Genomic DNA, 72,089 nt, shown 5'->3' on the forward strand with positions numbered 1-72,089 from the left:
TGCTTCCAACATTAGTTAAACCAGTATTCCGGTATCCCATATCAAAATGACGTTTTCTCTAAGAAATAGAATAAAGGTTAAAATTTTTAGTATTTCCATTACATATTATGCTACAACAAGAATCATTATAAATATATAATTAAAAATATTTTAATTATATTTATATAATCAGCAAAGAAATAAAAGGTTAAATTGCTATAGATCGGTCTTACACTGTAGCTCCAGAGCCCCTGCCTGGGACAGGCCCATGTTGGAAGCTACTCACCCTGTGGAGGGATGGGGCCCCCGGGCATGATCCTGCTTAGCCTCAGGAGCTTCTACAGACTCCTTTCCTTCTGGCAGTAGCTTCAGCACCAGGGCTTGGAGTCCGCCCTGAAAAGAAGAACAGTAATTATTAACAACAGCAAGAGAAGCGCACGTTTCAAGAAAGCCCTTAAAATCATTACACCTGCTTTATGTTTTTCCCGCATGGCAGCTGTAATTGAGAACATCTGCACACACACATTCGTGCACACACACACACAACCCTCATGCAGCAGGGTCTGTGCCCTGTGCACGGCGAGATGCTCCTCGGGTCCAGCTCGGCCATGCATTCAGCGTCAGTGGGTATTTGGTTTCTATTGCCAAAACTGTCAGTTCGTCCTTCCACCACCACCCCGGTACTTGTACCGTGCACCCCGGCAGGCATTCGGTTATCTCAGTTTTGCCGTGCTTGTCGAGGAGGAGTCGCCACATGAGGGAAAGAAAAAGGAAAGAAAAAGAAAAAGAAAAAGAAAAAGAAAAAGAAAAAGAAAAAGAAAAAGAAAAAGAAAAAGAAGAAGGGAAAAAAAAACGAAAGGGGAAAAAAAAAAGAAAGAAAAAAGAAAAAGAAAGAAAGTTTAAAAAAAGCTTCTTTCGAAGAGTCGCTTTCATTTCGAAATTGCTGTTTTAACTCACCCAGGCTTGAAATCGCACTGAGTCGAGGAGAAAACCATTACAGGCTCCTCTTATTAACGTTGTTAGGGCTACTCTGTGCCCATGCAAGAAGAAGGAAACTTCTATTGACACCGGTACTGTCACAGCCCGTCCGGACGGGAGAAGGAGGTGTTCCGCGCGTCTATATTCACCAGCCCGCCGAGGGACTGACAGGCTGCCTACCCCCCACCCACCCCCCACCCCCGCCTCCTGGAGCCTTCCCCGACGGCTCTCTGCTCTCCTTGCGCACCCCAGGTTCTGCACGGAACCGTGTCCCGCCGTGCCGAGACGGGCCCCATCGCGCCCGGAGAGGGAGAAGATGAGCCCTCAGGACCGACACCCTCCCTGCCCGTCACCGTTCCCGGACCTCGCACGAAGGTATCCCGCACCCTGGGAGGGGGGATGCGCAGGCAGAGGAGCTCCCGGGGAGGGGTGGGAAGAAGGGGGAGCAGGACACCCCCACGCATCCCCCGCGCCGCCCGGGAATTCTCTGCCGGGCGGCGGGCCTCGCTCAGCACCGGCTGTCGGGGGGCTTCGGCGGTCCCCGCGCCGCGTTCGGAGTCTGCCCTGGAGGGAAGGGGAGCGCCGGCAGGTTGCTCAGGGCTTTTCAGCGCTCCTCCGCTGCTTCCCCACCCCCACCCCCGCCTCCCGCTCAGAAATCTCACCCTTCAAACCGAAAACAAGGCGGTCCGGCACCGCGGAGCACGGCCGGGGAGAGGGTCGGCGGAGGCGAAATAGTTAATTACCCGTTTCGGTTACCGGCGGGGGGAGACAAGATCCGCTTTTTATTATTTCTTTTTTTTTTCACCCCGCTACGCAACGGCCCCGCGTCGCGTTCAAATGACCATGTGACAAGGAAATAGCTGCTTGCCCGGGCTAACACTGGCCTGCGCTTTTAAAGAGGCAGGGATCCGCTAGCCGCACCCCCACCCTCCCAGGCACCTACGCGCCCCTCGGGGGGCATGGAAGGGGGTCGCGCTGCGCCGGGCTGCTGCAGCCTCGCCCCGCCGAGCGGAGTCCAAAACCTATTAACGACGAGAAAAAAAAATATAAAGTAACACCACCACCCCCCCGCCCCCAAAAAAGGAGCGGGGGGGGGAGGGAGAGGAGGGAGGGAGGGAGGACATGTCGTCAAGGCTTTATTTGAAAGCGAGGGAGCGCCCCGCGATTGGCCGGTCTCCACGCCCGTTTGGTGGTGGTGCTCCTCGGGGCAAGTCGGTGGGAGGAGAGAGGAGTCGGCGGCCTCCCCCGTCCCTGTCGCCATCCCCCGCCGCCTGTCCTCCTTTGCCCGTTTTCTAGGCGGGAGCCACCATCGTCATAGTGGGAGGCGTTTAAGGGTAGAGGAGAGGGGGAGGGGGGCGGAGGGGGAGGGGGACGGAGGGGGAGGCGGGGGGAGGTAAGGCGAAATGAAGAGTCGAAATTAGTCAAACGGAAAAGAAAAAAAAAAAAGAGAAAAGAAAAAAAAAAATCTTCTCCAATGAATGGAGGGTGAGAGGGCCGATTCACCGGTGGGGCCCCACCGGGGAGGTATTTCTAGCGCGGCGCGCCGGGGGCTCTCCCGCACCCATGACCCCCCGGATAAGGTGCACCGTCCGCTTTCGGCGCTCCCGCAGCCTGCGGCGGGCCCGGGCGCTGGGCTGGTGGATCCTGCGCGGCGTCGTCGGGGCACTGTGGAGGCGCTGGCCGCCGCGCCTCTCTCTGCTGCTAGTCCTGCGGAGGAGGCGCCGCGGGAGCCCCCGGGCCAGGTAGGGCCCCCGGGGAGCGGGGCTGTGGGGGGGCGGAGGGGGAGCGCGGGGCTCGCGGAGGGAAGAGTGGACGTGTTCGCGGACGGCCCGCCGGGGCGATGGAAGCGGTAGCGGGAGGCGGCGGCTGCCGCCCCGGGGAGAGCGGGGTGCCCGGTCCCCGCGGCAGCCCGGCCGCGACCGCGCAGCGCCGCGGAGCCGTCTCCGCGCCACATGCTCGGGTTGCACCGGGAACACGTGAGGTTTGCACAGGCGTGGGTGTTATTGTTATTTGTTTAGCTCGTCTCTTTCCCTTTTATTTTTGTTTTTTTTGACCGGAGTTGGAAACGGCAGGTTCTTGAAAAATGACTGCAAAGTGGTTTTGCCTCCCCCCTCGGAGAAGCTTTTCTTCTAGTTTTCTATAAATTCGGGGCGGGGAGGGGGGCCGGGGCCGGGGGGGAGTGGGGAGGGGTGGGGGGGTGGGGGGGCCGACACGACACCAAACCCAAGCAAAACAACCCACCGCCCCTTTACCAGTGCTTACAGGCTGTTCCTTGCGAAGAAGGAACATAATTATTGCTCTGAGGAGAGAAAATGGCCACTGCTATCCGAGCGTGTATTACTTTCCACTGCTGTAGATGACAGTGAAACACAGTAGCCTACTTTGCTTTCCTTTGCTGACAAATAAACATGCACAGCGAGGGTCAGAGCCGCCGAGCAGTGCCAGAAAGAGTAATTAAAATACACACGTTCAAAGGACCTTGAAAGACACCCGAAGTTCAGGAGTTTTAGAGACTTTTTCCTGATTGCAGATTGCAAAATCGGATTGTTGTGGATCTGCAGGGCGCAGCTTAGGCCTCGGTAGGTACACGCGATTAGTCGCATCATGAAAAATAAAGACATTATTAATTTTGATTAATATTTGAGGGTTGTTCTGCAAAAACATTGTAGGGTGTGCTTAGAGGATTACACAACCTCCTGTAATCCAGAGCACAGGCTGGAGAAGATCAGAGGTAGAAGAGAGTGAAAGTAGAAAGATTTATCTGAAAATCTCTACAACAACCGATATAATTTTATAAATATGTAAATGTATAAATTCCTTTCAAGCTACAGGACTCGAAGCACAGAGATAAAACAATTCAATTTACCTGCTCCAGTCTCTGTTTAGATCACTGTCAGTGCTCTTCAAATACCGAATGTGGAGAGATGGGCACAGACACACACGGAGGCACATACACGTGTGTATAATGTGTATATATAATGTATAATAAAAAAAGGTAAAATATCCACTTTTCCTTCTGGCCTTCAAATCCCTCATTTCTTGCATTTGTAGTAGGCCTAATTTCTTAATTTTACACTAAATGAGGGAAAAAGAAACTGTAAACTCTGCCTGACCTGAAATGCTCTAGTCTTGAACATAAAACATAAAGGAAGGTGATGGTTATCTCACAGTAAATTCGCTGTAGCAAGGGCAAAACCCTCTCATGGATCAGGCAGTGTGGCATTTTATTTTCTATTTCCACATTTTCTGTAAACACTCATGCTTGTTGTTGTTTTGGGGGGATTTTTTGTTTATTTCCCCCACCCACCCATCTCCCTGCATTTTTCATCGGGTAGGCGAGTTGTTCTAAAATGACAGTTTGGTCTAAAAGAGTCACTGAAAATAGTTCTGGAAAGGATCTGGGGAGGGGTAAAACAATCGTGTGTGTTTAATCCAGGGAAAGATGAGATTTTTCCCTTCTACCCAACGATACTCCATCCACATTAGGATATAACAACGTTACAGTCACAAAAATGATGCATAAAATCTTTTGGCAGCCGAAGGCAGCAAACCCCCAACCCGCAGTATTTCGGGCTACAGTTTTCAGGAAAAGGAGATCTTCACTTTCGGATTAGACAGAAATCTATTTCAGGCGTGAAAATAAGTTTGGAAATAAAGAGAAAAACTGCTCTTTTCTCCCTTTTATACGTAGGGAGACGAATCCTATTCTCGCGCCCTGTTCGAAATTAAATTCCTTAATTAAATAGATGGAATAAAGAAAATTTTTGCGCTCCTCGGGTAGCGTTAGAAAGAGAGTCTGTTGTGGGAACAGCGTCCACGGAGCTGTTTCTGCAGCCCGACTGGGTCCGAGGTGGGGACCGACATGCAGAAGCTGGCTGACAGAGGCAACCCTATAGCTGCTCACCCGGCAGAGCGCTGGCCGTGACAATTTTCTTGCAAAATCTAAACCTGTTTATTTCTTAGGACGAGTTTTGGGGGTTTTTTTCCCCTCTCCTTGTGTGTGTGTTTATTTGCTATACGTCTTTGCTGTTTGTTTTTTAAGGAAGGGAATATTTTGCCGGACGAACGTTTAATTGCTGTGCGTAAACCGATGGGTGATTATCCAGGGCCATTATGTCGTATTACTCGCCGATGACTCCATAACCCAAAACGAGGCACCGAAGTAATAAATATCTAATTTTTTCTGGAGGGTTTCTAAAGGAAAAAAAAAAAAGTGTATATATATATACAAACACTAGGGATATTTTCACAGTCTATTTAGGACGGCATATTAAATTCGGAAATGTTCTCTGCCCAAGTTAATCTTATAGGACTCAGAAAACAGAAACTGAAGAATTAATTCTTCATTTTTGCAGGTTGTTGGTTTGTCAGGTTGTTTGTTTTATTTATTTTGGTGGGATTGTTTTGGGGGACTTTTTTTGGGGGGGGAGGGGGTCTGGTGGGATGTAGCTTTTTTGTTTGGTAGCATGATTGGGTTTTTTTCCTTTCTCATTTTCACGTTCAAAAAAAAGTCTACACTTTACAGCACAAAGGTCTAAAATTCTCTTGATTTTACCCAATATTTGTAATGAGGATAATTATCTTTGCAAATACACTGACTTTTTTTACTGACTTTTAAAACTGAAGAGTAGAAGGATGCTGTTCAACTATTTCTATTAATCGGTTTTGCTTCATTTTTAGCATAGCGCCAAACAATTGTTTTCTCCCCCTTAACTGCAAATCAGGTTACTTCCAGCACACAACCTTTCCATTGTACCCCCTACCCTGCCCCTTGTGCATGGTTATTTTTGCCTATTTACAGGCAAGAAAATCTCAATATTATGCTCTGTATAATTTCTCCTTTCATAATGTTCAGTTACCCCCAAACTTACTGCCGAAATACTTGTTAGGTAATAAAATAACCCACATAAATGTTTTTAACTACTTTTGTTATTTTTTTTTTCTGTTGAAAGGGTAATACTTGCTAAGCCTTAAGCAGGACATGTGATGGCTGCTTTCGCTAACTGAAAATTACATTTTCCATCTTGCAAAGTATTATCAAAACATCTCAGAAAAAAATTACAGGATCGCTGTACTGTAGTATTAAAAAATATCTGGTTTCAGTGCCAAGGATCTGTATTGTTGATCAGTGACGTTAAAAATAAATACGGGCAGAAATATAAGATAGGGAGATTGCTACACGTAGATCGATTTGTTTGTTTGTTTGCTTCTTTGTTCGTTTGGTTGTTTTTTTTTTCCAAGTAAAATATCTTTGCAGTAATGTGTGCTGGGGAGAGCAGGTGGTTTCTCCTCCCTTCCCAGTAAGATTCAAGTGTAATACAAGGGTCGTTTTCAAAATACATTTGCACAAGTTCGGCTATTATTTCCCTAACTTCAGATATGACAGTGTGTTGTTGCGTTTCGATTTGAGGTCGTTTCTTGCTACTAGAATTGTGCAACATATAATTTACACTGGGGGGGGGTGGGGGGGAGGATAGCATAACTTCAATTTTTGTCGTTTTAATGGTCCGACAGCTTGATGAATTATTTGGAAGGTCAGTAAGCGTTAGCACAGGACTGTATTTGTGGTTTACAGCAGTTTTTAAAACTTCTAACATATTTTAGCACGAATGGAGACACAGGCAGGCCTTAACGCCTACACTTAAAAATATGCTGACGTGTCAGAGTATAATTCTTTTTATATTTACATGCTCACAAAAAGACAGGAATGCAGATATTTATAGACACAGACAGAGATACAAAAAAACCTACTTTCAGTCCTATTACGCAGAAAGCAAGATTAGCCAGAGATAATACATAACCTTGCCGTGTCTCATTATTGATTCGAAATTTTAAAAAAAACCCAAACCGCTACTAAATCCGATGCATGTAACCAAGTAGGTTTTCTCCTTGGATTTATCTCTACATGTCTATCATTAATAGCAGAGAGTGCAGGAAGGACTTGAGGGCACTTTGGCTGTTGGATGAGAAATCCTTTCCTGAGAAATGAAGATTTCTCAGATTTTAAGGACTTTTAAAAAATCCACTTTAAAATTTTTATTTGTTGATTTTTATTTGGGTTTTCGGTCTGCCAGCCCTGGGGTGCACTCTGTACCTTGTGAAGTGGCAAAAACACCCCCAACCAAAACGCCCAACCCAGTGCGTAGGAGCCCACAGCAGGTTCCTGCCGAGCAGGAGTCTCACCCCACCCCAAGGTCCCTTCATATATCGCACCCTGCTCTTGCAAGGCCACTTTCCACAGAAACCCAGCGACCTCTGAGTTGTCTCCAAGGGGGTAAATCCGTGCTTGTTTCTGCTGTCAAGACATGTGGACACAAAATCTCCGGCGTTCCCCTGCCGCCGCGCAGGGCTGTTCGAGTGCCCGAGCCGGGGGGGGGGGAGGCTTAACGCTGAAGTGAACAAAGATGCATCTGCAGGGCACGGATTGCTTCTGCCTCAACCCCGCCGTTTTTCCGACATTAAAACGAGGAGATTAAAGAACTGACATGATGGGGGGCAGGTCGAAGGGGGCACGACACACGGACAAACGACACAGGACACACGACCCAAACCAAATCAACCTAAAAAGCTTCCTTAATCTCTTCTCAGTATTGCTCATTTCACTGCCCGACCTCGGCGGTGGCTCCGAAACGCCCCGCTCCCCGCTTTGCCCGGCGGGAATGCAGGAGCCTGACATCCCCCCTCTCTCCCCGCCTTCGCTTCGTCCTCCCCCCAGGGCTGCTCGTAACTTCAAGGTGGCGGAATAAAACCTTCAAGCCTCGGGTGCCTGCGCAGCCCCGCGGGCGCTGGGGCCGATCCAGCGCTTCCCTCGACGGGGTCGGGTCGGGGTGGGGGGATGGGGTGAGGCCGCGCTGGGGATCGTTTCTTGTGTGCGTGGGTGTCACGGGGCCCGCAGCGGGGACCCGTTATGTCCAGGAGGGGTAAGTGAGAGAGGCGAAAGCGGGAAGAAGAGGAGCCAGGTGCTTCTTTTTTGGGGACCTTCACAGCGGCACGGCGAGGCCCTGCGCAGGCTCTGGCTGCCGGCCTGGGTACGGCCTGCCGTACCTTACTCGGCTGGGTCTTGCCGCGATTTCCCGGCCTGCGAGAGGCTCCCGCGGGGCCAGTGTGAAGCGATTCTTTTCTGCCGGGAGCCATTAGGTGGATGGCAGACTTCCTGCGGGCACGGCTCTCTTCCTCATCCGGGCCGCCCGCTCCCACCCGCCCGAGGAGCGCAGGGACGAACCCCCGACCCAGCGCTCGGAGGAGCTCGGAGCAGAGCAGAGCCCCGGCCTGGAGGCAAAAGCCCTCGCCCAAGTGTCTCCCTCTGCCCCGGGAAGGCTCTGGTGTACTCCCCTTCCCCCGCCCTCCCCACGCAAGATGAACGCGGGGAACATCCCACCTGCCCAAGCTGTCCCGCGCTACCTCGGGGGGTCTGTAAAATCGCCCTTCCCCCCCCATCCGTGGCCAGGCTACCGGCACCCCATCTCCACCCGTGTGTGGATTTTACCGGAGCTGCCAGTGCCACGCCCCCTCCGTGACGTAATCACGGGGGCGGGGTTACCGGCAGTAGGCAGGGATCTGCTCGGGGGCCGCCTGCCCCGGGGGGGAGCCGGGGTGGGGGTGCCGGTACCCTCGGGGAGGAAGAGCTGCGGCAACGAGGCAGCAAGAGGGGTCCCGGCCGGAGGACACGGAGGGCCAGTGGCAGCCGTGCGGGTCGGACCTGCGTGGGGCGATGGAGGGGGGTCCCCAGGGTCGCAGCTCCGGCGACCGGCTGTGCAGCGCCGCCGCGCGCGGGGACCGCGAGGAGGTGCAGAAGCTTCTGGAAGCGGGCGCGGATCCCAACGGGACCAACTCCTTTGGGAGGACCCCGCTCCAGGTACGAAGCACCGGGGGGTGGGGGGGGATAGGTGGTGGTGGTGGGGTTGTCCTCTGCCACTCTGGTGGGGGAGGGATTTCGGTGTGTGAATTCAGCTCATTGTTATTATCGGAATCGGACTCCAGCCGCAGCTGCCTGGGTGCAAGCGGCCACTTTTCTGCACCCTCACCCTCCTGCAAAGACTAGCTGGAGTTTAGAGGGGCATCTCTGGCATTAAACGAATTATGCTAGCAGGTACTTAAAATGAGAAGTGGCACTCTAAAATCCGCTTCCTGGTGGGTTCAGGTTGTTGACTGTGCTTCAATCAACAGTCAACTTGTTTGTTTGTTTTAAAAACAAAGTTAATGAGACTTTTCATCCAAGGAAATCAAAGTGGTGTACATGTCGAAGAACGGCACAGAAGATGAGTCGAAATTGTTACCGAGTAGAAATCGCAACCTGAAACTAGGCATATATTAGTAGTCGTAACTATTTGTAGCAGTATTTTTAATATTCACTATTCATCAATAGTGCTAGTATCCACTGATGGACATTAAAAGTATCAGTTTGCAGCGGAGTTGCTTTCCAGGCATTCTGAGAGCTGAATGTGTTTTATGTGATTCGATACATTTAAGCTGAAAGTTTTTAAAAGCTCGTTGAACCATTAACACACCGTGATTTAAATTGGACTTGTGTGTAATTGAAAGGGGTTTGGGTTTGTGATTTTTTTTTTCTATTGAATTGTCGTTTGAAGCAACATATTTAATGATTCACCCTGTAAGCTGAACAGCCATTTTAGTCCTTGCACTTTATGTGGAAAAGGAAATATATGTTTTTAATTAAGTTTCTGAGAAAGTTATTCCTTTTGTTTCCGTTGTAGGCACAAATTCCAGCCAAGAAGGGTCTCCAAATTGCTGAAAATTTTCCTCTTTCCCCCTCTCATTTTAGAGTGAGACTGTTTCCTTTACCAGCATTTAGCAAAATGGCTGCCACTCCCTTGATCTTTCTGAAAAACTTAACTGCTTATGAGAATTAAAGTATTGCGACATTTATAAGCATTTCCACTACAGCATTTTTATTAAAATAAAACAAAATATTTGTACTCCATAGCCACACTCTCTCAATAAAGATAATTATTAGAAATTTAGCTATTTAGAGTATTAGCTATTTTCTCAAGATATTTTCTACAGTTTTTTCTCCATATTTTCTACGTATTTTCTATCAATTCACGGATGTCAAAATTCCATTTAAAATGGCCAGGGGAAAGCGAGTCTTTTCTTGTGCTTGTTTGCTTGTTGGTTTTATTCGTTTGGGTTTTTTCCTATTTTTGTTCAATCGTGCATGATCAGACCTTGCCAAAAGCTTCTGCTTTCATAGCATTTAGGGTTCAGCAGCGAAGTTTTGTGAGTTACCCCCGGGCGCTCAATTGCTCTCGCGGCTCCTGGGAGAAAAAGCACAGGTTCAGCTGGAGCTGATGGAGGGAAAGAAAAGTCTTGATCCAGAACTCAGGAAGGGGGAAATACACATTAGGCACCGAAAAGGGCCAAACTTTTGCCACGGCCGGCAAGCCCACCTGCCGTGGCCGGCAGCGCTTGCTGTGCTGCGAGCCGCCTTGTTCGTTGGTAAATCCGTGACTCCTCTTAAATGTCAGGAGGCCTAAAGCAAGGCTCCTCGGAACACACGGCGGGCATTCACGTACCATAAATGGTACATATAAGGACCATATATACATCGCTTATGGCATAGACGCGCGGCACAAGCGCCGCACGTACCGTGATATATGTTAGCGGTGTGAAGCGCGGAACGGAACGCATTCATACGTAGTACCTCGTCTGGAAATCGCGCGCATCGCAGCCAATGGTTTAATTTATGGTAGAATCACAGAATATCTCAAAATGGGAAGAAATCATACGGATCACGGAGTCAAGTCACAGATACAAAGAGCTGACATAGAGGGAAATTCCATCAGCCTCTCAGCACCCACCCTTCCCCGGGCCCTCCGCAGCCGCGGTGCTCCCCGGGCGGGCGCTGATGCTGACGCTGTCTCTCCCCGCAGGTGATGATGCTGGGCAGCCCACAGGTGGCCGAGCTGCTGCTGCAGCGCGGAGCCGACCCCAACCGGCCCGACCCCCGCACCGGCTGCTTCCCGGCGCACGACGCGGCCCGGGGCGGCTTCCTGGAGACACTGGCGGCGCTGCACCGCGCCGGGGCGCGCCTCGACCTGCCCGACGGCCGCGGCCGCCTCCCGCTCGACGTGGCGGAGGGAGGCCCTCACGGACCGGTGGGCCGGTACCTGCGACACCCGCCGCCCCTCCCCGCCACCCCGGGAGCCGGGCCGGCCGCGGAGGGAGCTGCGCGCTGACCCACCCGCGGCCCCCTCTCCCAGAGGCCCCGCTCAGCCCGCTGTCCGCACGCCCCCCGCCCCGCCGAAGCCATGGGCGCAGCCGTCTCCCGTTTGAGAGCCTTTGCCCTTGTACCGGGCGCGCACGTCCGCGGCAGGTGCCGGTCAGGTCTCTCCACCATCGAGGCACCCAGCCAGCCATCACGGCTGCCGGTGGTGCCGGAAGCCCGGCTGCTGAGGAGGGTCCACGTCTACCCTCTGCCCCACAGCTGTCGCCCCGCACACCCCGGGCACTCTGTGCCCTGCTTCTGCCAGGCAAAGCATGCTGCTTAATTTTCTAAGAAAAAGCGTAAGAAACCCGACCAGGGTAGCGAGGAGCGCTCCTGGCCCTCGTCTCCGCAGGACCGCCCACGGGGGGAGGACGAGCAGCAGACGCTTCTCCCGTGCTCCATGGGGGAAATAAAAAATAAAGAAATTCGTCCTTACCCACCTCCCTTTACTGTTAAATTGATGCTGTTTAGAGAACTGAGAACGCTCGGTTTCCTTTAGAGGCTTGGTCACTGCCCTGCAAGCCACCGTCTCCGTCGCCATCAGACACTTGTCTTATTCACAATTTTATTCACTGCCGCAGAGTCCTGGAGGGCTTCGCGTTTTAGTGATACCGCGAGATTTTTTTTTTTCATACGGCGCTCTGAAATAGCGAATGCCTTAACCGCCGTGTTCACAAACTTTAGTTATTCTCGAAATCGCTTCCTCACAGAACCCCGCTAAATTTAGGAAAGCTTAAAATATTTAACACCGATCGAGATTACAATTAGGGAACTATCACAAACGTTTCCGCATAGACGTATTCAGGGAGGGCTACTCGTGTGAGAAACCGTTTGGTAACTTTAGCTGCTGCATAGTTGTTCGTTCGGAAGAACTGCGCAACGAGCTCGGTATTTTTAAGGCAGCTTCCCAAGTCTCTAAACCCGAATGTAGAAACAAAAAGGAACGACGGATCTTGCTTCTAAATCTGAATCTTCATACGCATTGCCTCTGGGCTGTTTGGGTTTTTTGTCATATGCGATTTTCGTTGTTTACCCAATGTTTGTTCTACTCACTTGTGATGAAATACTTGTTATTCGGCAACAAAATGTCAGAGCTGTTGGCTTAAAAAAGAATAATCCTTGCGTTCAACTATTAAATGGTTCTTTACGCTGCACTACTCGGTGTTGGGCGATGTTATTTGTTTCGACTTCGGCGCACATTCTGTGTGTGTGTGTCTGTGTGTCTGTGCATAAATACGTATTTATACACGTAACGCACTCACACGGGTCGAATACACAGAGCTTATGCGCAGATGTGTGCTATTCAAGCACAAAGATGCTCGAGTTAAAAACACCCATGAAAGTGGCTAATCGGCTTATTTAAAAGAACGCTCCCAGAGCTACAGGAAGTTCTCCCGCGCTCCCTACCTTTGCGCGACTTGACGATCTTTCTGAACGCGAAAGATTTATTCTTTTTCCCTTTTCATACTAAAACCCCCATGGCAAGCACACACTGCAGATAAGGCACCGCGGCCCCACGCAGTGCCCGAAGGCATTTTTTGGTCCGATTTGCGCAGATACATCGGTGTTTTCGTTGCCCGCGCCGAGCAGTGGGGCGCGGAGCGTCCCTGCCTTCTCCGGTCCCCACCGCGGCCCGAGCCCCGGTGACGGCCACCCCGCCGCAGGCTGCCCACAGATGCCGAGCCCGGGAGAGGTTCCTCCGTTTACCGAGGAACGGCTTCCTGCCCCTCATTTCTTTAAAACAGAGGGGTGTGGGGGGGAATATGGCTCTCCCGCCCCTCAGAAAAAACCCAAACCACAACAATACAAAGCTATTTCCTAGCATTTTGGGAGCCGAATGGAGAGCGAACCCGCCCGTGGCTACCGGCGGGAAAGGGGTTCGCAAAGCGGTCTGGAGCGGGGCGGGGCGGGTGGGAGGAACGGGGTTTTCTCCGCCGCGGTGGGGCGCGGAGCATCGCTGCCTTCTCTGGTCCCCACTAAGCCCCGATCCACAACACCCTGGCCGAAGGCTGCCCACCGAAGGAGCCCTCTTCTCCGTGGGGCAGCTGGCCAGAGCCCCGGAGGGTGCCTTCAGAAGCACAGCAGGGCGAATGGCCATCACGCAGGGATGCCCAATGGGTTTCCATAGAGCCCCTCCCCACCCGGGAAAGCCGTGCCAAAAGAGTGTGACTTTCCCGCGGGCTTTGGTCTTGGAGCTGCTGAAGCCCAAAACTTCCTTGGGAGATCATCTAAAGAGAAGAGGATGAAGATTATTTGAGACGCAGTTGCACGCGATTTTGGATGGGGTGCAAATGCGGTACGTGACTGAACGGACAAGGCATTCACTGAACTGACAGACTCTCCTTTTACTGCTGCCACCATGAACAGGGCAGCAAATGAAGAATTTGCACGGCTTAGGCAAGTGTAGAAAAAGTTTTTTTCCTCCCAGTGTCTAGCCCAGTCTCTGTGGAAACATATTTGCAACTTTTATGTCTCCATGAAAATGTTGTAAAAGACACACTGAGGTGGCAGCTTGAAGGCATTTTCGTTTATGTCATGAACCACAGCATCTAAGCAGCTAACTTCCTAATTTGGTGTCCTCTGTCAGGCTTCCCTCCCGCCCCGCCCCACCCCCCCCCCCAAAAAAAAAAAAACCACCCTCAAAAACAACCAACAAATCAAACCAAAAACCTTTAGGTGTCATTGCACTTAGGAAATCTGCTGAGTACATGATTCCCAAGCATTACAACAGGCATCAGCTCCTTTACATTCACCTACGGTAATTTATTCTACCGAAGGGTACATAGGCTTTGCAAATTGTGCACACAACCTTTGAAAGCTTCACAGAAGCTTGCTTGCTTGTTTGCTTTCCCTCCCCCCTCCCCCTCCCCCTCCCCCTCCTTCTCCCCTTCCCTCTCCTCCCTTCTCCTCCCCTCCCCTTTTTTTTTGAGAAGGTGACATTGTAATTTTCCACAGGAAAGAGTGAAGTTTTTCAAGAAATTCCCCATCGCAAGCTCAGGTCGTGCTATTTGAAGTACCGTACTTCTTATCACTGCCAGTTCATGCTGCCACTGTCACAGTCTCTCTTTCAGGACAACGGCTTCCCACACGTGATTTCTGGACAGAGACCTTTTTTTTTTTTTTTTTTTGGAGGAGGTGGCATTGGTAGTCTAAAACTGTTGTAATTTTCCACTGGAAAGAGCCAAGTCTTACAAGAAACTGGAAGGTGATACAGCTAGGACTGGTGGCCCAAGCAGTATACAATAGAGCATGGCCAGAGAGGAGGAACTATTGCCTGGGGACTGGGCATTGGGCTCCTGGGCTGAGGACATTGCATTGTGTGCCACCTGCTTTCTGCATTCTATGCAGTGTGAGTTTTAAAAATTTTGGTATGAGGGGTTTTTGTATGTTTTTTTTTTTTTTTTAAATTTCCCTCTCCCTTTGCTGTCCTAGTAAATTGTCCTATCCCATCCCATAAGCTTTATCTTCTTCTTCCAATTGGCCTCCCCAGCTGAGCACAGGGGGAAGAGGAGTGAGGCAGAGGACTCTTGATCCTGAGTGGCCAGCTGGGGCTAAACCACAACAAGAACACAAGAGTTTGATCTCCCAGATGGGGAAGTCCAAAAATAAACATCTTTTTCTCTATATGGTGTTGGTGGTTGACAGCAGATACTGGACAAAAAGGTTAGAAAATGGGTATATTTAGAGCTGTGAGGATGGGGCAGGTCCCAGCTCAGGAAAGAGGTGCTTGGAGACAGGGAAGACGGACACAGCAGAGCCTGCCCAAACCTGAAAGAGAGCACAACAGCCATTTACCTCTACCCCACCTCATGCCAACCTGGGTCAGTAGTTTTGTGTGGCTTCTAAAACAAACCTCATCCCTGCAGATGAGTTGTGGCACTTAGAATTAGACAGTGGATTCTGTCTGGCAGAAGTCATAGGAGAGAGGGCATTCCTTGCCTCTGGATATCAAGCATTTAAACACTACTAGCTTTATGTTTTGGGGTTGGGGTCTTGGGGTGGGGTTTTTTTGTTTGTTTGTTTGTTTGGGGATTTTTTTTGGTTGTTGTTGTTGTTTACTATCTGTTTTCACTTCAGACCCTGAGCACCAAAGGACCATATAAGGAATTGAGAATCAAGCCAAGTTAATAATAACACCATGGAGTGCAGAGTTTGTATCAAATATGGATCAGATCCAGGGGCAGAGCTGATCACTATCTTCCTCACATGCACTTTAAGAGGAAAGAAACTCCTCCCATCACCTTCTTCCTATGGGCTTATCTTGTTGGCTTATTTTCAGGCAGATGCAAAAGAATAATTTTAAATGTTTGACCATGGTATGAAAACAAATAAAACGTATTTCAGAACCTTCTTACAGAGTGGAGAATAGCCCATCCAGAAGCTGCTTCCTAGAAAAACACTAATTAATAAAACACAAATTCTAAGGTCAAATTAAAATATCTCCACGAGGTCAAATGTCTTCCTCCTTGTGCTAGAGGAACGCTACTATAGGAAACCAAGCAACTGGACAGACTTCAGGTGTCCTCCAATATATATTTAACTTTCTACGGGCATTTTTCTTTGTTTCATATGTTGTTAAATGCAATGGTTGAACATTGTACCCACATTTTGCTTTTTCCTCCCCTCTTTCTGAAGTGTGCATAGAAACCAGTGTATTTTTAACCTTAAGCAATGCCATTTAACACCATGGACATCAATACACTCTACATATTTGCATCATCCATTTCTTTCCTACAGGTGCATAGAAGCACACAAGCTATTACGATTTATGAGCGTGCTTCCTTTGGACACACACTCCTTCTGTTGTTTTCAGTGAGTGTTCAGGCAGCTCGGTTCACTGGTAGTAAGGCAAAATGTTGCACCAAATGTCATGCTAAATAATTAAATGCTAAATAACACACAGAAGAAACCTGAGTCTTTGAGGAGTGCCTAACCTGAAGCGGGAAATTTGAAGATACAGAATGGTATATGCATCCACAGAGAATACCCTGCAAACAGACACTTGGTGAAAGCTGGTTCACAAAAATTGTATGCATAAGGTACTTTTGCATTTCACAGAGTCATGTAGTCACAGAATCACAGAATGGTGAGGGCTGGAAGGGACCTCTGGAGATCACCTAGTCTAGCCCCTACCCCTCCACCAGAGCAGGATCACTTAAGGCACATGGCACAGGACAGCATCTTGAGTCTCTCCAGAGAAGGAGACTCCACAGCCTCTCTGGGCAGCCTGTCACAGTGCTCTGTCACCCTCACAGTGAAGAAGACAAATGTCAATCAACAAGTTTCATTCAGTCAACAACAATTTCTGGAAAATCTCAGTCTACATAGCTGGGTGGGGGATGGGGGGAGAAGGGGTTGAAGAAAAAAGATAACAAGATTGGTTTAAGTAAAATCCAGAGAATCTTCCAGATTCCACTCAGATTTATTCCACATAAATTGTATACATTCTATTTTCTGATATTGCGACTGAGATCATAAGGCATGTGCCTTGCACTGCCCTGAGTAGAAGACCTAGTCAGAAGATGCATAGTGTCATTCTTTGTCTCTGTCTATGCTGCTGGAGACTGTCCTCATGAGCTCCAGACTCCTGAGGGCCCAGAGGAAGTCAGGGTTTGCCTTGGTTGATGAAGACTGGGTTAGAGATCAGTTAAGCCATCTAGACATCCCTAAATCCATGAGTCTGGATGGGATGCACCCGTGGGTGCTGAGGAGGTGGTGGGAGTCATTGCTAGGCCACTCTCCATCATCTTTGGTAAGCTGTGGGAAACAGGAGAGGTGCCTGAGGACTGGAGGAAAGCAAATGTCTCTCCAGTCTTCAAAAGGGCCAGAAGGAGGACCCGGGTAACTATAGACCTGTCAGCCTCACCTCCATTCCTGGAAAGGTGATGGAACTACTTATTCTCAGTGCAGTCTCTAGGCACATCAAGGATAAAAGCATCATTAGGAGTGGTCAGCACGGTTTAACCAAGGGGAAGTCATATTTGACCAACTTGATAGCATTTTATGAAGACATAAGGAGATGGATAAATGATGGTAGGGCAGTGGATGTGGTTTACCTTAATTTCAGCAAAGCATTTGACACCATCTCCTATGGCATCCTTGTGGCTAAACTGAGAAAGTATGGTCTAGAGGATCAGGTAGTGAGGTGGGTTGTGAACTGGTTGAAGGAGACAGAGAGTTGTGGTCAGTGAGACAGAGTCTAGCTGGAGGTCTGTATTGCGTGGAGTCCCTCAGGGGTTAGCACTGAGACCTCAGGATTCAGCACTGGGATCAGTACTATTCAATATATTAATCAATGACTTGGATGAGGGAACAGAATGTGCTGTCAACAAGCTTGCTGACAACACAAAACTGGGAGGAGTGGCTGACACCCCAGAAGGCTGCGCTGCCATCCAGCGAAATTGGGACAGGCTGGAGAGCTGGGCGGGGAGAAGTTTAATGAAACACAAGTCTAGAATCTTGCATCTAGGGAAGAACAACCCCAGGTACAGGTTGGGGATGGATCTGTTGGAGAGCAGCATAAGGAAAGGGGACCTGGGGGTCCTGGTGGACAGCAGGATGACCAAGAGCCAGCAATGTGCCCTTGGTGGCCAAGAAGGCCAATGGCATCCTGGGGGGGGGCGGGGGGGGGTGTCTTAGAAGGGCTGTGGTTAGTCAGTTGAGAGATTTTTCTCTTCCTCTGCCCCAGTGAGACCATATCTGGAATACTGTGTCCAGTTCTGGGCTCACCAATTCAAGGACAGGAAAGCACTTGAAAGAGTCTGGTGCAGGGCTCCTAAGATGATTGAAGGAGTGGAACATCTTCTTTATGAGGGGAAGCTGAGGGAGCTGGGCCTCTTCAGCCTGGAGGAGACTGAGGGGTGACCTCATTAATACCTATAAATATGTAAAGGGTGAGTGTCAGGAGGACGGAGCCAGGCTCTTCTCAGTGATGTCCAATGATAGAACAAAGGACAATGGGTGCAAGATGGAGCATAGGAGGTTCCATGTGAACATAAGGAACAACTTTTTCACTGTGAAGTTGACAGAACACTGGGACAGACTGGAACAGACTGCCCAGAGAGGCTGTGGAGTCTCCTCTGGAGAAATCGAAAAACTGCCTGTACATGTTCCTGTGAGACCTAATCTAAGTGATCCTGCTCTGGCAGTGGGGGTGGACTAGAAAATTTTTTGAGGTCCTTTCAAACCCCTAACATTCTATTCTGTGATTTGTACCTGCCCAAAGTTTCTGGTGGCAGGTTATTTATTCAGTAGTATTCCAAGAACCATAGTGTTCCTTACTGTTTGCTTTCATGTAAACAAAATTGAAAGGCAATAGAAAATACAGATATAGAGTCAAGTGGGAGCTTTTTTACCCACACAGATTATTTTTGCTCTCCTTCAGTAGAAACACCAAACTCATGTTATTTTCTCCCAGAGTTACACAAAGACCAAGAGATCCAGACAACTAGCTGTATGATAAGAATTAAGTTATTGAATGACAACTTTATTGTTCATTCACAAGAATTAGCATAAAATGGGTAAACCATAGTTTGAAGGGTTTTCTTTTTTCCATAGTTTTCTTTTTTCCAATTCCACAATTAGTTCAAGACTGCTGAAAACTAAATACCTTTCCTTTTGGGGTGTAGTTCTGGGGCAGACTTCACTTTTCATGGGTGCTGTAAGGACAAGCCCTTTCTTTCCTCCTGCCACTTGACCACGTGGCCCCACTGGGGTGATGCCACACTGCCCCCTTTTGTGATCCACTTTAACTTGCTAATATGGTGGAAGCTCTTCCATTTTGTGGGGGAGCACACATTTTTTTCTTTGTTGATTCTGTGAACTGATGAAACCTAAAGATGAGTTTGATATGTGTCAGAGCCAAGGGAAATTAAGCAGCAGGGAGGGGACAGGAGAGGTGGGGAACAGCAGCCCCATCAGTACATAAGAGGCACTGTAGGGAGTTGAAAGATCCCGCCAATACCTGCGAATAATTTTAGATGGGAATCTTTGTAATCTTCAAAATTCATGTAGGTCAGCCTGTTCTATGTCACCATGATCCTCAAACAGAAAATGCACTTCCAAGTATACCCAGTCATGTGCGACTTCACACCACCAGTTGCTGGAGACAATTCATAGCAAAGGTGGTGGTGAAGTTGACAATTACCTAAATAACCTGTTGCAAACTTTTGCAAACAAGCAATTCAATGTTAATTTCAATTAAATTCTCTTGCCCTGTCCTGCCTCAGTCAGCACTGCAATGATAGTGGGGAGAGGAAGCAGTCGTTAAAACAGTTAAGCCAGAGTTTCTGTCTTAGAGGGCTGATCTCACCCTGTGCTGAGTATCTCCTGAATTAATTTCTCCCCTTGCTGATGCTCAGCTGGTTTCGATAAACAAACTACTTTCTTATTAGTTACAGTTCTGGGAACTCCAACTGCTCTTGGGTCTGATTTGAATACTAGTATGAAAACTAAATTCTGATGTCACATGCCACCTGTACTGATGCTGAGATACTTGGGATATTGTTAGCATGAAAGAGTGTGAGGTGTTTGCCAAGTGAAAACAAGATATGAGTGGGCAATTTTACGTTAGCAAGATAGATCGATGTTAAGCCACACAGAATGATTTAGAGGAAGCAGAAGATGGAGAAAGAGGTTAAAATTAATGGCTTGCTGCAAGGTTTAGTTTCTAGCCTGTTTGAACTTGCGATATTGCATTGGCATCAGTACTTTACACTGTTAACACATACAATGGAGGATGCTCTGACCAAAATGAATGGAGATCTCCTCCAAGAGACTTTAAAAAGCCTTAGATAGCTGGGGTAACAGCATCCAAACCATCAGTGAGAAGTCAGGCAGCTACTCCACAGTCAGAAAGAGAAACCATGATACAAGTGCGGGGTGCTGGCTTGGAATATAGGTGAGGGTTGTTTTGGTCTGAATATCACTGAGTCCAGACACAGAAGTCTCTTCAATCAAAGCAGAAGGAGATCTGTTGCCCATGACGTGCACCAAGATGAAGCAGAACTCGTATCAAATGTCACTGGAGGGACACTTGGACAAAAGCTCCTGTGAGTGGGTGTATGTCTTCCTCTTCCATTTGTTATTTGCATGTTGAACTTCCTCTATCATTCTGTGATTCTGTGACGCTTCTGCTTGTGGATCTGGACATCTCATGCAGTTCCAAGCTCTGGCATTTCCTTCAGACCCCAGTGGAAAATTTTACAAGGGGTTAGCTGGCTACTGATTCTGTATTTCCCAGTCCTTGGCTAATCATGGAACCACAGAATGGCATGGGTTGGAAGGGACCCCAAGGATCATAGAGTTCCAACCCCCCTGCCACAGGCAGGACCACCAACCTCAGGCCTGGATCTACACAAGGTTGCCCAGGGCCCCATCCAACCTGGCCTTGAACCCTTCCAGGGATGGTGCATCCACCACCTCTCCGGGCAGCCTGTTCCAGCACTTCACCACTCTCTGTAAAAAACTTCCCCCTAATATCTAATCTAAACCTTCCTTCCTTTAGTTTTAATCCATTCCCCCTTGTCCTGCCATTGTCTACCCTTTTAAAAAGTTGATTCCCCTCCTGTTTATATGTGCCCTTCAGGCACTGGAAGGCTGCAATGAGGTCCCCCTGCAGCCTTCTCTCCTCCAGGCTGAACAAGCCCAGCCTCTCTTCGTAAGGGAGGTGCTCCAGCCCTCTCATCATCTTCGTGTCCCTCCTCTGAACCTCTCCAACAGTTCCACATCTTTCTTGTATGCTGGCATGCCTCCTGCTTTGTGCACCTGTGCCACTTACAGTCGCTCACTTTCATTCAGTCTCCCCTCAGTACACATGGGGAAGAAAATTAAGCTTTCATTATTTATTTCTAATATACCCACTGTCTCCCAGATGCATTTCTCTACTGCCCCAAGGCAAATGCCACACAGAAGCAGGAGATTTCAGCAGCTCCCAGTAGCTCTAGGGATCATTTCCTTCCCACACAAGCCTTGAAAGCATTCCGGCCATACAAATCAACAAGGGAGTTTAGGACAATTCCACTAGAGAATGAGAAGTAGGCTTGAAAAATAAAAAGTTAAATTTCATTAGTTAAAACTTTATTAGGCTTTCCATCTATTCCACCTTGCATGAGACATGCACTTTACTCACAGAGAAGCTGCTTGATTTGCTTCAGTGCTCAGTGTGTAGGTACCTGTGTTGAAGTAGTCCCTGCTTAAATGAGGTTTTAATATGTAATGGTTCAGTAACAATACACAGAGAAACTCGTCAGGCCCTGAAAGGTCCTGCTGAAAGCTTTGTAAGTTTTTGTAAGCAACAGCATTTGGTGTACGAGATGTCAGTGTAAAACTGGAGTGGCAAGTGTATATAACAGGTTCTGTTTAACACACAGAAGACACAAGTTTCTCAAGGAGGAGCAAGGACAGTGGCCAGTATTGAAAGGCATTTGTTTTGGAGTCTGACATGTTTGGAAACTAGGCAACAGCAACCATTTAGCATCCCATATCCTGGTAAGCCATTTACCAGCCCAAGATGTGATATTCCATAAACGTCAAGCTAGTATTTTTAACACTGACTCTGATGTTATAAGAGTCGATACTATGCACCAGAAGAAGGCACTCCAAACCCACCACAGCAAACAGGCTGAATAATGGCTGTAAAAAATGAAATTGTCATGGAGACAGGAAAGTGGTAAAGTCCACCAGTGAAGTCCTCTGCGTGTCACTGGCTCACTCCTGTCAAACCAAAGGCATTTTGAGTCTAAGAATGGCCACTGTTTGTGGCTCAAATGTTGACCTTATTAATGCAGTACATTATATCTTCTTGTTCTGTATCATACCTGCAGTACTTCCTACGATAAATTTGACAGCTTTCTTAGGACTCTTTAGAAAGACAATTAAAACCTGTTATTTGGTCTGTTCTTCATATAACTGAACATTACCTATGGCTTTTTGCCAGTTAGCATCTTTGTCCTGCAGTCTGCTGGGCAAATATCTCCCAATATATTTCAAAGAGTGTGCAATGCAAGCTAAATGTTGGGAAAGCACATACCACCGCTGTTTACTGACTTTACAGAATCACAGAATGTGTAAGGTTGGAAGGGACCATTAGAAGTCATCTAGTCCACCCCCCTGCAGAAAGCAGGGACATCTTCACTAGACCAGGTCGCTCAGAGCCCCATCAAACCTGACCTTAGGTGTCTCCAGGGATGGGGCCTCCACTACCTCTCTGGGTGGCATGTGACAGTGTCTCAGCACCCTCATATTGAAGAAGTTTTTCCTAATATCCAACCTAAATGTACCCTTTTCTAGTTTAAAACCATTACCCTTCATCCTACTGCTACATGCCCTCATAAACTGTTCTTCTCCAGCTTTCTTATAGGCACCTTTCAGGTACTGGAAGGCTGCTATAAGTTACCCCTAGAGCCTCCTCCAAGCTGAACAAGCCCAACTCTCTCAGCCTGTCTTCACAGGAGTGGTACTCCAGCCCTCTGATCATCTTCATGGCCCTCCTCTGGACATGCCCCAACAGGCCTATGTCCTTCTCATGTTGAGGGCTCCAAAGCTGAACACAATACTCCAGGTGAGGTCTCACCAGGGCAGAGTAGAGGGGCAGCATCACCTCTCTCTCTGCTGGCCACTCTTCTTGTGATGCAGCCCAGGATGCAGTTGGCCTTCAGGGCTGCAGATGCACTATGGTGGCTCATGTCCAGCTTCTTATCCATGAGTACTCCCAAGTCCTTTTCCTCAGGGCTCCTTGCAAGCACATCATCTCCTAACCTGTATGGATAACAGGGATTGTCCAGGCCCAGGTGCTGAACCCTTCACTTGGCTTTGTTGAACCTCATGAGGTTCACCTGGGCCCATTTCTCCAGCCTGTCCAGGTCCCTCTGGATGGCCTCCCATCCCTCTGGCACATTAACTTTTCACCACTCAACTTGGTGTCATCAGCAAATTTGCTGAGGGTGCACTCAATTCCCCTGTCTGTATCAGTATTAAAGATACTAAACAGCACCAGTCCCAGCACAGACCCTGAGGAACTCTGCTTGTCACTGTCTTGTCTTCCAGCGGGACTTGGAGCCACTGACCACCACCCTCTGGATGTGACCATCCAGCCAATTCCTTATGCACTGAACAGTCCACCTGTCAAATCCATCTCTCTCCAACTTAGAGAGGATGTTGTGGGGGATCATGTCAAAAGCCTTGCAGAAATCCAGATAGATGACATCTGTAGCTCTGCCCTTGTCCACTGATGCAGTCACTGCATTGTGCAAAGCCACTGGATTGGTCAGGCAGGACGTGCCCCAGCTGAAGCCATGTTGGCTGGCTCAGATCACCTCCCTGTCCTCCATGTGCCTCAGCACAGCTTCTAGGAGGAGCTGTTCCATGATGTTCCCAACCACAGAGGTGAGGCTGACAGGGCAGTAGTTCCCAGGGTCCTCCTTCCCACCCTTTTTAAACATGGCTGTGATGATTATATTAAGTCTGCACAAGACACCTTCATATACCAAGCCTATATTCACAGAACAAATACGTATCAAAGAATCCCAGACTGTTTTGGGTTGGAAGAGACCTTAAAGATCATCTCATTCCAACCCCCTGTCATGGGCAGGGACACCCTCCACTACCCCAGGTTGCCCAGAGTCCCATCCAACCTGGCCTTGAACACTAGCAGGGAGGGGGCAGCCACAGCTTCTCTGGGCAGCCTGTGCCAGGGACCCACCACCCTCACAGGGAAAAAGAAAATTCCTAATATAATTAGAATCTCCCCTCTTCTAGTTTAAAACCATTATCCCTTGTACTATCACTACACTCCCTGATAAACAGCCACTCCCCAGCTTTCCTGTAGCCCCTTCAGGTACTGGAAGGCTGTAACAAGGTGTCCTTGCAGCCTTCACTTCTCCAGGCTGAACAAGCCCAACTCTTACAGCCTGTCTTCATAGGAGAGATGCTCCAGCCCTTTGATTATCCTTGTGGCCTTCCTCTGGGATGCACTCCAGAGTCTGTCTTGCACTGTGGACCACAGAGCCAGATGCAGTACTCCAGGTGGGTTCTCACATGAGTAGAGTAGTGGAAGCAAATGACCTCCCCCGAGGTTCTGCTCACACTTCTTGTGATGCAACCTCAGGGCTGCTCTCAATTCCTTCATTCCCCCAGCCTGTACTGATGGTGGAGGCTGCTCCAACCCATGTGTTGGAGCATTCAATTGGACTTGTTGAAGTTCATGAGGTTTACATAGGCCTACCTTTTTGAGCCTGTCAAGGTCTTTCTGGATGGCATCTTGTCCTACTGGCAGGTCATCTGCAGACTCAATTCCACTATATCATTGATAAAGATATTGCACAGTACTGGGTCTCTGTTCAGACCTTTGATGGACACTACTTGTTACTGGTTTCCACTTGAGCCACTGACTGTAATTCCACAGATGTGATGCTCCTGCCAGTTCCTTATCCTTACCTAATGTTAATCACTTCTGGACTTGCATATGAAGATGAAGAATTTGTAACAAAGAAATGTGTAAGAAAAAACGCTAACTATGGACCTGCTCTGTGCCATGCTGTCCTGTGACACTTAAGTACCCCATATACAGACAAGAAAATTAACACAATTATTTTTTTATGTCACTATGGAATGTAAAAAACACAACCCGACAAACCCAAACCAAGGGGGATTGAAAATGGAAACCTAGAAACAGGTTTCTCTTAGAGCATCCAAATAGGAATTTCATGGCTCCAACCCATTACACTAAAACTGTCTAGGGAGTAAAGATAACTATGAAAGCAATTTTTAAGGCCAGTCCCCTGATTTGTCTGGATACTAAAAGTAGTAAAAGGCACGGCAGAGCTGTAACCTTTTTTCTGCTGATCTTCAAGCTCTGGCTCCTGCAGTCTAACTTCTTTAAAAACACACCAGGAAAGATGGAAAGCTGGTTGAGCTGTCTTCCAGTAGTGCCTTCAAAGCACCTGGACCAGTTTTCCTAGGGAGCGTATGTCCAAATCTAAACATTTTCACAGCAGGAGACTGTGTGTCTAACTGAACAGGACCAGCAAGCCAAAAAAAGCTCATGTACAAGCTTTTCTAATTTTCTTTGGATTTTTTTTTTCCTCCCTAGTGGGACAATCCATACCTTCCATGTTTGTGATCCTTCTCTGGTTTGGATTGCACCCTGATGTACTTCAGTCTCAGCAACCCCCTTTGTTTCAGGCACTGAGCCTTAAGTTCTAAGCAGCACAGTACATTCTGAAAGTGGTCTTTCTGAAAGGGGTGTTTACAAGGTACCACCACCAACCTGCTCCATGCCAAAAGCTATTATTGCCAGAGAAACCTCACGTGTATGTCCCTGCCTGTGGCAGGGGGGATTCAAACCAGGTGATCTTCCAGATCTCTTCCAACCCAAACCATTCTGCCATTCTATGAAACAAAATTCACTTTCTAATGGCTAGAATAAAAAAAAAAAAACAAACCAGAGTTTGGAGAAGCATAGGTTTCTCTTGTTTTATTTACTAGAGGCAAAACAGATTATTTTATTGAATTAAAAACTTTATTAAAAAATGAAATGTATACATTCAAAGCAATTCAGCACAGTCATCACTTAGAACAGAAACTAAAACTACAGTAAACTAGACTTGTTCATATCAGTGAAACAGCAAATGGCTCGTACAGCATTCAGGGCATTGGCAACTTTTCTGTTTAGTTCTGCAAGACATGTAAGCACATCTTCAGGCACCAGTATGGCTTAGGCATTACCTAGTTTTTTTAAGGAGAACATCAATTCCTTACACAACTGCTGCTGTGAAAGAATCACCAGAATTATTAAACAATGTCTTCTAGCACACAAACATCATGGCTTTTTTAAAATAAAAAATATTTTTGAAATAAAAAAGGATAATGTATAAAATATAAAAAATAATGTATAAAGTGTATAAAATAATTATATTTTGAAATTGTCAGTTCAGATTTTCTGGCATGTTCCTGATGTTAACTGTAATAATTGCCTTGTCAAAGGAAAAGATGTGAGGCAGGAACAGCAAACAGTGTTATCTGTGAATCTGCTTTCTTAGATTTTATGCTTGTAAAACTGCAACTGAGGATTATCTAGACTTTCTTCCATCAACTAAAAGGTATCAGCAAATAGAGGATGACAACTAGCTACTGACTTTTTTCTTTGGCCAAAGCTTGATTCAATTTGACAGTAAAGCTATTCCAAGTTTAAAACTTACTCCAAATCTAGTTTTAGCCATCTTATACATAAGCACAAGGAATATTATAAAAACTATCTTACACATTCTAATTGTCCAAAGTTTATTTTTATTGTATTTTTACAATGTTTGTGGATACAAACTATGGAAGATAGAAAGTCACCTACTCTTCCTTGTGAGCACTCAAACTTCAAGGTCCATCCGGGTTGTTACTGCTTTGGCAGGATTACCGAACTCTGCACTGTTGTCTGAAATAAAAAGTCAAAGTAGATGAATGCTTCCTCTGCTGATGCAGAGCAGAATAACTTTTCAATGCAAAGGCAGACTACATAGGTTCCATTTGGATTACAAACAGATGTTAACACTTTGCATGTGCATGTATCTCCTACTTCCTCCACAGCATGACAGACAGAAGAATTACAGGGAGGGCACACCCCACAACAGTTACATAACTTGCTATTACAACCTTTTAAACATATAAAACAGGGTTATTGGTATTGAGAACAACAGTCTCTACTGAGTTTGTGAACAAGGGTTTGCTAGCAGAGGAGCCACAGGGATGGCTTCTGCGAGAAGCTGCTACAAGCTTCCCCTATGTCCTAAAGCACTAATGCCAATGGCTCCAAGATGGAACCACCACTGGCCAAGGCCAAGGCCACCAGTGACAGTGGCAGTGACTATGAAAACATATTTAAGGAGGGAGAAAAAACTGCTGTGCAACAGCAATCAGAAGAGAGGAGTGAGAAGATGTGAGAGAAACAGCCCTGCAGACACCAAGGTCTGTGCAGAAGGAGGGGGAAGGGGAGCCGCTCCAGGCACCAGAGCAGAGATTCCCCTGCAGCCCCTGGAGACCATTGCTGTCCCGCTGCAGCGTGGAGGTCCATGGTTGAGCAGATATCCATCTGCAGCCCATAAAGGACCCCACACTACAGAAGGTAGGTAGATGCCTGAAGGAGGCTGTGACCCTGTGGGAAACCTGCACTGGATCAAGCTCCTGGCAGGACCTGTGGCCTTGTGGAGAGAGGGGCCAACACCAGAGCAGTCTGTTCCTGAAGGTCTGCACCCCATGGAAGGGACCCACCCTGGGGCAGTTCATGATGAACTACAGTCTGTGTGAAGGACTCATATTGGAGAAGTTGGTGGAGGCCTGTTTCCTGCGGGAGGGACCCCACACTGGCGCAGAAGAAGAGCATGAGGAGTCCTCCTCCTGAGGAGGAAGGATGCATACAGACAATGTGTGATGAACTGACCTCAACTCCTATTCCCTGTTCCCCTGTGTGGCTGAGGGGAGGAGGGACAGAATTTGGGAGTGAAATTGAGCCCAGGAAAAAGGGAGGGGTGGGGGGATAGTGTGTTAAGATTTGTTTTTATTTCTCACAGCCCTGCTCTGATTTTATTAGTAATAAATTACTTTCCCTTGTTGAATCTGTTTTGCCTGTGACAGTAGCTGATGAGTAATATCCCCCTGCCCTTATCCCAACCCAGGAGCCGTTTATTGTATTTCTCTACCTTGTCCAGGTGAGATGGGCAGTGGCTCTGGGGGGCACTTGGCCTCCTGCTGGGGTTGAAACACCAAACAATCATATTGCAGGCTCATAGGCTACAAATGAAAAACTGTGGAGCTTGCTTATTGTTTTTAGGGGTAGCATACTGGCTTAACAGAACATATTAACAGAAAGCTCTGCATAAATACAGCCATAATGCTCTGAAAATTAAGCCCCTTAAGAAAAAGGCGATTTCTACATGTTTCTTCATCAATTTTGGAGAACAGGTACTGTCGCAGTTTTCTGTGGCTGGGTGCTGGGAGAGGACAGGGGGCTGCAAAAAATGGCTGCTGTGAGGAGCAGCTAGAGCTCTCTGCCGGTCCCAGAGAGTAAACATCAGCCAATTCAAGGCCAAAGTTGCTGTTGACCAAGGCTGAGCCAATTGGTGATGGTCACAGCGCCTCTGGGAATCAGCTACAGGAGAAAAAAAAAACACAGGCAGGTGCATTTTGCCCCCAGAGAAGGGAGTGAGAAGATGTAAGGAGCCACCAAGACACCAAGGCCAGGAAGGGTGGGGAAGGAGGCACCCCAGGTGCCAGAGAGAAAGATGTCCCTGCAGCCCGTGGAGAAACCCATAGTGGAGCAGGTGTCCCCTGCAGCCCATGGAAAAGAACAAGGCCCCACCTGCAGCCTGTAGAGAGGCCCCACGCTGGAGCAGGTGGAGACACACAGGAGGTGCTGTGACCCTCACTGGAGCAAGCCCCTGCCGGCACCTGCAGCCCATGGAGAGAGACAGAGACACAGAGATGAGCAAGAGAGAGATCTGCACTGGAACAAGTTTGCCTGGGGGGAGGCTTGTGACCCCGTGGAGGTCTGGGACTGAGAGACATTGTGATTTATTACTGCCCACACAGCAGTGACCCACGCTGCGGCAGCTGGTGAAGAGCTAAAGCCCTGTGGGAAAGGACTCACGTTGGAGAAGTTCCTGAAGGACTGTCTCCTGTGGGTGGGACCTCACGGGGCAGCAGGGGAGGGTGTGGAATGAATGCCTCCCCTGGCCAAGAAGGAAACCAACTTGCAAGGAACTGACTGAAGCCCCCATTTCCCCAGTCCCTGCCCCCCCGTGCCACAACGGGGGGGATGAGACCAAAATCCTGTCTAAAGTCTGCTAAGAAGAGAGAGGTGGGGAGAAGGTGCTTTAAGACCTGGTCGTGCTTCTCATTATCTGACTCTGGTGTCACTGGGTGTGTGGTGCACTGCAATAAATTAGAGAGTTTTCTTCTCTCTGTGTTGAGTCTGTTTTGCCCATGACATTGATTACAGGATGATCTCTCCCTGTCTTTTCCTTAACTCCTAAGCCTTTCAATATATATTTTCTCCCCTGCCCAACCAAAAAGGGGAGTGATAGGCTGACTTTGGCGGGCATCTGGCCTCCAGCCAGGCCTAAACCACCACAGGTACCAAGAAGAGAAACCTTTCTCCAAAGGTGCACTGACTGGGAGTGAATGAAATACACTATGCAGCAACAGACAACTCTGACATCAGCAACAGGCAAGAGTGGGACTGAAAGATGCTTGAATCTTGGCTGTCTTTCCTTAGCCTGCAAGGACCACAGTATGTAGACCTTTAGCTGAAGTGAAGCCTTGACGGATTTTCACCCTTCACCTTATTCTCCTGAGCCACTTCACTCTAAGTCACTTCAGTAAGTTCACTGGTTTCAGTGTTATATTTTTGAGGAAGAAAATTATTCAAGAATATGTACAAGACCAGAGCTCTACATCCAGAAATTATGAATGTTGGTTTCAGTTTGTGATAGACTAGAAAAAAATAACTGAAAAATGTTAACCTTTATTCCCTCAACTTTTAGCTACCAAATATATTAAAGTCCAAGTATTTTAGTGATGGATGCTGAAATACCTCTGCAGATACTTTACCCACAGTATTTACTTACCACAGCTCTCATTGAGGTACGATTCCTTGAAACAGAGGTCTGATAAATATTATTTCACATAGAGAAGTTTGAAAAGTTAGGTAACATCAGCAGATCTCTTCACAGAGTGCATAAGTTTATGTGAGGAGAATGCATAGAAGCTCTGACACCTTTCCACAAGCTGATTGTCTTACACTCATGCTGTAAGAAACCTCAGTTCTAGCATGACATTTCCTGATCCTCATGGGGTTGAGCCTCAATGTAATAAAGGTACAGAGCTCAATTCCCAGTTGTTGTGAGTTAAAATTCCTTCAAAGATGACAGTTTTTGTCTCTCTCACCAATACTTTTCCTAACAAAGTTAAAAAAGAATCTATAGTGGTGCCCTTCTGAAATTGTGTGGTCTCACCAATTTGTTTAATTCTTTCATTAATGAACCAGTATTTTACTCAGTCTGCTTTTGAACCCAATGCAGCGGCTGAAGTTCTTGTTGCCTTTGATGTCCCTTCAAAGTGTGACCTATAAGCTTTGTCAAGCTTGGATTTTCTGGAAAGCATCCCTACATGCCCGCTGTTGCATCTGGATTCCTTCTTTGTAGCTTGTCCCTGCTTCCAAAACTCAAATGCTGCATTTTCACATGGGAGCTCTGTTTCTTACTTATCTAAGTCTGATTGGTCTTCCTGTAGATCACTCCAGTGCTTGGAAAATGTTGCCCTTCATGACTGGCCAGCTTTCTGGAGGTCCTTCCCCTTCAGAGCTGCCTCCCATGAGACAGTATCTACCAGTTCACTGGTGAACCTGGACTCCATAACCTGTACTCTGCTACAGGCATTCCTCACTCCCCACAGGATGTGGAACATCAGTATTCCATGAACATCACAGCAGCAATTGTCACTAAACTACCTCCTCACTAAACAACTTTTATCAGGGAAAGGAAGATTCAGCTGTCCATCACCCACGGTTGCCCCATCCTATCCAGAAATTTCCCCGACACTAGCCAGAAATCATGTGGACCACTGTGACCACCAGCATCATCTGTGTTTCCTGAACCATGGCATATATACAGCGTGGTCATACCTTGTTCTGAAAGAGTATGGGCTTTCTACCCTGTCCACACCTCAAAATGACAGGCTGTACAAAGATGCTGTGCTTGCTGAAAAGTTTGCCCCAAACTTCTTTCTCAAGCTCATGTAACCTGACCCTGGAGAAGGATTTCTGTTACAGCAACAGAGCCAGGAAATACTGGCTTAAAAACATCTTAGGCAGTTAAAAAAAACCCTTTCAATCTACACTTAAGCTCACTGGCATACCACAGATGAAAAGACACATGAAAAGGATTGGATGGTAGGTAGCCTATCCTTTAGCAGAAAAGCAGCCCTTGGACATTTTTGCTTCAACACTCCAGGGGTTCATAAAGCCTACTATGAGATTCAGGCGTAACACCACTGCATGTGTGTGTGTGTGTGGATGCATACCTCCATGGGAGGAGACATAAATGCAGCTGGGCAAAGAAACTGCTTTATTTTCTCCTGCTTAATGAAGTTCCTCCAGCAGCCAGATTACAGAACACAGAGAGGTAATGCTGTGTACATGTAAAGCCTTATGGTTTTGCATGCTTCCCCAAACACTAGAAACTGACACTGGCAAATGTCCATTTGAGATGCCCAGCTGTGGCTTGGGTATAGGCTGTCATAGCTTTACATCCTCACTGGTCACAAAGTACCAGCTAAGGACTTGCTCAGCTCCCTCACTGTCTGCATTCCTTTCCACATTACCAAAGGGCACGCCAGAGGCACTGCCTTGGAGCTCTTGGAAATCGTGCCTCTGAAAAAGATCAATTCAGAAAATAACTCATCATCTGACCTTCAACATTCCCAAGGTAAAATATGCAGAACACACCTGCAAAGTGAAGGTTTATGTCAATTACACACTAGTACAGAGGCACATACACACATCGCTCTTTGCTGTATTTTATAACTGCCTCTCTCACTAAAATAAAAGCCTAGGACCAATCCTTCATTTACTTTACGATTTAATGCCTCAAGTAGAAAGACTTTTAGCCTTTCCTTCCCTTCCTAAGTAAAATCAGAGGAAGCCTCCAAAGCCTCAGACTTTCCTGTAACTTTTCCAGAGTACTTGTTTGCATTAAATCACAACCGTGACTCGTACTCTTGGGACATCAAGTCTCAAGCCCCACTGCCAATATCTAGGTTGTGCTTCCAGTTCTTCTAATACCTTCAGATCAACTCCCTTTCTCAGCATATTATCACTCAAACCAAGCCACTATCAGCAAAGAGGATAAACACCCAAGAATTATCAAGCCAGAATGACCAAGTACTTGAGTATCCAGTATGTTTTTTACATTATCTGTTCAAACAGTTAAGGGTTTTTTTTTTGCACAGCCAGGCATCTGTACTAAACAAAAAGTGTGGCCCAGTCCTCTGAAAATGTTTTCTATGGATTAAAGGTGAGAAGGAATACTGATTCTGCTGCCTCCCTTCGCCACCCATGACACAACTTCCTAAAGACTGCAAAGGGGAAAGGGAAAAGTCAGTTAGCTACCTCTCACGAATGTATAAAATTAGCTGTTTCAGATAACTGGTGAAGAGTCATCATAAACATAATCCAAGGTTTGTATGGAATGACATCCAAACTACTTTAACATTGTTCTTTACTGCTACACTATAGCCAGACCAGAATTGCAAGCATGTTTGTGAAACAGAGGTGATGTAAACCACATAAATAAACTCTTGTTTAAGAAAAATTCTGCTTACAAAGTTGCTCAACAATATATTTTGAAACATTTTTCTTTTCCATTTTTTTATGCACCATGGACCTGAGAACAGTGGAAAACCACAATTCTAATAATTTCAAACTGGTTATTACCAGTATCTTGTAACAGACTCCTCTCCTTCTACATATTAAAGAGCACAATATACTTGTCCCTCCATTGTTCTAAGAACTATGCTAAAGCTGTGTGGAGGCCTAGGTTTTTCATTTGGATACCCACACAGATTTCTATCTTACCTGTGCTATGAAGGATAACAATTCATCCACCATACACATATGTCTTTTTTTTTTACCTTTTGTAACAGTTTTTGCAAAACCAAAGCTAGATCTTTGCATTAAAGCTTGTGAGAGTCTTAATGAATTTGTTCACCCATCTTGAATGGATTTGGTTTGTCAAAGCACCCTAAATTATGATTTAAGCAGAAACATCTTGGAACATCCACCCATATTACGCTCACATAGGCATACACTGTCTCCAGTACTCATCAGGCTTATGTGTGTACTTACTTTCAGGGTGTGCAGTGTGTTGGTCCATTCCATGCAACCTATCTGAGGTATAGCAGTAAGGAGTATGCTAGTAGCCTTATTTGCATTCTCTTTCAGCGTCTTTAAAACTTTATCCACTGAAACCTAGAAATACAATAAAACTGATTGGTGTCTCTCAGCTTTGATAGCACACATTTAAAATACTCAAATAAATTAATTAAACTCATACACCTCTAAGTGAGAAGGTGAAGCCTTAAAATGCCACAATCATTTCAGCCTGGAAATTTGTCTCTCCTCTGTGGGAGTAGGTCTGATTTTATTGTACATAAATAGGAGATCTAAAGCAGATCCATCATTTTGCACAGAGCTGCAAAAGGAAAAAACACCAGGCCAATTACAGGAAGACAAGCTCATACACAGAGTACTCAAGCATCATACAACACAGACCGCTGCATTCAGATAAGCAGAGATGAAAGGTTTGTGAAGCAAGTTTATGAAAATGACTAAGGTAGTAACCACTGATTCTGTTCTTACTTTCACAACAGTTCACCCAGAATAAGTCAGTGATACTGATGTAAGAACAGATTTAGTTCTGTATGCATTTGCTTATCAAAACCTACACGTTCTCACCCAGATCCCTCAGGACTAGACCCAGCAGAAAAAAGTTCCACTCACTGCTTCTTCGTGTTCCTTCCAGCAGTCATAATCTGTTGCCATGGCAATGCTAGCATAACTCATTCCAGCTTCCTTTGCCAGAATCACTTCAGGCACTGTGGTCATGTTGATAACATCAGCTCCCCAGCTGCGAAACATCAAGCTTTCTGCTCGAGAACTGAAACGTGGGCCTTCGATGGTGATCATTGTCCCCTTGGAATGACACCGAAGCTCAAGTTTCTTGGCAGTCTCAATAAGAACCTGAAAAATATGCCTACATCAGGAAAAGGAAATAATTCTCCTGGTGCACTGCTTTTGCACCTCACCAAAAAACATACCTAGAAATTAACTTTATACAAAGCAGTCTAGCTTTGTATGGATACAGCTGTCCAAAACCACAAACCAGTTTCAGTTTCCAGCAAGATAAATTAACGGTCCTACTAAGAGGGATGATCTTGAACTCATCTGATTTTGTTAGTTGGATTACAGTTTTCAAGGCAAACCAAGAATATTTGAAACAGGAAATGTTTGTGTGATATTTAGGCTGTGCTTATATTGAGAACATAATAGTGGAAAAGCTCCCGAGCACTACACTACCACATACCAGAGTTGGGCTGGTGAGAACAGTAATAGGAAATTTACTTTTACAAAGTAAAACTTTACAAGCCTGTACTTCAAGGAGTATCCTGGGAAAGTACCACCAATTTTTCCCATGCCAGTGACTCAGCTGTACATATTACATGTACCACATACTTCACAAGTCTTTATATTTCCAACTAGGACCTTGTATATTGCAGATTCACTGCAACTTTCTCTTTGTAAATGGCCCAGCTAACATCAGTAGATACAGCAGGAGTGCATCAGTACCAGCACTTGAACACCTGTAATGGGAGTGGGAAGTGGAAAGTAACATCTAATTAAAATCATAGAATCAAAGAATGTTTTGGGTTGAATCTGATCTCAAAGATCATTTTGTTCCAGTGCCCCTGCCATGGCCAGGGACACCTTCCACTAGCTCAAATTGCTCAGAGCCCCATACAACCTGGACCCAACACTGCCAGGGAGGGGGCAGCCACAGCTTCTCTGGGCAGCCTGTGCCAGGGACTCGCTTCCCTTCACAGGGAAGAATTTCTTCCTAATGTCTAATCTAAATCTCCCCTCTTTTAATTTAAACCCACCACCCCTTGTCCTACCACTATTCTCCTTGACAAACAGTCTCCTGTGGTTTAGTCACAGACAGCAGCTGAGCAACACGCAGCTGCTCGCTTGTTCCCTGCCCCATCCCCAGGGGGTGGGGAAGAAAAAAAGAAGGAAGGACCAAGGCAAAACCCGTGGGCTGGGCTAAGGATGGGTTACTGGGAGAGCAGAGAGAGCAGTAACAGTGACAGGACTTTATAGCAAAATACACAAAACTGGTGACACATGGTGCAGTTTCTCACCGAACTGCACAACTCAGGCTGTACAGCTCAGAGCCACCCCGAAGCCAGACTGTCCCCAAACTATACGTCCTGGAGGTGTGTGCTTCTCCCCCATCAGCTCCCCATTACGCTGAGCATGATGTAATTGGCATGGAATAGCTCCTCTGGCCAGTTTGGGTCACCTGTCCTGTCTGTGTCCCCTCCCAGCTCCCTGGGTGCCCCCAGCCTTCTCATTAGCAGGGCAGCATGAGAAGCTGAAAAGCCCCTGACTGCTTGGCAGTAACTAAAACATCCCAGTGTTACCAGCACTGCTCACAGCCTGACTCCCAAATAGCACTACACTAGAAAGAAAATTAACTCTATCCTAGCCAAACCCAGAACACAGCCCCTCTCCAGCTTTCCTCTAGGACCTGTTAGGTACTGGAAAGCTGCTCTATGGTCTCCCCAGAGCCTTCTCTTCTCCAGGCTGAACAAGCCCTACTCAGCCTGCTTTCATAAGAGAGGTGCTCCAGTCCTTTGATGACCTTTGTAGCCTCCTCTGGACTCCCTCCAACAGCTCCTAGTCTTTCTTGTACTGTAGACCACAGAGCCAGATACAGTATTCCAGGTAGGGTCCCACATGTTCCAGTTTTGCGTAGCTGGGTGCTGTTAGAGATGGCTGCTGTGAGAAGAAGCCAGAAGCTCTCTGCTGGTCTCAGAGAGTAAACATCAGCCAATTCAAGGCCTGAGTCATTGCTGAGCAAGGCTGAGCCAATCAGTGATGGTCACAGCGCCTCTGGGAATCACACATAGGAGAAAAAAAAAATGCAGGACTGCATTTTGCCCCCAGAGAAAGGAGTGAGAAGGTGTAAGGAGCTGTGCAGACACTGAGGCTGGGGAGGAGGCACCCCAGGTGCCAGAGAGAAAGATGCCCCTGCAGCCCGTGGAGAAACCCGTGGTGGAGCGGGTGTCCCCCAGCAGCCCATGGAAAATGCCGAGACCCCACCTGCAGCCTGTGAAGAGGCCCCACACTGGAGCAGGTGGAGACACACAGGAGATGCTGTGACCCTCGTTGGAGCAAGCCCCTGCCAGCACTTGCAGCCCATGGAGAAAGACAGAGACACAGAGATGAGCGAGAGACAGCGACCCAGGCAGGAGCAGGTTTGCTGGGGGAAAGGCGTGTGATTTCATGGAGGACCAGGCTGGAGCAGTCTAGGCCTGAGAGACTGAGAGACATTCTGTGATTTGTGACTGCGCCCCATAGCAGTGACCAATGCTGGGGCAGCTGGTGAAGACCTGAAGCCCCATGGGAAGGGAGAAGCTTGTCGAGGACTGTCTCCTGTAGGTGGGACCCCACGATGCAGTAGGGGAAGGGTGTGAGGAATGCCCCCCCATCTGAGGAGGAAAGCAACTTGCAAGGAACTGACCAAAACCCTGGCTCCCCCCTTCCCTGTCCCCACCCTGTGCCACATTGAGGGGGGAAGACGGGAGGGGGGAAGACTGAAGTTCAGTCTGCTAAGAAGGGAAGGGTTGGGGGGAGCTGCTTGAGGACCTGCTTGCACTTCTCACGAGCCAACTCCGGTGTCACTGGGTGTGCAGTGCAGTGTAATAAATGAGAGTTTTGTTTCATTTCTCCTGTGTTGAGTCTGTTTTGCCCATGATGCTGGTTGTGGAATGATCTCTCCCTGTCCTTGGGTCGAGTCCTAAGTCCCTCAATATATATTTTCTCCCCTGTCCAGCTGGAAAGGGGAGTGATAGAGCAGCTTTGGTGGGCGTCTGGCCTCCAGCCAGGGCCAAACCACCACATAAGGGTATCAAAGGAAAAGCAAAGCTTGAAAAGGTGTACAAAAGCAGCATGAAAACTTGTGACAGGACAGAAGAGACCTTCATAACAGCAGCAGTGAAAACCCAGTCTGACATCTGACACCACTAGAACCTGTCTTGTCAGCATCATAACCTTCACATAAGCCAAGAGGCACAGCCTCCCTCCAAAATGCTGTGAGAAACCCGCATTCCTGCTGGCTGGTTGACCTGCTATACATGGGTGCAAGAAGCAGTGATGCTATGTAACCTTGTGGGGTGCCTCCTTGCTGGCATGTGGATCACTGGACTGTGTGGAACATAATGCTGGAGTACCCACGTCTCCCACAGCAGGTGTGTGTGAACAGGTAAACCTGCACTCCCAGAAGAGCGTGGGTGTGGGTGTACCCCACACGTGCTGGGGAAGGGTATTTGTACATGCCACTGTGTGAGTCTGTGTCTAAAGGTAAGCACAGCTTCTAGGGATTAGCCACAGATGTACACTTAGAAATTTCTATGTTTATTAACATGCTGTCAATCTAATATTAATCATGCCTTACATTGTAATTTATGGCTGATATTAATTCTGAATGTATGATACACTAATTGCCAGGTAATTACACATCATTAATAAATTAATAGACGTCCTGGTCCTGGTCAGGCCAGAGTCAACCTCCCCAAGCAGCCAGCAGGGAGTTAGAGAGAGGTGCTTTGGGGTGCCTCCAGGGCAGTCTGAGTGTGGCTGGGGTGTTAGGTCAGTCCTTGTGTTGGGCCTGTGTTACTGTTGGGTCCTACGGTACTCTGTGTTATCACTGGGTGTAAGTGAAATTTGCTGCAGGCTGTTATTGTTTCCCTTGCACGGTGCTTTCGTCAGAATTGTCCTTATCCCAGCCCACAACTTGACTTAAACCATAGTTGAGCAGTATTTTCCCAAAACACTTTATAAAGCTCCAACTTTACTCCCTACAGGACGTTGCAGCGACCCTCAGTTTCTGAAAGCAGTTATAGTCAAGGCACTCTCTACATTAGTAAAAAATCTGCAGTCAAAGAAAAGATAAACTCACTGAAGATTCTCATTTACTTTACAGAGCATAAAGCAAATAAAGCAGAGTAATTTCATATATTTGCACAAATGCAATTTAATAGAAACGTTTCAGATGTGTTAATGCAAAATTCCTTAAATCATCTATTCCATTAATAGTTTTGGCTTTATTACTATTGCATTTATCTACAGAATTAATTTGAATTAGGATACACAGGTCTGAAATGGTCCAAACAATTCAACAATTTTCAGGGATAGTTCCAGGAAAAAAGTCACATATCTGGTATTTTGAAATGATGTGAAAGCATCACTTTTCAGCCTCACCAAAAGTTCAAACCCACATGTTATTTAAAACATCTGTTAGGCTGATTAGAATGCACAGGCTAATGAGATAATGATCACATGTGAGACTGGGAAGTACCTAAATGTTTTTTCTCTGTTTGAAAAAGAGCACTTCTCCACTGGCTTTTCAAAAAATGTAATAAGTCAAAGAACACTGTCTCTAGCTAATTAATAACTGAATGAAAACGAACCTTGCTGTACAGTTCTTGCAACCTCAGGAAATGGCTTTTATATCTATCTACTTACCTTATGTAAAAAAATAGAACGAGACACAGTCTGAAGTACGGCTGGCAACTTCAGATATAAATTTGGTTTTAATCCATTTCAGAAAGCACACACTTAGCTCTCAACAAACTCCTTGCATCTGTCATGACATGACATCATACTCAAAGCTAGTAGGAACTGTATGCCAATATGTCTTTGGTAAGCGCAAGTGGCTAGGCTCTCACTGCATGGAAAATGCAAAGTATTTTGCATAACTTGCTGCTCAGTGGAAGAAAGGCAAAAGCATGCAGATGTGTAACATGCACTGTTTTGTCTCCTCATGAGATTTAAATGTCTTTACTTCATGGCAAAACACCTTGACTCCCAGAGCACTGAAGCGCTGCTCTAACTGTGCTGTGGACCTGCTGGTGGACACTGTATGGCCAGCTAACAAAAATAGCCTGTGATGACACTGAAGTGAAGTGGTGACAAGTGTAGAACAGCTCAGTAGTACAAACATTTGTACACACTTTGTGTACAGATTGGGCCACCTGCTTTACAGTTCAGGTTTGTCCTGCTCAGTGTAGTAACTGACTGCACAGACAGAAAGCCTCTTAGATGGATATGACTGATTCCACACACATTCCTGTGCCCCTGAAGAACGTACCTCCTTGCAGCTTCTGATCAGAGCATTCCACAACAGCACAAAATAAGCAGTTTCAATCTTCACCTTCCCTGTTCCTTATGTCTCAGAATATGCTAAAGTGGCACATTTAATCACAGATAGCTTATAAAGGTTTGAAAAACAGAACAGTGTTGCACACTGATTAACCTAAGTGTTTCTGAAGCCTGAAAATCTTAGAGACAAATCTAAGAGCAACAGTTAAGTATAAAAGGCTACTGTACTTTGTCTTATTTCTACATTTAACATTCTTTAAGTGTTGACTTTCCACCAGCAGGCACTGCTGCAATGCACAAAAGCACAAATGCAAAATTGTAGTTTCTGTGAATGCTAATGTACTATTTAATAAAATCTTCATATTAAGTATGTAGAGTGTCTCTACCATAGGTGCAGTTTTATTCAGAAAAAAAAGAGAACTGATTCCCAATTCTACCTTCCTGCTTTATCCACTTTGTTGCTCTCTTGGGTTGTTACTTGATTTACAAAGATATTTTATCCTGTTACTAAGAAGCCAGGGAAATCTAGGTTGCCAACTGACATCTTCTGCATACCTCCCTTAGGAAGACAGCTCCTACAGACACAAGATCTTTTAATTCCCATGTTGTATTTCCTAACTATTATATTTTTCCTTAATACTGTGGCATATCTGAGAAACAGGAGTAAAGAGATGCAGGTTGGCTTTACATTGCAAGTGTTCATAATTAGACTACTACATCATGTGTAAGTGCCATCAGATTGCCTCTGTATTGTAAGAATGCATTATTAGACTACTGTATCATGAGTAAGTATAAAAATAGAATTTCTAAATAGTATTACAAAATTCACTAACCTCTCTGGTTTTGGTGCAGAACGGCTCTGCCATTGGAATATGACATACTCCTGGAAGGCTGGAATGCTGCCCATCGTATAAAGTACAATGTCTTTTAGTTGTCCTAGAAAAGCAAAAAACATGTTCAGAAAGAAGAACAGGGAGAAAATAGAACAGCAAGTAAGAAATTTACAGAAATCAAAAAATACAACATCCTTGGGAGGGAACAAAAGTATCAGCATGATATTAATAGGTATGTGGTTTGCCAGTGAATAAACCTTTCAGGAATGAGTTCAAGACTATAGCACTGTTACTCTGGTATGGACTGCCAATTATTTGGAGAAAAAAGTAATCAGCTAAATTTAATAATCGGGAAAGAATCTCTGGAAAGGAAAAAAAAAAAAAGACAGTATGTTTCAGGAAGGGAAAGAATCGAGTCTGAGTTAACCACAGAGGTAGTCAAAATAAAGCTTGTTCATATCATTGCATTCTACATTGAAAGGATGGGAATTTACAGAAAAAGTTTCCTGAGCAAGAGAGGTCAGAGTTTAACTAGAACAGGATGTCTTCATATTCTCAGAAAGATTACACACATTGGCAGCTTGCAAACAGAATAATCTTTTTTCTCCCTTCTTTCAATAGAGAAAATGTTTCCTTGCATGGAAGTGGTCAAGTGTGCTGCAGAAATGACCATCCAGCATGTAATTCTGACAACTGATACACCTGCTGTCACTTTACCTTCAAATGCACTGCCTCAAGTTAATTCAGCCAACTGGATGGTGAAAACCCTCTGGAACAAAATTAAATGAAACATTCATTACTTCTCCCCTGTGTGTCACATACCGTACTTCACAGGAGAAAAGTAAGGCAACAGCCTAAGGCAAGCCACAGTTGAAACACAAAATTTCTGCTGGTAATACTATTCACAACAGTTGCCTACCCAAGTCACCAGCAAGTATTTAAAAAAAGGTTTTAAATACGTTACATGTTAGAACAGATTTGGAAGGGGGAAAAAAAAAAGTAGAACCAATCAGGTAGCCTTAAGGATGCGATTGTAAAATGGGAAAAGAGATCAGTGAATTAAAAACATATGCAAAATGGGATACAGCTGTTAAAATTGGTTGGAAACACTGGTATTAATTTTTCCTTTATGGGATACTGAATAGCTGTAAATAGAATGTATCTGATTTAACACACTTTTTTCAGTATCTGCTAATGAAATAATTTAGAATTGGCGGAAATGGGAAAAGTCATAATCCATTTCCTGCATTACAGTATTTCAGATATTGTTGGTTAGGTCCTTTCACTCAGGAAAGTCCTGAGGCAAGATCACGCATGTATATTAATCTCTCAGATACGCTACGTTCTCTGGAGAGAACGACCACATCACTACACGGTCTAATCACAGGATCACAGAAACCCCACTACATGGAGCACCACACATACAAACAGCATGGGCGCAAGCAGCAACAGCAAGACCGAAGACTCTGGGCAACGGACCACGTGTGTGTCTGCACCCATTTTATCTTCTGCGTGGAAGGCTGCAACTCTACAAAGGCCACAGCTATTTCATACAGGGCCAGCTGCTGGTCTGTAAATTGCTGGGTTTAGGGTGAGAACAGGCACAGATCTGCACAGATTTCTGATTCTTGCTATCTATGAAGTAACGGCTGGCATAGAGGAATGCTTTTTAGCCTCTCCTCCTTTCTGTAGCCTTGCTACTCTTGTCAGGCGTTGGCCATCCTGATCTGTCCAACTCATCTGCATGCAAGGTACAGGGCAGCAGCACAGGATTTTCACCACTGCAATACGATTCCTCTATATCCCTTGCAAAGAGCATGGAAGTTACAGAATCATAGATGGTTTCCTTACTGTCACAGAGACTGAGAACCAGAGAGAAAAACTCTCATTACAGGAGGTAAGACCTTCCCCACGTACCCTGAGGAACTCCTTATCAAGCCAGCAGGGAACAAGAAATAAGGAACTCAACAGCCACTCTTCAATCTGCTCTTTAGATCTCAAAGTTTTGCATGTGGAGAAGTCTGCATGTTCCCCATCAGAGAGGCTGCTTAACAACATAGCAGGCCTGAATGTTACACAATTGTCTGGTTGTTTACATTAACAGGAAGAAGCCACCAAGTGCCTGCCTAGAATCTAGCCACACTACTTGTAGTAGAAGCACACAATCCAGAAGGAGCAAGCATAACAAAAAGGGAAAATATAGGATGCCCCAGTGGGTGCGTTCAGAAGCAGCAGCTGAAAGCAATGGACAGATAACTACAAGAAAGTAGGTAAGGGGTGGGCGGGCTTCATAGCTCCTGCTGACCATTTAACTTCTGTGGGGCTCTGTGGAGAACCCCTCATGCAGCCTCTGTGCCAAGTGGGATGGTGGTACAGGAGAAAAGAAAATTATTTCTAAAGGAAAGAGGAATGAATGTTTTTATGCATGATGTTTGTGTATCAAGCTCAAGGAGACAGTGGTACTCATAACACAAGCAAATCCTTGCACTGTTGCACAGTTTTGCCGTGCCTGCCTTGCCATCACTGCTTTTTCAAATTCAAAGCTGCATGTATTGCAATTTTGAAGGTGTCCACAGAGTTTGTATTCCCCACCCTGCAGCAATACCCACACTTTTAGATAGCCACTGTGGCAGTTTAACACTGGCTGGAGGCCAGATGCCCACCAAGGTTGCTCTATCACTCCCCTTTTCAGTTGGACAGGGGAGAAAACATATATATATTGAGAGTCTTAGGAGTCAGGATAAGGACAGAGAGAGATCATCCTGTAATCAGCATTACAGGCAAAACAGACTCAACATGGAATAAAACATGTATCTAATTTATTCCCCCCCCCCGCCCTGCCCAAGTACCCAATTAAAGCAGAGTAAGATAATGGGAAGTAAAACCAAATCTTAAAACACCTACCCTCACCTCTCCCTTTTTCCTGGTCTCAAATTTATTAGTGATTTCTCTCCCTCCTCCCCCTCCTACAAGCAGCACAGGGGCAGACGGGGAATGGGGGTTTTGGTCACTTCATCATGAGTTGTCTCTGATGGTCCTCACACTCTTCCCCTGCTCCAACATGGGGCCCCACCCATGTGAGACAGTCCTCCACAAATTTCTCCAACATGAGTTCTTTTCCACAGGGTTTCAGTTCTTCACCAGTTGCCCCAGCATGGTTTCCATGGGGTGCAATCCTTCAGGAACAGACTGCTCCTGCGTGCTTCCCCACAGAGTCACAAGTCCCCCCAGCAAACCTGCTCCAGCATGGGCCCTTCTCTCCATGGGCTGCAGGTCCAGCATGGGCTTCTCACCCAGTCACAGCATCCTTCATGTCTCTCCACCTGCTCCACCATGGGGTCCTCCACAGGCTGGAGGTGGAAATTTATACTCCCCATCATCTTCCATGGGCTGCAGGGGGTCAATGTGCTGTACCATGATCTTCTCCAGGGGCTGCAGGGGAATCTTTCTCTCCAGTGCCAGGAGCACCCGCTCCCCCCATCTTCACTGACCTTGGTGTCTGCAGAATTTCTTACATCTTTTCACTCCTTTCCCTGGTGGCAAAAAGTGGCTGCTTGTGTTTTTTCCCTCTTAAATATGGTATCACAGAGGTGCTGTGACCATCACCGGTTGGCTTGACGTTGGTCAGTGGAGGGCCCATCCTTGAACCCAGCTGGTGTTTATTCTGCCAGGCCTAGGAAAAGCTTCTAGTAGCTTCTTGCAGAAGCCACCCTACAGCCATCCCCTTCTGCCCCACAAAAGCTTGCCACGCAAACCCAGAAATTAACATGTTTTTTGTTCCTCCATTTTCATTTTATCACAGTAACAGAAGATTTTCTGGCAATGCTGATAAGACTGATGCTAGTAAGCAAAATCCAACTCAAACAAGTGAATGAACCAGTCAAGAAGTCCTCTACTGCTTGCATTATCACCTCCCCTGTTCTTACAGTAGTACTGAATAATCAATAACCTATTAGTAATTAAAGAAAAAATGGAAATTAATACTGGCATCTGGCAGTCTCAGCATGCTCTTCCTCTTCAGTCACACTGAAAGAAAATTCTCCCATGCAAAATTTTAGAGTGCAACAATACTGCGGTGTATGTGACACAAAGAATTCAAACAATAAAGTTGGCAGCTGTTACAAGATTTCTTTTCTGAAGCTATTTTCTGCATCTTCCTGCCTGAGCTGGGTCATCCAATTAAGTACAGTCTTACTTTTATTCTCCTAGCAAACATGAGCAGTAAAACAAACAGAAAGTATTAAAAGGATCTAGCCAGCTGACTAACAGCACTGTAATAAAGAGGAGCCAAAACCATAAAAAAAACCCCTAGGACAACTTCCAGATTTCTTCTAGGCACTTTTTTTTTTTTTTTTCAAAGAGAACAACTGTTGTAGCCTGTAACAGGTCTGGTAGTTTCTTTTGAATTTGGGAATAGGGAGATATGTAAATATTGTGGTACCTATTTAACAAAATATGCTTTATTGTTTAAATAGAGGTACTAACAGGTAGGTGTGAAGAAAGCAGAGACTCTATACATGAAATAAAACAATTACTAGGTGTGCTTACAGTCCGCAGAATTAAGCTCTCCAAAGAGAGACTGAGCTGTAAGTCCCCACTGTAAGTAAAACCTACGTGCTAAACTAAGTTCCGCACAACTCCGTGCAGTGAGATCCTGTCATTAACGCCACAGCGTGCAGCCCAAGGGAGGTAAATTACAACTGCTGCCTACAGATTCCTGCTCAATTCTAGCTCTTCTCCCACTCACTACTGCTTTTTCTTGCTTTATACTTGAAAAGGGAATAATGACATACTCCTCTATTGGGAACTAGAGCCTAGGTACCAGAAGGTACTCAGATTTTAATGATGGCTTGAGTAAATCCTTCCTACATAGGCCCAAGCCTCTTCCCTACGTAGTGCCTGGCATGGCTGAATCACTCTATAGAAGCCAGAGTACCTTTCAAGAAAAAGAACTGACTGTTGCTACAGCTTTAACCAGTACCTTATTTCAAAGACTGCTGGCATAGTTTGCAGGACCCTGATCTTTCATTGGAAGTGTTTCAGAAAAACTGCATCTTTTCAGACTTTGTTGGACAATTATTCTATCACATGAAAATACCTTCCTATTAGCAGCACTATTTTGCCAGTAATTTGTGATATATAAGGCAATCACTCTTACAGATGATACACCCCTGTTATTTAAAAATACAGACCCTACCTCTAAAGAACCATCAGTCTAACACCCACTGGCAAAGACTATCAGGGAAAAAACTCAGCACAGAAATCAAATTGTCAAATGAAACCGACCATTATGACTTGTCTGAATTCTGAATTAAAGAGCAAGGTAGTAATTATTTTTAAATTCATATACATATGGGTTTAGACACTGAAACATTCTCATGTGCTTTTCTGAGAAGCCTTCCCGAAGCCGTAACACAAGACCGCACAAGTTCCCACTCTTCTGGATTGAATGGAAAACTTATTTCCCCAAATGAAACGCTGCTCATATATGGGTTACACCATTATTACTGGTGACCACCTGAATAAACTCCAAATGAAGACAAAGATCACAGAATCTCTGAATGGCTGAGGTTGGAAGAGACCTCTGGAGATCATCTAGTCCAACCTCCTTGCTCAATCAGGGTCACCTACAACTGTTTTTCCAGGACCGTGTCCAGATAGGTTTTGAGTATCTCCAGGGATGGAGACTCCACCACAACTCTGGGCAACCTGTGACAGTGTGTGGTCACCTTCACAGGGAAGAAGCGTTTCCTGGTGTTCAGGAAACCTCCTGTGCTTCAGTTTGTGCCCACTGCCTCTGCTCTTGTCACTGGGCAACACTGGAAGGAGCCTGGCATGGTGTTCTTTAGACCCTCCCTTCTGGCATGTATAGACATTGATGAGATCCCCTCTGAGCCCTCTCTTCCCCAGGCTGAACAGCCACCGCTCTCTCAGCCTCTCTCACAGGGGAGATGCTCCAGTCCCTCCCTATCCTTGTGGCCTTTGCTGGACTCTCTCCAGTATGTTCACACTCCGCCTGTACAGTGGAGCCCAGCACTGGACACAGTTTTGCACTGGTGCCCTCACCAGTGCTGAATGGAAGGGAAGAAAAAACACCTCCCTTGACCTGATGGTAACACATTCTTAATGCAGCCCAAGATACTCTTTGCCTTCCTTGCTGGTCCTTTCACTCGTCTTCACATCAGACAAATATACCAATTTGTTCTATACACAGGGGTTTTTTTCCTTCTTCTTGACAATGACACATTTTAAATGCCTAACTTAACCAAGCTGATTATTTTCTTTCCAGCTCAGAAATTATTATGCATACTGAGGAAATTATGCTTGGAAACTTAAGACTGGGAAGAGATTAGCTAGCTTCACAATGAATTGTTAATTTTGATAATGACATTTTGGATGAAGGATGGTCTCAGATTTCATATCTGGCTTAATTTCCTGGCACTCTTAATATATTTCTGCCTGACCTCTGCAAGGGTTAGTTTCTCCATACTTCCACCCCTCATCTGTAGCAGATAATAACCCTGCAGTCATTCCAGCTGTTTCTTGTTTAAAACTGCAAGCTTTCTGGGCCAGAGGCTACTTCCTACCATGCATGCAATTCGCAGCTTGGGATCTCCTCACCTACTGAGGAGTCTGCTAGATGATAATGCTGTCAAACTAACTGGCTCTTTACCCACAATCCAAGTATGTGTAATATATTTCCTACTTGTATCAATATCAATAGTAACATTACTCATTTCCAAGTAGTGCTGGCAGAATAAGAATTATTATGATTTAATCTGCATAAGCAAAATGATCAGCTTGGAAAAAAAAAAGAAAAAAAAGGCCATTGTCAGCAGCACAGCTGCTCTCCACCCATAAATCAACTCTACTGTCACAGGAAGCAGTTTATATGGAGCTGGCTCCTGTGGGGTACTTAGTCATTTAGACACACTGCACTGAAAAATGTCTGTCTCACAAGAAAAAGCATACCCGTTCTACACATAAGTGTATGTCAAAATCTTGAATAGTGCTGCACTGCAGAGAACAGCCTAGGTACACAGGCTCACTTGGCAATGAAATATTGCCAGCTGTCCCACGAAAGCACAACCAGGCTGCATAAACCAGTCCAAACACTAAAAAAAACACTAAAAAGACTTCCAGGTACAGTACACCTATCAGTACTAATAATAAATTTACCTGTTAAAATGCAGAACTATATTTCTGAAATACTTGGTGTAGTTGGCTGATTTTTAGATGTAACTTTTTCCCTCCATTTGTTTGAATTTTCTCAAACATGAGATTATCAAGAAGGGGAGAACTGACTGGAAAATAAGTCCTTTCTTATGATTCTTGGTAAATCAAATATATTGGCATCTCTCCTTGTGTTAAAACAACCTCCTCTCTTCTCCCACTGTTGCATTTGATCTCTTTTCCGTAGAGCCTCATTATTACTGCAGTATGTTCCTACCTGGCTCCTACTATGTTTTCTTGAAGCTCTCCATGCCATTCCAGATTCTTCTTTAAACTTAGAACAGACGGTGCTCTTACCTATGTTCCTCCCTTACATCTCAGAATAAGATATCTCTTCAGAAAACTCTTCCCAAGGAGCTACACTTTGTTTCATTCAGGGCCATTCTTCAAAGCCTAGTATTTCTTTTACGTCTGTCACAGCTGAACTTCTTGTAATTCCATTCCTGTCTCCTACACATCTTCTTGTATGAATCTCACTTTTTGCCATAAGCACTGAGGCTAACACTTCATTCCACAGGAACTTAATTTAACATGAATATGTTACTATATGGTTTAACTTCACTTGTCCCCTTGTTTCTTGCTAAAACGATATAATTAAAACCAAATGTTACCCACCTGTCAATGAACTGGTCAATTATGACAAGATCCCCAGGTTGTATTTCCTCTCGCAAGGAGCCACAGGCAGTAGTCACTAAAACATGTGAACAATTCTCTTCTTTTAATGCCCAGATATTGGCACGGTAATTGACATTTGATGGCATAATTGTATGATGTCTTCCATGTCTGCAAAGATATGTGTTGCAAGAGTAAAATATATCAGACTGAAATTGCCTTCATTCTCCCAGATAAAGAATTCCAGAAAATGTAACTTCCCCAAGAATATTGGAAATTGCCATTTTGGATACTTCCAGTGTACCTTGTTTTCCAAACAGTGTTAAGGTTCTGTCAATATTGGCGTAGTAGTGTAGTTTTCTCTTTAAATGCAAAATTTTTAAGTTCAAGACTATAATGAAAAGAATCTTGAAAATACAATCAAAATATACTTTAGCAGCTTCAAGGGTAAACCCCCCCCTTTTCCTTTGAATATCTGAGTTCCATAGGCTCTGAAAACCCAGGTATAGCAAATAAAATCTTCCATATGCTACAGCAAATTTGGAAGATTTAAATATATCTCTACCACTTTTCAGCTCAGATGTGGTTTGTATTGTCCCACGTAGAAAAGAGTGGCACATCACAGGAAATTTACAATAGAAAGAGCACATTGTTTTAATCTGCCAATTTCCTAAAGAAAAAAGTGGGATCATCACATTTTTCTCTTTGCACTTGAGATTATCTGACCGCTTTCATAAATCAGAAGAATGACTTCACACTGTTGTGGTTTATTTTTTTTTTCTCACCAAGAAACAAAATACATAGTCTTTCTTTTTATCTCAGTCATCCCTGCCGAGGTCCATCACATAATAATTAAAGACATTTGAAAATTATTTTTGATCATGTAAGAGGAAAGGAGGAACTGAATTTTGCAATTAATTCTTTACAGAGACCAAAAGATCTTAAGAACTAGATCATTTGGGAGCTGGGAGTTGCACACAACATGACTGAGCACCGTCAGGCAGGAGTTCCATGTTGTCATTAGCATTCCTGATAAGCTACTGGGTGTGTAGATTTATTGTGTAATGTTGCAATTGCTGTCATAATCCTCCTTTACAATATACATGCCCCCCCGACCATCCCCATCCCCGCCAAATCTGGCATTCATTAACAACTCTGTAATTTTTCCCAAAACAGAAAGGGGAGTTGCAGGTACCTCAGCCCTACAAGTGAACCCACAGGTGGTGTATGTGAATGGTCATAAACCCCAGTGAGGATGTAACCACAGCTGAATTGTTCAGCCATTGGTAGCCCAAGGCCTACTTTGATACATCACAGCTATGAGGTCTTTGCTGGGGCTCTGAGCAACCTGATCTCATGAAGATGTCTCTGCTTACTTGCAGGGAGGCTATACTAGATGACCTTTAAAGGTCTTGTCCAACCATTCTATGATTCTCTGATCTTGGCTTAGCATGTGATTTGAGAAAATGAGAAATATGTTGTCCAGGTGTAATACAATACAAACTCCATGCAAGGCAAGAAAAGTAAAACCAAAGTCAGAAGTGTAGTTGCAGAGATGGTGACAGTCAGCAGCTGAACTGAAAAATACTGACACCAAAAAAATACTCGTCCTTAGTGTACCACTAGGTCATTATTGCCCTGGTCAGCCTCACCCTGGGCATCCACCCAAACAGTGAGCCTAAATGGTTTCATCTCCAAGCTCAGGTGCCAGCTTTCACCCCTTGCCAGAACTATGCCACAAGTGTCCCAAGTCGTGTCTCCCAGGTGGCCTTTAGGCCTTTGCTGCAGTTTGTTTCCAAACCTCTTTTCTGGATGTACCTTGGACAGATGCTGCAGTTTTGTCTCCATCTCTGTCTCTGGTCCTATCTCCTACTGGTCCTACCAGGACTCTCTGGATGGATCCTGGACTTGATGCATCACCTCAGCTTGTCTAGGACTGCTGATGGACCCTGTTGTCAGAACCCATACTTTCCAGATGCTGAGAACTGTTAGCATTGTTATGATTAATCTAGTTGCATGTTGGGCCTAGGTATCCATGGTTACATTACTATGAAATTCTCACGGACTCCTCTGCAGATCCTGCTTCCAGAGTCTTTTCTGAGCATAGTAAGAGATGTCTGAATAAAAATGTCCCAGGGAGGGACAACTACATGGGATACTAACGCCTAAGCAACAAAGATAACAGCCAGAGAACTCATTAATCAAAGGAAATTATTTGGAGGAGTCTACAGCGGTACCAGACATACAGTCCAACTGAAAACGGAATTTCCCAGTTTCACAAAGGAAGTTTGCAAACACAGGGAGCAGACAGATTACTGAGGCTACCAGGCACCATCTACCTACCACCAAGGCAGGCAACTTTGCAGGCTGCCATTCCTGCTAGGGCAGCACCCTCACTGTATTTCTCATTCCTCGCCTAGACAGTATTTTTAGTTCCCTCAGTCTCTGAAGCATCACATTTGTTCAGGAAAAAAATCCAGACTTCTGGATTTTGCTAGCCACCACACAGAGCAAGATGAAGTCAAAGCAAAACCTCAGATCACTTGCTTTTGAGAAAACTGTAAGACACATAACATAAAATCCCTTAAAATGCTTGTTTACCTTGCCAACAGCACACAGTCCACATTCTTTATCTTTCCCAGTATCAGAGCATCTGATGGCTGCAAATCAAGGAAATAACAATGTTACAGCCTGATAATTGCATTAGAAACCTTAAGTGGTACTTAAAAGTAAGCAGGGTAGTTATGAAAACAAACACTTGTTACCATTGTAGTCTCACATCACCTTCAGCTCAGCCATATCATTTGATATGGCAGATTAGTAAAACAGTCTGGAACAGTAAAAACACATTTGACACTAGAAGGATTACAATAATTTTTCTGTGTTCATTCTAACAATATCACAACTCCTTACTTTAGGGTTTAAAACAGTAATACTTTCAAATACTTTAAAGCATTATTTCACACAGTGCTATACAAACATGAAAAAAGAAGCATGCACACTTTGGCTTTAAATGGGTTAGCAAGTCTCCCTCTCTCCTGTAAGTGCTGGTTGCTTTTTACTAAACAGGTGCCATTCCCTACTGAAAGCTTACTCCCAACAGAAGTTATATTTAATTTGTGCCTTTCCATAACGCTTCCATTCCCTTCTCTGTTTCCTTTCTACCATGGGCCCCTTACTCACACTATGGGAGTAAGGAGGAGCTCGGGACTCCCACAACCCACCCAGCTTCCTGATAAACTCCCTCCCCACTGCTGAAAGTCCTTCTATTGCAAAGTGTACTGTGATACAACAGAGAAGTTCTGGTATGCAGCAGCAGAAACAGTGTTGTACTTGGTCAGCTGATGGGCCAGGAGACAGCATGTGGCCTCCTCTCACAGCTGTAGGAGGACTCGCATTCTGCCTGATTTGCCATCCAGGACATGTGCCCTGCCTTGGAGATGGTGATACTGCGCACATGGGAGCAGCCCCCAAGGCATCAGCCACCACTACAAAAATTAACTACTGTGGGCTGAGTTCTGCTCCTGGCTATGTGTACCAGGGATCTGAAACACACAATGCTTTTAGCTTCCATTTTTATTAGAAAACATAAGGCCTATGTTTAATTATATGCTAAACATTGTTCGTGCTGAACAGTGGTGCAGCTGGATGTGCTGCTTCTCCTGCCCAACTCAGTCTCACATGCATTTAGCTCTTTTTATTGCAGTGTAGAAGGTAAATAAATTGGAAGCAACAGTGCACAGTAACTCCTTCCATGTCCTGGGAATTAAAGTTCAGAGTCTGGAAGTATCTGGAAAGACTCAACACATCTGCATCTAGAATTGTGCTGTTGCCTGCTACTTGGTATGGTTTTACTTCTTTTTTAACACTACCTGCATTATTTAAATTATAATTGTTTTTTTACTCCCTATTGCACAACTCTTTTTGGCTATTTTTAATGTGGAATCTCTTTAAAATACCATAATTTACTTACTGACTTGGGTTTAAAATTTGCCAGACAGATTTACCACTTTATTTTTTAGTGGGGGGAAGGTTTCAGAAAATTTATTTTTAGAACTGTAGTATATTCTGCCTCCTTTTAAAAAGTCCTCATTTAATATTTATCTACTGGCATTTAAATGTTTAATCTATCTACCTTCTTTACATTTCACACAGGGTGAAGGGCGTTTTGATGTTGCAACATTCCATAATAATGATGGCTCACAATAGCTACCATCTGCGGGTTTGATTTTTGGGTTTGTTTTCTTTTGCTTAGAGAGCACACATTTGATGAAACTCCTTGCCCCCTCTCAAAATGACCAGATGAATACATTTCTTGCTAAAAACAGTGAGGAGAAAATTTAAGATTTGGAACAAAGAATGTGCTGCTAAATGATGACCTGGCAGTTTAAGAAAAGACTCTGCAGATACCCCATCATGGATCTTTAAAAAGAAGAAATAAAGTTAAATTAGAGTGTAAAATTACAAGGACATGAAAGATACAGAAATTTCAAATGATGTGTTAAGCATGTAACAGAATGAATGTATACTTCAGTTCTGCTCTCTTCCCGACAAGTTCTTTCCAGTGATTTACCTCTCTACTGTTAACTCAGTTGTAGTAAGGACCTTTGAAATGCTGGTAAAGTAATAAAAACTTTGAATTTGACAATCTGAATTTAAAGATGTAATACAGTATTTTAAAAACAGAACTTAATATAAAGCCAAATCAAAACTTCTCAAACATTAATAATTCCTCTACATTTTTAACTACTTTTCCCTTTCTGTAAAGTCCAAGTCAGATATGTATTACTCCATGTTGCAAAACACAAAGCAAAGAACAGTAAATTAGGACAGTAACAAACAACTGAAATAAATTCCCTCTGTCCACAACATAAATATGCATAAACTATTCTTCATCTGGTGTTTACAGAAAGCCTTTTTTCCTTGGTGTCACCTCAGAAGCAAGCTACAACAGAAAAAAAAATGAAGAACTAGAATAAAAATCGAAGGAAATTTTCAAATGGAGAAGTATCTTATAGGATCACTATGCCTACATTTTACATTTGATCTACCTTAGGAACCAAATGATGTACCTCATTTTGGGGAAGCAGAAGAGCTTAAGTGTTATGTCACATGGTCTGATTTTCCTGATGCAAGCACACAAAACCCATTTGAAATGAGACCCACCCACCCGGATGCTCTGTTTGCCCGATATACCGATGACCACAAAAAAAAAGGTGGGGAGTGGCTCCTAAAATAATCATCTAGAACAGGAAGATATTTTGCTGATTTGGGGAACGGTGATTCAGAACCAAGTTCTGTCATCCAGGAAGCAAAGCAGTCTAACTGGAAGCACATTCTGAACGAAGTTTTATTGGTAGCTTCAATATTCAATAATGAAGATTAACTGCTACGGCAAGCAATTTTCATATCCTGTAAGTGACCAATACTATCCATAGCTGGAGATGGAATGCCAAAAGGTTTTATGGTATTTTCCACAGAATACCAAATTTTTGATGCAATGAATATGGTAGAACTACATAAGGGTAAAAGTAAGGCTGAAATATTAACATAATTTAAAAAAAACCCCACAACACCACAAATACACTGCATCTTCATTAGTATTAATAATGTAATTTAAAAGATCAATGCCATGTAAAGAACTGCAGTTCTCATGGTAGATTCTTTTAAACTTTTCCAGATTTAACCTGAAAAAACATCTCCATGAATAATGGAGATAAATATTTACAATTTGAGAAGGCCAAAGCAGAAAATAATTTAAGGACTCTATATGAAACAAAATACAAACTATTATTCTGCTTCTAAATAAAGAATCACCCTGACATCTGTTGGAAAAGTAGCATAGCAAGCTGTAGGCAATCAAAGAGACTCCAAGAGGACAACTTCCTGAGACAGGAAATAGACAGCCCTGCTTGAGGGGAAGTGATACTGGACCTGATGATCACCAGCGTGAGGAAGCTCATCAGGGATGTCAAGATTGGAGGCAGCCTGGTCTGCAGTTATCATGCACTAGTGCAGTTTGCTGTCCTAAGGTGTATGAATCAAATGAGAAGTGTAGTCAGGACCCTGAATTTCAGAAAAGCCAACTTCCAGTTCTTCAAGCAGTTAATCCTTAGGACCGTCTGGGAAATGGCCCTTGAAGAAAAAGGGGTGGAACAGCCCCTCCTAGAAGCTGTGCTGAGGCACATGGAGGATCAGGAGGTGATCTGAGCCAGCCAACATGGCTTCAGCTGGGGCACGTCCTGCCTGACCAATCCAGTGGCTTTGCACAATGCAGTGACTGCATCAGTGGACAAGGGCAGAGCTACAGATGTCATCTATCTGGATTTCTGCAAGGCCTTTGACATGATCCCCCACAACATCCTTCTCTCTAAGTTGGAGAGAGATGGATTTGACAGGTGGACTGTTCAGTGCATAAGGAATTGGCTGGATGGTCACATCCAGAGGGTGGTGGTCAGTGGCTCCAAGTCCCGCTGGAAGACAGTGACAAGCAGAGTTCCTCAGGGTCTGTGCTGGGCCTGGTGCTGTTTAGTATCTTTAATACTGATCCTGACAGGGGAATTGAGTGCACCCTCAGCAACTTTGCTGATGACACCAAGTTGAGTGGTGAAAAGTTAATGTGCCAGAGGGATGGGAGGCCATCCAGAGGGACCTGGACAGGCTGGAGAAGTGGGCCCAGGTGAACCTCATGAGGTTCAACAAAGCCAAGTGCAGGGTTCAGCACCTGGGCCTGGACAATCCCTGTTATCCATACAGGTTAGGAGATGATGTGCTTGCAAGGAGCCCTGAGGAAAAGGACTTGGGAGTACTCATGGATGAGAAGCTGGACATGAGCCACCATAGTGCATCTGCAGCCCCGAAGGCCAACTGCATCCTGGGCTGCATCACAAGAAGAGTGGCCAGCAGAGAGAGAGGTGATTCTGGCCCTCTACTCCGCTCTGGTGAGACCTCACCACACCTGGTTGTGTTCAGCTTTGGAGCCCTCAACATGAGGAGGACATAGGCCTGTTGGGGCATGTCCAGAGGAGGGCCATGAAGACGATCAAAGGGCTGGAGCACCACTCCTATGAGGAGTGGCTGAGAGAGTTGGGCTTGTTTAGCTTGGAGAAGAGAAGGCTCCAGGAGGACCTTATAGTGGCCTTCCAGAACCTGAAAGATGCCTATAAGAAAGCTGGGGAAGAACTGTTCACAAAGGCATGTAGCAGTAGGATGAGGGGTGATGGTTTTAAACTAAAAAGGGTAGATTTAGGTTGGATATTAGGAAAAAAATCTTCAATATGAGGGTAGTGGATCACTGGAACAGTATGCCCTGAGACATGGTGGAGACCCCATCTCTGGAGATATTCAAGGTCAGGCTTGATGGGGCTCTGAGTGACCTGATCTAGTGAAGATGTCCCTGCTTACTACAGGGGGGTTGGTCTAGATGACCTCTAATGGTCCCTTCCAACCTTGCACATATATATATGATTAAAGAAATGTCTATTTTGCTGTTGTGAATTGTCAAAGGAACATCACCACTAGAAAGGTTTTCAGCTCTAAGTCTTTTGGCTGTGTCTTTGCCAAAAAGCTTGTGAATTAAACTCCAAAATTTAAGGAAAAGAGAATTGTGTATTTTGCATTTTTACAGGATAGAATGAAATGGAAATGCACTTTTTAAACTATGCCTTGAATTTTCCTTTTGGCATTCAGGTTTCCATTTTCAATGTTCCTAGTTTTGCTAAATAGGCTTGATGTCACATCTCTAATTCTCTCTGCAACTGAAAGATCACAAAGTTCTAAGCAGTTTATTTAGAATAAACCCATTACCTCTTAAAATTTTTATGACATCCCAGTTATAAGCATTCCCCCTCTATACAGAGATGGAATATTCACAAGCTTTTTCTCTATGTTGAGCCTATGCTAGATGCATAAGACACAAGGCTCAGACACAGAATGTTCACTGATCAAGGTTTCGCACAAACCACTACAGGCAATCAAGATTTATTTTCCCTTATTCATTTTGCATTCTGTGAAGAAAACAGGGAGAAGACAGTAGCTAAACTGCTTCCTAAATGAAATTTAAGAAGCCTTCCATTCCGACCAAACATGCAGGTCTGAGGAACCTTTACCCACTCGCTTGTGCAGGAGACATCCTGTAGGCACTCCTACTCTTCTCAGCAAGACTACACCCTGCCGTAGGCCACCTACCACACTGCAGAATTTGGGCCTCTCAAATTCTGTTGCATTCCAGTGTTGTGATAGAACAGCCCCCGAAACGGTGGGCTGCCACTGTACCCTTAGTTTGATCTGAACAGACCCCTGGTGAGGGAGAGGAGTGTTTCACCCTTCCAGGATACAAAGGCTTTGGTTAGTATCTGCTACAAGGACAGCACTATGTTTCCTTTGCGAGCAGATTGTTTCCTTCTCCCTTACTCTTTATCTCATCCCCCTCCTGCATGGTGTGTGTGTGAACTCCACGTGCTCTTTGCAATTTTGCACCTCCCCACCTTAAACTATTTCGAATAGAGGCATGGATTCAGATTTTCAATCACACACCGCAAGTGCTGAGCTTTCTGGCAAGCTTCTACCCATAAAACAGCTCTCTGCCACCACGTGCCAGATGTTTTATTTTATGCATACCAGGTTACGCTGGTAGATTTCATAAGATATAATTCCAGTGGCACCCAGAGGCCACTGGTCTGTTGATATTACAGTGTTATCTGAGATCCAGTTCTTCTATGAGCTTCCTTTGCCAACCAGAACCTCTCTTCGCCTTGATTTCCTGTCTATAAAAGTCTTTCTCATTCTTTTTTTTATTGCCTGTTCCTACAGTAAAAGCTCTGGGGTTGGAACTGTCCTTCACAACACACTCAGCAATGTGTACAGAGCAACACCTCTAGCCTCCACTCTCTTTTGCTAAGGGCTGAAGTACTGTGAAGGAAAGTTAGTCAAGAACACCTGTGCCACAAAACCAGCTCCAGAGGTTCATTTTCAGATCAGTTTCAAATTATGTGCTTATGAGCATGATGGTAAGGAAAGCATTGGTATGCAAAGCATAATTCAGTGGTTACAGGGTGGCCCATATGCCTCAAAGGACATTTTTCTGCAATTCAAAGGTTCCTGAAGTGATCTGACATACACTACAAGTCACACAACACCACAAATTTGACTACAAGTTCAGGACTGAGTTTGTAAATTCATCCAACCTACACAGGGTACAATCTCTTTTGCACATCATCTTTGTAACGCTTAGTTTTTACAAACTAAGACATTGACAATTAAAAGGAAATATTCCTATGACAGCCCTTTCTTTATGCATTCATTTAACAGACTGAAAAATCTTGAAGCATACAAACATAATTAAACCCAGTGAAAGTCTCAGGAATAAAAAATAGGTTATACAGACCTTGCCATAAGGAGTATCAACATACTTTTCTGTTCTTCCTTCTAAGATATCAGGATCATCCAGGCCAGTGCCACCAATAATTCCAATCTTACAATGAAAAGTACATATTAGTCTTTTTGAGATTATAATAAAATATTATTACTCCATTTAACAGCAAAAAACTAACTGGTCAGCTATAAAATGTATTTTCTGCTTGAGATGGGGTTAGACTATGGATCAACAAAACATAATGTGCCTAGCAGTTTCCCAGAAAGTAAAGTTCAAATGACCAATTTTAAACAATGGTATTTAACATGCCAATTTCTTACGCTATGGTTCTCATCTTTAGAGATACCAAACTAAAAAAGCTATGAAAAATGCACAAAGAGGTACCAATTCATCATTTATTCCCAATAAAAAAATGAAGGCCATTAGTTGGGAATGCTTGTAATGAGTGAGAAAAACCTCCGTAAAGCTTATTATAACAAAGGCTGCTTCTTTATGTGAAGTATTTTATTACGGTCTAGTCCATCTCAAACATTGGAATGAAGAACAACTAAAGCAAAACTTAACTGTGGAATATGTCCATCTGATCCGTGTTAATATGGAATAATGTTGGGGCTGCATAATGACATACCCTCGCATGGCCATGGGCCTGGGAGGGGCAGTTTAACATGTATATGGTTGTGTCTTGCCGGGGGGGTGGCCGGAGTGGTGAAGCTAGCCAAAAACATCCACCAGATGGAGGAAGAGGGCATGCGGAGAAAGATGTGCCTATCCCTGGAACATACAAGCCAGGGACTGGAACTGTACAACGTGCATCTTGGTGGAGCGGAGACTCCCGGCGCACCCGGGGCTGTCTGTGCACCGCAGAGCTGTTTGCTTGTCTTTATTCATTTAATAAATTGTTAATTCTGGTTATAATCCTCTTTGGGACCGAGTCATTTATCACACTAACAAACAGTTATCACAGCAGTAACTACAGGATCAAATGCATTTCTCTGATCCAAATAATGATCACACTTGAGTGCATGCGTTTTTTCACCTACAGTTTAGTGAAATTCCACAAATAGGTTGGAACACAAGACACAGAAGCACCAAGTGCGATAAGTTGTAAGCACTGTCAGTCAGTTATAGGTCTTCATGAGAGCTAACGACCAATGAACACATCTGTATTCCTCTCTTGCTTTTTGGGGATAATGAGAAGAGGAAAAAGATGACATTAAAAAAACCTTTCACTTAGGAGGTAAACAGCAAGAAGCATAAGAACAAACCTGTCTCTGTAAAATAAAGTCGCTTTATAACTTATGCCTACACAACCATTGAGTTATTTCAGCTAAGCAAACTAATTTGTATTTTGGCCAGAACACAAGTGCAGAGTTTCGGCCTTGCTGGCCTGCTCATCCCTGGCACAGACTGTCACTTTTCGTGGCCGTTCTTTAAGCACACGGGACAAACAACTCTCAGGTGACTCTTCGGTCCCAGCTCGCTTCTGCTGCGGCTTCGGGACCTGTGCACCTTGAAACAGTCACAAACCCACCCCGGTCCCTCTGACTGACAAACGTGACACGCTACGGCGGGCTGGGCGCTACGGCAGCTGGGAAGGAAGCCCTGGGGAGCAGAGATCTCTGACTGGCATTAAAACAAACAACAAAAAAAGAGTAATTAAATCGTCCCTTGCGGGGCGGCTACGGAAAAGCCAGTGCGGCCAGCCCGTGCAAGGCCCCGCGGCGAAGAGGGCCCAAGTTGGGGCGGCAGCATGGAGCCACTCGCCTCCGCACCACCGCCATGACAGCTCAGCTCCCGCCTGTCACCGCGTGAACTGCCGTGCTTCCACCTTCCGCCCGTGGGCGGGGCGAAGAGCGCGGCGGAGCTCCGGGGTGTGCCGAGCTTCTAAAAAAGCGGACAGCAAGCAGCGCTCTCGCTGGCGTGTTCAGCGGTGCTGAGGCGGCAGCGGCGGGGCCGGCGCACCCTCCGTCGCGCTGCGCGCCGGTAGCCGACACGGGAGAGGCGGGAGGCGACGGGCAGGGAGGGGCTGAGGGCGGTAGGGAGCGCCGCCGCTGCCGCTTCTCTCCCAAGCCATGACGACACGAGGCCGCGCTTACCTTCACGGCCGCTCCGGCGGCGGCCATGTCGGCAGGAAGGACGGGAGCTGCGGAGGGGGCGTGTCGTGGCTTTACCCCGGCTGAGAGCCGAGACCCACGCAGCTGCCTGCTCCTTAAAGGAGAAGAGCAGGGGAAGGGCGAAAGGTGGGGGGTGAGAGGCAAGGGAAGGGAAAAGGAAGGGGCAAATAACAACCCCAAAACCAAGAAACTAAAAGGCCCGTGGGTTGGGATAAGGGTAGTTTACTAAGATAACAGAAAGATACAATATAACGATGCTAACAGGTCTTTAGAGCAAAAAATATATGAAGCTGTTGATACACGATGCAGTTTCTCAACCCACAGCTCAGGCTGTGCCACCCAGAGCCGTCCCGGAACCCGACCGTCCCCCGAAATCCGCGCATCCCGGAGCCGCCCCTGCTCCTCCTCCCATCAGCCCCCCTTTTATCCTGGGCAGGACGTAATTGGCATGGAATACTCTCCTTGGCCAGTTTGGGTCACCTGTCCTGGCTTCGCCCCTCCTTTCTCATGAATAGAGAAATACGAAGAGCTGAGAAAGTCTTTGACCCTCTGACAGCAACTAAAACCATCAGGGTGTTATCAGCACTGCTTTCATTTTAACTCCCAAACACAGCATTCCATCCGCTGCTACAAATGAAGTTAACTCCATCCTGACCGAAACCAGGACAGGGCGTGAACAGCCGGTCCCCCCGCGCCGCGTGACTCGCCGCCCCAGTGGCGCTAGGTGGCAGCACTCTCCCGCGCGGTGCCAGCAGCGGCTTGGGGTAAAAGCGGGTTTACCGTGGCTTTCGGGCACAGCATACAACGTAACTGCTGACCCCCTCCTTTCCCCCTCCATGATGTCGCCTCTCCAGAAGTGGGCACTGCCCTCCCGCTGTTGATGGCTGGTGCCGCATGCTGTGCCTGCACTTCACTGCTGGCCTCATCACAGAATCACAGAATCACAGGGGTTGGAAGGGACCTCGAGAGATCATCGGGTCCAACCCCCCTGCCAAAGCAGCTCCCTAGGACATATCACTCAGATAGGCATCCAGTCAGGTCTTGAATATCTCCAGTGAAGGAGACTCCACCACCTCCCTGGGCAGCCTGTCCCAGGGCTCTGTCACCCTCACTGGGAAAAAGTTCTTCCGCATGTTGGTGTGGAACCTCCTGTGCTCCAACTTGCAGCCATTGCCCCTTGTCCTGTCCCCACAGACCACTGAAAAGGGGCTGGCCAATTCCCCCTGCATCCCATACTTAAGATATTTATAAACATTAATAAGGTCCCCCCCTTAGTCTTCTCCAGGCTGAACAGTCCCAGCTCACTCAGCCTTTCCTCATAGGGGAGATGCTCCAGGCCCTTAATCATCTTTGTAGCCCTTCTCTGGACTCTCTCCAGGAGATCCCTGTCTTTTTTATACCAGGGAGCCGAGAACTGGACAGAACGTCTCCAGCATGAAACATGAGTATCCTCTGGTCTGTAAGCTCTGAAATGTTATATCAGCCTTGAAATGTGCTCTCAGGAGAGGTTATCATACTTTCTTTTGAAAGTTTTCATCTTGGAAGTACTTTTATTAAGTCAGTGAGGGTGCTGCTGTGTTTGAATGCAGTCATAGCCAGGGTACCCATCCTGCTGTCTTTCTAATACTTCTAATCTGCATGTGTACATTTGACTCCCTGTGAGCCTTCTGTGACTGCACATAAACAGAGCGATGCTGCAGCTGGTGCTATGTGCTTTCCTAACTTACTCTGCAGAAAACAGTATTCCATACATGTCTCAGAATAATGGAAATAATTCATCTATTTAAATGTGTAAACATGTGCTAAAAATGTTAAGTATGTGCTCAGCCTTTCAGAAAAGTAACTCCCAGATGGTCTATATTTCAGCTGGACCACCTACCAGATTAATGGAGGCATGGTGGTTTATTTGACTACCCTCCAAAATTCCTCAGTTTGTCAGTAGAGCATGGCAATATTCCTGGAGCACTTTATAAAACAGTGACGTGAAGCAAAAAGGCCTGATTAGTCCTAGATTGCTGGAAATGGCAAAACAAGACCAGAATTCCAGCTGTAACCTATGTGAAAATTCCTATGCATTTGTAACAAAGTGGAAGAGATTTGTTTTAAATTAAAACCCAGTTAGCTTAGAGATCTAGTACGGCTCAAGTAAGGGTAGGCTTTTCAATACCTAAAAATTATACTGAGAACAAACTGGAGAATGTTTTAGAAAAAAAAAAAGTTTTATTTTTATTCTGAAGTACACATATATAAGAAATGTGTATATATAGCTCTCCAGCCTAAATACAGGCTTTATGTGATAGGAAAAAGTAAGCACTATATCACTATATATTAGTAACTACAATTTTAATATCAGTGGTATTTTTTCTTGTTCCTGCAAGTCCATACATTGAGGTAGAACATTCATTTACTATAATATGATCTTATATTTTGGGAAGCATCCATAGTTTTTATACATATTTTATCACTATAGATAGATATAAATATTACATGTAAACCTTTCCAAAATAGCCAATATATTTTTAATTGGAAGTGCTTACTTTTTAAAGCACTTGTCATAGATTGTCTTTAAAGCAACTTAATCAGTTTGAGAAGCCCCAGCCATCCAGATATGCCTTTCTCAAGTGTCGCTCTTTGCTACCTGTGTGTTAAAAAATACACTGTGAGTAAATGCACACTCAGATTCATCACTGAACTTTTTGTTGCCCTACATTTTGCTGCAGTTGAAAAAATCTGAGACCTGGGAGTCAGTTCACTGCATACCATGGTAAAGATATTCCTGATAATTTAAGGCAGTAGCAGCTAGTGCTGGACTTGTGGAATTTGCTCTCTGTGCAGCTTTGAACACTTTCTTATTGTCTTCAGTGTATGCTAGAGGTCTTCATGCACAGCTGGGATGTTTGTCAGACATTGAAAACTTTTTATTGTAGTTCAAAACGTAAGACTATAGCGATGAGGAACAGACTTTGGAAAATCATAGTTTAATAGAAGGAGAAAGACATGGGAGAAGTTACACATTAGCTTCTTCAGAGCAGTGTATCATAACTGTGGTACCATATTAAGCCTGAAATTTATCTTATTTTTCTCATTCTAGGTTGGCCTTTCTGTTGTATTTCGTCTTTTCAGTGCACAGAATCTTTTAGTGAATAATTTTTGGCAATTCCTTCTGTTTAATTCTCCTCCAATTTTCTTACACTGAATTGCTCATAAAGAGCTATGTGAGTTGTGTTGCAGTGTTCTTCTTTTACCACAAGTATGTGCAATCCATTTGCTTACTATCAGCTTCTGGTTTTTGTGTCTTTTTGAATAAGAGAGCTCACTTTCTAAAATACTCTCTCTTTGAACTCTCAGGGCTGTAAGTTAGAACAGTCCTTCCTTACTCCTGTTCAAAACTTGTGCTGGTTGTTCCTACACCGGCTGTTCCAATGGGGGTTTGATTCTGCAGCTGTCCAGAGCGATACCAGCTTTCCAACTTCATGCTTATGTACTGTATGCATTTTGTAGGAGTATTACTTTAGATGAAGTATTACTCTATTTCCAGGGTAAATCTGAATACAGAGCAGCAAGCAGAAAGGCCTGCTTGTGGTGCATTAATGACACAGATACTTCAAAGAATGTTGAGTTGGAAGCTCAAGGGATGCTTCATTAGATGGGGTTTCCAAAGATGTCTAGTCTGAGGCACTGTTTAGGCATATTCCACACAGGGAGTGAACAGTTTATACTCGGAAGAAGGAGCTGAAAAATTGTAATCTTGCAGATGTACTAAGTACCTTTTCAAATTTAATGCCATGTTAATTTCAATTTAGCTGTTAACTAGTGAGGAAAGCCTGCATCTATATGAAATTTTGCACTTCCAGTGAACTCTCGCTGTGTATCAGCAGCTAACTAATTCCCATTACTTGCACTAGCTTACAAACTATTTCAAGCTGTACAGGTGTTTAAGCCTTTAAAATGGTTTAACTGTTAAGTGCTTTCTGAAAGAAACATTTTAAAGTGCTTTCATTTCTGTGGACAGTATGCACTTGGCCACTTAGTTTTGAATAGCTTAAAATTAAAACCCTGTTGTAGGACAGAATCCAGTTCAGCCACTGTTCTGTGACAGGAGACTATGACATAGAAATTCTGAACACAGTGTTTATCACTGTGAGTAGTCAGCTTTCTACAGTAAACATTTGAAATTGGAAGTAGGTAATCAAACACCACTCCACCAAAACCACGAAACCATATTCAGGAAAACACGGTGAATGTGAATGTTTGGGGTGAACATCGGTTACAGGATTAGTAGTGAGGTTGCAATTTCAGTTCACAATTCCATTTATGACATTAGAGAAAACCTTGAAATAACATGATAGCTTTTTCTTTTCCCAGAGGGTGCACTTTGTACTTAATATCATTTCCCTGAATAAATACGAATCATGTAGTGGAGTTGCATTTCACTTTTTCAAAAATAAACGCACGATGACTTGGATTCTCATTTCTCAGTATTTCAGGTGGCTGTCTTCTGGGCAGTGTCTTCTTGGTTGAATTTAAACTAGAGTGTAAGAACTAAGTCTCGTTTACACCTTTAGATGCAAAAAGACCTTTAGATGAAAATAAGTAATATATACACCACATGAAGGCCCTTCAAACTCAAATGCAAAGTGTGACATTTTATGCCTTCAAGGACTCATGGTAAAATTCCACAGGTAACGAGTACCTGAAAGCTCTGTCCTTCTTAGAAGTACTGATGGGAAGGTCTGAAAATTTAAGCTCCCTTCAACCACCTAACAATTTTAGACATATGGCTGACAAGAGTTTTGAGGTCTTGGTCAAATGAACTGAAACAGTCTTGTGTGTGTAAGAAGTAGTTTAATTACACAAATAGTACATTATTTAGTTAAGTATAAAACCCAGTCTATATATAAGAAAAAAATTCTTAACGGTGCACAACAACACTGTGAGAAAAGGCTCTAATGTTGTGGGCAGATAATTAGGATATAATGACCCTTTAGTTTTAATCCCTCTTGTGACATCACAAATGCCCCCCCTGTAAAGTCCTAATCATGATGACAGTCAGCTACTTTAAGAGAGTGTTAAGATTAGTTAGTGCATATTGTGAAAGTGCTTTGAAGATGAAAAGCAGAGTCTGGAGGTGAAAGGTCTTACTATTCTTCGTTACAACAAAAGTTGCTGTAAAAAAGTAGCAGTTGTGTGTGTACACATAGCTGAGCTTTGAATTGCTCATGCTAACATTACTTCAAAGAACATTCACATTGAAGAGAGGGGAAACTGAAGGCTCAGTCAAGTTTACCTTCTGCAGTTGTTCGTGCAGACCTCAGTGTCAAGAGTTCTCATTATGCTGTGCTGCTTGTAGGCTTTGTTCTTTCTGTCTGCAAATTCACAAGGTTCATTTCAACAGCGATGGAGTATTGCACACCTGTTCAAAGAAGAGCATCATCTGTGTCCAATGTCAGCCAAGAGCTGACCCAGAGAGGAATCCCGTACTTACTGTGTGCTCTTAGTATGAAACTTCCTTTTGCTCATTCTGTGTCAATTTTATTCCTGTATACTAGAAACAACTTCTGGGACCCTGTCCTCAGAGTAATAATTTAAGATTTCAACTGGCTTCAAAGGAAAATGAATGTGTCTGTTTGGTGTTAGAACAAATAATTTTTAAGCATAAATGAGCTTAAAGGCTACTGTGTGGAAGCATCCAAGCATCATGTTCAGGAATATCTGAAGACTTGTTTCTGATGGTTTATTGCAATACATTACCCAAAGTTTATGTTTGTACACCTCTCTTGTGGAACAGAAAGATCTGAACTCTTGAAAGCAAGCCAGCTAACTGAAGAAGTTCAAGCAACCTTTATCTGAAGTGAAGGTGGCTGTGCTGTCTGTACATTGACTGGGATTGTGACACTTTACATTGGTACATCCATTTACAAAATGAATAGTTGGCTTTTCCTCAGTTTGCACTGAGTGGAAGTATCTTCATTTTAGCAACAGAGAAGCAGCATAAAATCCCTTCTCCTTTTCTCTAGGAGTAACCATGAAGAAGGTGACCTCATTTGCTTCAAAGCTGTGATGTGCTCCTTGAGCAATAAACACCTGTAAGAAGTTGAAGAGTGCACAGTCCACAGACATAGAAAGTCTGCGAATTGTAGGTGACAGGAGGAGAATTTTTTCAGCTTACAATTAATTTACTGATGTAGTATTTTGGAAAGCTCTCATGAAAAGAAATGTGCACAGCACATCTATAAAAGTCTTTTACAAGATGAGATAGTCAGGTCCAGAACCTTGACATTTGTTGTTACTGACATGTTACTTCAGAAAATAAAATCCATACCGCAATCAAGTAGTCACATTTTTCTTTCTGAGTGCATGGCCTCAAAGTCTCCATTATCTTCAGTGGTGCTGCAGAGAAAAGGGCACCAGAGATCACAGGGGAGTGCTTAGAGAAGATAGGTGCTATTTCAGTTAATACCTGCTATGATCAGCTAGGATTCAATGTGTGTGCTTCTCCCTAATACCGTCCCCAGTTAATTGCAGTTAATTAGCTTTTGTGCATGAAGCACATGAGTGCACCCCTATCACTTGTGTATAGACATGCTTATAAAATTAATCAAGGTAGTTATAGAATGAACTGCCTCCTCATGTGGCTTTGGGGGAACTTGCTCATCTACACGTTTCTACTTCCAGGATTTTTATTTTTTTGTGATATAGGCATCATCTTAGTTCTAAGTTCATCACACAAATATTAAAAGAGGAAGAGTGGAAAAGACTGAGATGAATTTTTTATTGGTTTATATTGAGGTGTAGTTATTTGGACCTTGCCTGGATTTTTTTTACCCAGAACTCCACTTTGACTGTGTCTTGACTTCAGGTGCCTTCCTTGGCTCTGTTCAGGCATTGCTTCCATTTGACTTTGATGATTAAAAGTTAGGTCCTGGTGATTGTAAACTGCACCCCAGGGGACTGTCCCTGGAGGCACGGTGACTCAGAGGTGTCTGACGCAAACTACCTCCCTGCTTCCTCCTGGCCGCAGGCATGCAGGTACTCACTGCATCCTTCGGTTATTACATGCCCATCCCACACAGCCTTGGTGGGGACGGTGAGTAGCAGGAGTGGAGCCAGATCTTCACCTTGTTCGTGCCTCTGCCTGCTCCCATCAAGTGGGCTTGCAGTTCTGTTTCCCTATAGGTAGATTGCCAGTCCAGCAGGTCCTCTATGGAGGTGAGTAAGTATCTGCGCATTTAACACATCCTTCTGAGGTTACTTGGTGCTTCTAGCCAACATCCATCTGTGCTGTGCCAAATAAAACCCACATCACTCTTTCCTGTGTGTTGATTTCAGGTAGAGCTTATGTTCTTCAGCAATCTGAAGCTCTAGCAGCTTCTTTTCTTTGTATGTGAGGGTTCTTCACTAATGTAGCCTGTGTGGCAACACTGGTTAAGCCTTGATGTGTATGTCATCTTCTAGTTCATCATCCGGCTTTGAACAGAAATTAAACATTAGGTCCACACATGTTATAAAACCAGCTTGAGATAAGAACAGTGACAACTGAAAAAGTAGTCTAGTTCAGTAACTATTGCAGAATATTTAGAGTGAAACTAAAGAAGTCTGTGAAAGTTTGTACCTAATATTTCAGTTGGTCTCATTTTAGGGTGACTAACACAATGTAGTAAGAGTTAAATAAACACCCTAAATCAAAAGATATATTGCTTTCTGTCTTAGTAAAGGGACAACGCTTTGAACAGTGTTCACATCTGCTGCTATCCATTATGTGTATGGCATTCATCTTACTGTAGTTGAGAAACATGAAAAATTTTGAAAGTATTTCTCCTAATAACGCCTAAATGAGATGGAAAAACTAGTTACAGATGATAGGCTAAAGGCTTGATAAAGAAAGAGGCCAGGGTGTTGAAGTACCACAGAGCTCAGGTGGTAGGGAGTATAATGGGGTGAGCTGCACACCTTGTAGTGAGATCAGAGTATCCCAAATGCTGAGAGAGACATCACCCAAAGCGTGCAGAGTGACTTCTGTGTTGCCCCTGCTACAGGTTGAGTCTTTTGGCAAAATGGAATGGGAGGGCAGTGCGTTGTAATGAGTAGTTCTGGCATGGTCATGTCTGCAAAGAGAAGGGAAAGAATTTGCGGAACACCTATTCCAGGAGAACTCTCTGAGTCTAATGCAAACACAGAGGTGCATCCTGAGGCATCACTGCCCAGGCATCTAAGTCTCTCCCAGATGTAGGAACAAGGAATACAGTTCCTTGATTGTGACAGAAATCTCCATCAGATGCTTATGTGACAAAGGGGTTCTCAGAAGCTGATATTTTTCATTTCTGTGAAAACAGGACTATTTAATTTCCACTGTTTGGCTTCAAGCAAGATTTAAGAGACAACTGTAAGGTAAAAATCCATTTCTTGGGATGAACACCCTTTGCTGCTGTTTTTTAGCTACTATGAGAAGTACGTGATTAACCAGAGTGTTACTGTGCAGAGTGTCTCTCCTGAAATTGTGCCTTTCTGTAGTGACTGGTGTACCTTTGCCAGGAAATATCTTTAATATAGACAAGCAAAAGTGCTGTGAGGACAGCACTTTGCTACTGCATGGCATGTATTGAGATGCTCTCTGCTTGAAAGAGGTTACTGTTTACACAGATCCAAACAGGCAGAGAGGACATGAGACAGAAACAAAAGCAGTTGAACCTACTTAAGCTATGAAAATAAATAAAACAGGATCCTGAAAATACAGATCCAGGTCCCCTGACTCCCAGTGCTGTACTTCTTCATTGACCTAGACTAAGTTACAGCCACCAAGCTTCCTCAAGCAGTGACAAGTTGTAGTGGTCCAGATCCTGGTTTTCATCTCATTTTTATTAAGAACTTGTCCTGATGCTGCTGCGTACTTGTCCCTTTTCCCTCCTGACAGCTCGACAGTCTGCACCCCACCCTGCTTTAAGAAAAGAACTTTGTCAAAGCTTCCCCAACTTTCTTTCCTTGGACAATGCATAAGAACTAATTTTAATTTTAGTGAATTCAGAGAATTCTCAAACAGCTTGCAAAGCATAAGGAAAGCAGCAGAAACCACAATTTTCTCTAATCAACCTGAATTAAAGGAATGGGAATAGTTTTAGGAACCTAAATAGGCACATAGAACCTGTTTAACAGGTTTGTGAGCCCTCTGGAATCACCACAGTGCTTCTAAAAATGGTCTTTTTTCCTGTTTTCTGATTTAGTAAGGGTAGATTTATTTTACAAGATCATCTTTTTCTAAGAAATTAATACAAATCTTTGAATGAAGAAAGGAGAAAGGTTATGCTGGGATAACCGATTTGTCTTGTTACTATAATGCATTATCAAAATCATTTGAGTTTAGCAAGCTTCAGCAAACTGTTAAAAGCTGTTAGCAGTGTAAATCCCTGCAGCAATAAAGAAGATTCATTTGTTGATAGTCCTGCCATGAAGAAAAAGCAGAGGGCTGGAGGAAATAGTGCACTACATAGACATACTCTGGGCCACTGTAGGGAAGTTCGCAGCGGCCCATGATTGGAATTTGTGCAAAATTAAGAGTTGTGCAGTCTGAGAGACCACATGGTTGAAAAGCATTTCTTGGCAGTCCTGAAACTGGATATACCACATTTTATGGATTTAAGTGGGAGCTAAAGACAAAAATATCACTGGAGGATGCATTATAGAGATGGGATGCTTCAGCTGCTAAATGAAACGACAACTAAAGAAGGAATTTTCAATGCCTTATTTATAAAGTTCTTTAAGTCACTGCCTTTGGTGGGACTCTAAGGAAACCATTTTCAACAAGTGTGTAGGAAAACTGCTCGCACTACAACAGATTGCATGATCTGATGACTCACTTGAATTGCAGAAAGAAAGGTTGACTGGGAAAACAAAGTGAGTTTGGCAAAGTAACAAAATAAATATAAATTGGTGTGTGAGCAGGCAGGACAGAGTGCTATCCCGTGTGGGTGTACATACTCACAGTCTGAATGTGCTGCTTGCTATTGTTGTGAAAAACGTGCCAGTTTAAAAAATGGCAGGTGAGAAACAGGGAATTTCAAAATTTCTTGGCAAAGAGCTACTGACTCAGTGGGAACAGGGTAACTTCAAACCCATCTGAAAGCCAGCAGTAAGTGCTTCTTTATCTTCAGTATTATTAACAGCTGTGTCATAGACTTTTGAGTGAAGTTAGCCTCATGATAATTACTTTTTATATGAGACAGAAAAAAATGGCTAAGGAAGGAAAAAACACAAATAAGCCAAAAACTGGAGTGCACAGCTAGTAAGTCTAGCTGCTTTGGCCTGATTATTGAATCTATTTTTCTTCTGATATTCTCATTAGGGGAAATTTCTATTTCATTATTTCTCTAAATCATAAGAGAAATGCTCTGCATAGTACATGCTCTGATGTCTTGGACTGCAACAGAAGATGACAGGGCCTGTGGGAAGAGAAATCATGCTGGTTCACCATAAAAGTATCTTTGCACCGTGCACAGAGCGGAAAAAGAAAGAAGTTTGTGTTCCTTATAGACAAATACAGCCATTTAATAGCTTTTGGCCTTTACATTACTCTGCAAAGAGGACCAAGGAAGGACATGAGGATTGAAAAATCTTAAGTAATGCTTAAGCTACACATAGTTATTTTAGAGAATTTTCCTAGGGAGATTTGGATATACTCGACCATTCTGTCTCTGTATCTGCACCCTCTGTTCTCACCTCCTCCCGTTAACCTTTGACATTACTCTCCAGTGTCAATCCAATCCAAGGGGAGAAGTCTCAGAGACACTGGTTCCTTTAAGATATGTAAAATCATGTGGCGGAGCAGAAGAAAGAGGGACAGCCAATAATCCACTCTTTCCCACCTCTTCTTCCAAAGGAAAAGGTTAATCCTCCCCTTTTATTTGTCAAATGGAAAGTCCTTTTGAAATGTGCTGGAAACCAGGCTTCCCTGTTTCCACTGCTCAGATAACTACTTTTATTTCTCTGTTACATTCCAGCCAAGTGAGAAACATACCAAGACGAATTTTAAAAATTCACCTCTAAGTGTGCAGCTGAGTTAAAGCACATTAAGCTGAAATCAGCTGCAGTACGTGCATGCTCACCGTTAAGACCAGGGATAACTGCTCTGAGAGGGTAGACCTGTTGGGTCAGGTTCAGTTGTAGAGAGGTGCTTCCAGTCTGAATCCTCTTTGCCCTTTCTCAACAGCAGTAATTTTTTTTTCCTCTCTGCAGGATGTAATGACTGGACAACATGAAAGGAAATGGAAAACCTGGAAATCTCATTTCTTACTGATTTAAGCCATAAGATGAGAGATACTTGGAGCAAAAATGTATGCTTGAACACAAGGAGTTTTAACACGTTATGTATTTATTTATTTATTTAATAGCATGTTTTATTCCTTTTTGTACTTTCCCTCTAAAGCTCAGATCATATATCCCTGTGTTCTTCGCATTCTTTGGTTTTAGGCTTCTGTTTTGCCCATCTCTTTCTGTCTTCCCAATTACCCTGATGAATTCTTGCACCTGTATTTTGAGGTTTTGGGGAAAAAAATGAAAAAAAAAAGAAAAAACAAAAACAACTCAACAAATCCTTTGTAACTGTATGATGTCACTCTGCCTTACTCTACTTTTAGTACAGTGGCAAATGCATGCATGCAGCAAGCTTTCTCCAATAAATTATGTACTAGAATAAGTTGTAATTTGCATTGTTTGCTAGAACAACTTCCTGTAACTTTGTCATTCTCTGTCAACACTGTATTGATGTTTGGTCACACCGAGTCTAAATAAAGAACTTGCTGCCTGATGTGCTCTTAGCAAGCTTACCTGACATCCTCTGACTGTTGCTTCCAGCCTGGAAAATGCTTCTTGTTATACACAACACCTTTTCTGCCTAGGCGGAAGAAATGGAATTAACTTCCCATTTATATATGCTGACTGCCTCTCCAATCAGCTGTCAGATATATTGCAATATCACGATATCATGCTACACAGAGTGTGTAGCTGCTATTTGGCTGATGAGTTAGTATTTGCTGATAAAAGTTTGCAAAACGTAAAAAAATATTCCGAAAGATGCATAACAACATATCACTTCAGACATGAGCAGAAAAAAATCTCCTTAAGGAAAACTTTTTAAAGAAAAAATGTTTCTTAAAAGGAAATTTACTCATATATTGCATTTTGTTATTTCAGTGTATTTTTTTCTTTCACCTAAGACCCAGGAAATCACTCATCAGACTGTAAAAAACCCCCAGAAAACCCCAATGGATAAGATCTTTGCTTAACACTTAAATATCAGGCTTTCTCTAATCAAGGTATCTGTTGTAGGAGTAGTAAAAAAGTGTCAAATGGTTCTCTTGCAATCATATGACCAATAAATGCAGTAATTTTTATTTTGCCGTACTAGAGCAACTTTTCTAGAGAATGGGTCATGTTAGATGGAAGATGGCAAAATTCCAGGCAAATTTGAAGTAAATTGTTGGGTAATAGAACAATATTAGTCTAAGCAGTTAATTGGCTCACAACTTACCCATTGGCTAAATCTATTTTTAAAGTTAAGTGGGTGCCTAACACTCATATCTGATAGTTGTATGGAAGTTATACATGTTTCGAGTTTTGCAAAATAAAACATCCAACCATCCAGTGTTGGAATACCTTAAGTGAAGTTCACAGGTAAATAGTATTTAGTAATGCCAACGAGACAGTATTTCTTACGCTAGAGTGATAGTTTATCAGACTCAACCCCCAAATCCTCACAATAAATATCAAT

At 44.5% G+C, this 72,089-nt stretch overlaps 2 protein-coding genes across 5 annotated transcripts; one reads left to right on the plus strand and one right to left on the minus strand.

Annotated features, from left to right (window-relative positions):
* Positions 1 to 8,668: 8,668 nt before the first annotated feature.
* LOC311203497 (cyclin-dependent kinase 4 inhibitor B-like) lies at positions 8,669 to 11,153 on the plus strand (the record flags this gene model as incomplete). Its single annotated transcript, XM_084278220.1, has 2 exons — positions 8,669 to 8,812; positions 10,848 to 11,153. The coding sequence occupies 2 exons, from the start codon at positions 8,669 to 8,671 to the stop codon at positions 11,151 to 11,153; spliced, it is 450 nt and encodes a 149-aa protein (XP_084134346.1).
* Positions 11,154 to 25,634: 14,481 nt separating this feature from the next.
* Positions 25,635 to 59,338, minus strand: MTAP (methylthioadenosine phosphorylase; the record flags this gene model as incomplete). 4 transcript variants are annotated; one of them, XM_084278195.1, is made up of 9 exons in its annotated part: positions 25,635 to 25,855; positions 26,526 to 26,606; positions 33,069 to 33,191; positions 33,723 to 33,962; positions 39,998 to 40,100; positions 47,846 to 48,013; positions 50,444 to 50,502; positions 57,228 to 57,314; positions 59,312 to 59,338. In XM_084278195.1, the coding sequence occupies 8 exons, from the start codon at positions 59,336 to 59,338 to the stop codon at positions 26,568 to 26,570; spliced, it is 846 nt and encodes a 281-aa protein (XP_084134321.1). In that variant the 3' UTR covers positions 25,635 to 25,855; positions 26,526 to 26,567. The 4 variants fall into 4 exon arrangements, with proteins under 4 accessions (XP_084134321.1, XP_084134322.1, XP_084134320.1 ...); XM_084278196.1 differs by having other exon boundaries at positions 25,635 to 25,906; XM_084278194.1 differs by having other exon boundaries at positions 26,522 to 26,606.
* Positions 59,339 to 72,089: the final 12,751 nt, after the last annotated feature.

This window comes from Gallinula chloropus (assembly GCF_964237585.1).
Source record: "Gallinula chloropus genome assembly, chromosome: Z".
NCBI classification, from domain to species: Eukaryota; Metazoa; Chordata; class Aves; order Gruiformes; family Rallidae; genus Gallinula; species Gallinula chloropus.